Here is a 58,839-nt window from a genome sequence, read left to right on the forward strand (position 1 = left end):
TAAAGAGCAATTGTAATTGAAAGTTTACTCGGTAATCTTTCCATTTTTAGTGGTTTTTAGTTCATTATTGTTGTGACAGGAGGAAAGCAATGACAACATTTTATTGTCGTACGTGGTTTATATATATATATATATATATATATATATATATATATATATATATATATATATATATATATAAATTTGAAAAGCATATCACGGATTAGATAAAAATTTTAAAAATTACATATTTAAGCAAGTTGTGGGTGGTTCATATAACTTCAAATTAAGAAGTCGTGTCTCCTGCATAACTTCATCATGACATATGAGTCAGAGGTGAAATCGTACATTCCTAAAACGATTTTAGACCCTATTAATTGATTATCAGGCCTTGTAATTGATTAAGAGCTCATGTAGAAGAGGTACAACTTCATCTATAATAAGCAAAAACTATTTGGTAATCGATTATAGACCTCTGGTAATTGATTACTATAGGGTTTTAGTATTAAGACAAAGAGTTATTTTGGTTCTGTGGGATATGTTTGTCAATTTGTATATAATTTGTATAACAAAAAAAAATTGTTTTAACACTAATCAATTACAACGACTTCACCTGTAATACGCAAAAACTCTCTGATAATCGATTCATCATCACGGTCTGAAGTCGTTTTAGGGGTACACGATTTTTTCTCTGACTCGTGTGTTAGAGTGAAGTCGTGCACGTGTATGACTTTTTCATTTGAAGTCGTCTAAGACTCTACGACTTGTCTAAATGCATAATTTAAAAAAAAAATTCTATATCCGTACAATGTTTTTCAAATTTGTTATATATAAAAAAAAACTGTTATATGTGAGTATGGTAGAAATATAATTTACCCATACTCTCTCCTTTCTTGATTTGCATATTTTTCCTACATTTTGTCTCTTAATTTGTTAAATATATATTTTTTTTGGCAAGTGGACACATTTTGTAATGTGTTGGATTGTTAAAAGTTGTATTGGCTAAAGTTGTTAATCATATCACAAAAGTAATTTATAAATAATTTACAAGTTGAAAACTAACATTAATATATAGTTTAATCTTCTAAGTTCTTCGTAATGGTTACATCAAGTATCGCAAAAACTTGGAAACAATGACTGTATGTTTATGTTTTTATTTAGTTTTAATGTTTTAAAATAATGTTTTAATTAAGATTTATTACTTATATTTTGATTGACACATAATTTATTTATAACCGAGTATATGATATATATTCAGCTAATGCATACTTGATTAAGATGTATTTATAGAAAAAAAATAATTACTTTAAAAAATTAAGTGATTAACAAGTAGTTAGGTCTATCCAAATACTCATTAATATAAAAAACACATGATATACATGAATGTATATCATTACGTTCATTAATTAATGTATTTGAGTTTCCATACAACTAAAAATATCAACTAGTGAACTTTCTGAAGTGGTGAAGAAAATTTCGTCGGTGTGGAGGTTATGAGAGAGAACACTTTCAAGAACAAGAAGGTGTATAGGTTTTTGGAGGAATGAAAACAGCTTTTTGCAATGGTGTGGTGAGGAGAGAAGAGAGCTTTAGTCAGTGGTGAAGAAACCACATAAAGCAGTTTTGAGAAGGTGCAAAGTTTTTTAGAAAATGAATTAAGAGAAAACGTGAAAGTTATTATAGTCTTAATTTCATGTTAGTTTTTTTTTTTAAATTCAAATGCATCAATGATATGCTGACACGTGATATTTTCAAATTATTGTTAAAATTTGATTGTTAAAGTATTTTTTTTCGTAATTATGTGATATTGTTTTCTTAGATATTGATAAGTAGATGTAAGTAGACCAATATAAAATAAAGGGAGATAAAACTTTATTTATGTAAACAAAGTGTTAGGAATTGATTGTGAGAGTCTCTAGAGAAGAGAGGGTTTAGAGTTTTCAAAGGATTGTTAAATACAGTGTTAGGGATTGATAATCACGTAAGGGTTTCTGAGGAGAGGGTTTAGATTTTTCAAAGAATTTTTAAATGAATTCTCATTAAACAACACAAGTTTAATCTTGCGCAAGAGGCAAAACGACGATTCATTCCTTGCGTTAAGAAGTGGGATCACCACAGGGGGCGAAATATTGGGGGTGAAACGGAAACAAAACACAACGACGGTGTCACCCACGCTTCTCTCCGAAACGGGAATCGAAGAAGACGAAGAAGCTTTTTTCATCTGAATCGGAATCGTCGAACAGAAATTGAACGTTTTTGAGTTACGGTTAATATGATAAGCGTTTTCTGTTTTGGAATCAAGGTCACGATGATTACCGCGAGAATTTGCTAACGTTTAAACAATTCTATGGAGGAAGAGGAGGATCGAATTTTGCTCTCTTGTTTGGGCGTAAAATCTGCCAATCCCGAAGACATTGAACGCGACGTTTTGGAAAAGGTATATATCATTAGTTTCTGCCTCTTCACGTTTTTATTTGTTATCTGCATTTTAGTTCGAGTTTTACTGCTTCTATTTCCTTTGAAATCGATTTGCATGTTTAATTTAGAACTCTGTTGAAATTAATAGCATAGTGATGTAAACTTGAAACAAAACCTTAAGATTTGACGGTAGAAAATGTTTAACTTGTAGGCTACTAAGAATGATTCAGTGACCGTTACTGAGGCTGAAGGTAGTGCCGAGGAAGAATGTTCTGATTTACCTGAAAATGTCGATCCATCGACTAATGCTAAAGCTGAACTTCATCAGAAGTTGAGAGCTGTTCAATTTGAAATTGATGCCGTTGCCTCCACCGTTGAGCGGTTGAGAAATGTGGAAAATAATGAAGAATGTAGTGATGCTGGTGAAGACGACTTGGTGTCGTCGTTTGCTGAGGTTGATTCCTCCAACAATTCAAATCTTCAGTGTGCTCTTGCTGCCGATAGGTTGAGGAGTCTGAAGAAGACGAAAGCTCAACTAGAGAAAGAGCTTTTGAATTTGTCCAAGGATGATGCTTCCAAAAGTGTTGAGGATGAACAATTGATCTTTAGTTTAGTTAGGGAAGAACGGAAGCCCAAGAGGAAGGTTAAAGAAGATAAAAAGTCAGACAAAAGCAAGGGAAAACGACTTAAGAAAGTTTCGTTTGACGATGATGTTGATTTTGATACTGTTCTAGATGCAGCTTCTGCCGGCTTTGTTGAAACAGTGAGTTTTACTTTTTATGATCACATTTTTTTTGCCGTACTTTGTCATTTTTTTTGGTCTAAAAGAATTGGTGATTAGAAGGGGAGAACTCGATTTATATGAAGTACTATGAGTATACCAAATTTTAAGGATATAATACTTGGTGGAGGTAGTAACGGAGAACTCATTTTCTACTACTTCATATGACTTAGGAAAGGGATGAATTGGTGAGAAAAGGAATTTTAACCCCTTTTCATAAGTTAAAGGGCTTTGAGCGCCGTTTTCAACAACCAGAAACATCAACTAGTCATAATGCAGCTGAGGAGGAAAATGCTAGTGATCTTGCTGCTGCCAGTGTTGAAAGAGCTGCCAAATCTATGTATGAGGCAGCAAGATCTCGCCCAACCACCAAGCTGCTCGAGCCTCAAGATGCACCGAAGCTTGATGCACCCACTTTTCCATTTCGAAGGCTCAGGAAACCACTACAATCTTCCAAAGCTCTTGATAAAGAAATGGAGCTAAATAAAGATTCAAAAAGGAAGAAGAAGCGGCCTCTGCCTGGAAGAAAGTGGACCAAGCGTGTTTCTTGCGATGATACACATACGGAAGAAAGTGGTATGTTTAAAATGTAATGTTCTTATTGAAAAATTGGATCAAATTCTTATTTACCTGGACATCAAGAGAATGAAAAATATGAAAAAGTAAATTAGTCTTATAACTCCATTAATTTTCCTATCTGGTAATAAAGTTGCAGGCCCCATGATGCACTCAAATAATCAAGAGGAGCTAAACTATAGTGATTTAACATGTAACTTCATATTAAGCTTTGACAATGCTTTTATTAGAGATGCCAATATAGAGAAATAATTCAACCTAGTTGCATTTGGTTATATTTTAAAAAATTTAGCATGGATATATCTTTTGCCATAATTATTATTTCCCATCAGCATTTCATTTTATGCAAAAGGCGATGCATCTTTTTTTAGTGCTTTGTTTCTAGTGCTATATGTATTTGTTGCTTGCAGTTTTAAAACGCCTGTTTTGCAATCTAAATTTTTGTCGCTTAAGAGTGTATGTGTATAGATAAGTCATGTGTTGATAGTGGATTATACATTCAACTTATTTCCTAGACCAATATTCCCGTTTCGAAAGATTTTGAAAGTAAATTCTAATAAAATAAAGCATGTGCATTGGCCATGTGTTGATGTGAGGAAATATTATGTGATGTATCAAAAACTTGTTCCACTTTTATTTCACTTTAGAATTTTGGTTTGCATTAGTATTATATACAAGTCTGTTTTTGTTCATAACATAATTCAATTTATTGATTTGTTTTTTCAGAAAATGCAGATGGTTGCTTAGATAGTTCCAGTTTTGAAAATTTAGAAGAACAAGGCATTGATCTTGATGATCATGAATCTTATGTAACGTTAGAAGGTGGGCTGAAAATCCCTGATAAGATATTTGAAGCTCTGTTTGACTATCAAAAGGTTGGTGTTCAGTGGCTGTGGGAATTGCATTGCCAAAGAGCTGGTGGAATTATTGGTGATGAGATGGGACTTGGTAAAACTGTCCAGATCTTATCTTTTCTTGGTGCACTGCACTATAGTGGCATGTACAAACCTAGCATTATTGTCTGCCCTGTTACACTCTTGCGACAGTGGAAAAGGGAAGCTAACAAGTGGTACCCAAAATTCCTTGTAGAGCTTTTACATGAATCGGCTCAAGATACAGCTCCTAGGAAGAAGCGAGCTAAATCTGAAGAAACAGACTGTGAAACCAATAGTTCAAGTGACAATGATTATGAAAAAAGTGAACCATCTAGAAACACAAAAAAATGGGAATCCCTGATAAATCATGTCATGAGATCAGAATCTGGATTACTTATCACCACTTATGAGCAGCTCAGAATATTGGGGGATCAGTTGCTTGATATTCAATGGGGTTATGCAGTTCTTGACGAAGGGCATAGAATAAGGAATCCAAATGCTGAAGTTACCCTCGTTTGCAAGCAGCTACAAACTGTACATCGAATCATAATGACTGGTGCACCTATTCAGAATAAACTGACTGAACTATGGTCATTGTTTGATTTTGTTTTTCCTGGAAAATTGGGTGTTTTGCCTGTATTCGAAGTTGAATTTGCAGTTCCTATAGCAGTTGGTGGGTATGCAAATGCTACACCTCTTCAAGTATCCACCGCATACAGGTGGGTCAATATTTTTCTTTAGTTGGTGCAAAGGTATAATTTTAGAAGGGTTGTTGTAATTTGAGATAATATCTTTAGAATCTTCCTAATTAGAGGAAATAGCTATATAATCTTTTATTTTATTTTACTTTCCTAGTTTCCCTATTTCTCTTTTTAGGAGAATTAGATTATTATAAATAAAGAGTATCAGAATGTATTTTTTATGATGGAGAATAATAAATCACTCTTATTTTCAACTTGGTATCAGAATTTGTCTGATCCGCTTCCGCTGTCTTTGCTGTCTGCTGCCGGCCGGCCGCTATGGCCGCCGTCGGCCCCTAAAAGTCTCTTCTTTAACATGTATTTTTAATGGGTTTCAATTACCCTAGTCAAGTTCTGCCTTAGAATTCTGGCTTTTTTTCCAGTATTACCAAATATAGAGTTTATTTGAGTATGATCAGAATGGGATTCGAACCCATTCCCTTTCGGACCAGTAGCTGAAACTGGTGCTTTAGATGTGTTGATGACCAATCAATTTTGGCTCTTTTTGGCATTCTTATTGACTTGCAGTTGAATCAAAGAGACCGAAAGTCTCTTCTTCGAAGAACCCATGAAAGACCACTGCCTTCACTGTTTATTCCGCTGTGCACCGTGCTCTCCGCCATCGACCACCATTGTCCTCCGTACGCTGCTGGCCACCGTCCATCGCTGGCCACCGTCGCACTTTCGTTGGGTGACCAACGGATCTGGACCGCATCCTTAAGTGACGGCCAACCACGTCGGTTTCGAGGGCTACCTCTCATTCACGCGCCGCCACGAGCACCAAATCTGTCCTATCATTGTCGGCCACCGTCACAGTTTCGACTGGTGACCAGCGGATCTGGATCGTCTCTTCAAGTGCGACCTAACCCAGGTGGTCGACGTCTCTGTCTCGTCCGCATGCGCCGTCATGCGCCTCCTCTCTCTGGTAGATCTCGGACGCGTGTTCATCACGCGCCGCCGTCCCTGTTTCGGAATCACACCGCGCCACTTCCGGTCTTGCTGTCGCCACAGACAGGAGTCTCGTCGCTTTGCGAGCTACTGTCAATCTCTCTGCAACCCTTGAACAATCTTTCTTTTTTATCTTCGGGTGTTCCACCTCCAATCCAACTTGGAGGAGTTGGAATCCATGCACACATCTTCATGGGACCAAGCGAGTGCTCTTCCTTTCCTTGCTGCTCCGTTGATTCAACTTGTGAGCCACTGACCTGTCTCCACCATTCTATCGATGCCACTGCATCACCTCTTTCTTGGATTGCTGACTTTCTTCTTGCACTTCTTTGGGTCTTTTGATACCATCATAAGTCCCAATATTTGGTGTTTTGGTTTCTGCCATGTGAAAGGATCTTTTCACCGCCAATGCCTTGTTGTAACAACTCACTGAGAGTTGTTCTATGAGACCGCCTGCTGATTTGGCTCGTTCGATGTTAGGGGTTTCAGATTTGTCCCCAAGTACGGATCGGTTCTCACCAGTTCTTCCACCTTCACGTTCTGTCATTGACGTGCATATGCCATTCAGTCGTGAGGGGAAGAAAAGTTTCAGCCGTTGTAGGATGGTTAAGTCCCTACAAGTTTGTTGTTGTTAGCCACTACAGGGCAGTTTAGTTCCTGTAGGTTTGTTGTTGTTCAGGGCAGTTAAGTCCCTAAAGGTTTGTTGTTGTTCAGGATAGTAAAGTCCTTGAAGGCTCGTTATTGTTAGGGCAGTTACGCCCCTAAAGGTTAGGACAATGAAGTCCTTGAAGGTTCGTTGTTGTTAGGGCAGTTAAGTCCCTAAAGGTTAGGACAATTAGGTCCTTAAAGGTTCGTTGTTGTTAGGACAGTTAAGTCCCTAAAGGTTCGTTGTTGTTAGGGCAATTAAGTCCCTAAAGGTTCATTGTTGTTCAGGGTGGTTAAGTCCCTACAGGTTTGTAAACGCCTTTGAAGGCCTCCCATATGTTACTCATGGAAATCATGTTCTTGAAGTTTTGTTGTTGTTCGCCACTGGTGGTCCTTCATTTGTTCTTGTAGTTTGTTGCTGTTTGCTGCTGCAAGTCATCATCCATTTTTGATGGAAATCTCTCTCGTCCATTGCTGTCCAAGTTGAAGTTTCATGGTGCTAGTTTGCCCTCGTCCATTGCTGTCCAAGTTGAAGTTTCATTGTGCTAGTTTGCTTTTGTCCATTGCTTTCCAATTTGGTTTATTGACGTTCTCTACAATTGAGTTTGACTATTCCAAGCTTGGTTCATACAATTTTGTATGATCTAGCTTGAGGGAAAGTGTTGTAATTTGAGATAATATCTTTAGAATCTTCCTAATTAGAGGAAATAGATATATAATCTTTTATTTTATTTTACTTTTATAGTTTTCCTATTTTCCCTTTTAGGAGAATTAGATTATTATAAATAAAGAGTATCAGGATGTATTTTTTATGATGGAGAATAATAAATCACTCTTATTTTCAACTAGGGTTATGTTAAAAATTTGGTCTGTATGGTCCCTACCATTAACCAAAGTTATAAAAGTGTTAAATTTTTGTTAAGTTTCCCCCTACTGTCATTTCAGACAAATGTTTGACACTGTTGTAATTTGGTTGACAACAGTGGAGACCATTTTATAAATATAATTTTTTTATGTAACAACTAAAATGTAGAGGTTTAATTTTTTTTTGTGTAGGGACCAAAATAAAAAATGGTGTCAAATATAGAGACCAAATATTTAATTTAACCATTAAAACAAACCTTTTACTGGTGTAAATTTCCTCCTCCTTTATTAAATTCCATAACCAATTTTCATAAAAAGTGCCAGAAGGGAAAATTACTCACTGGTAGATTTATGGATGCACCAGATAAATAAGGTTAAGGTGGCCAGTTTTCATATCCTTTTTGTTATCACTAGAAAGTTTATCAATGTTTACTGAAGTCGGAGAAGAACAATTCGAAATTTATCCAAAAATATGGATGTCTTTTGTTCATAAACTGGAAATGTTTTTCCAGGAATTTCTCTATTGTACTTCTTCAAACAAAATTTAAGGCATTGTATTGTTTTAATAATAAGCTACAACAGGTAACCAATCATGATCCTTTGATGTGTGGGAAAATGAAGCAAATGAAGTTGTTGTTCAATATTTTTAATTAGATTGTTTGCATATTTCATCTAGGAATATTGAACTAGTTAACTTTGAAGGTAAGCCTCTAATACCAAAAATAATATTAATATTCTTGTCATTTTTTAGGTGTGCTGTGGTGCTGCGTGATTTAATCATGCCTTATCTTCTCCGACGGATGAAGGCTGATGTGAATGCCCAACTTCCAAAGAAGACGGAGCATGTTCTATTTTGCAGCCTTACACCAGAACAAGTATCTGCTTACAGAGCATTTTTAGCTAGCACTGATGTGGAGCAAATATTGGATGGACACAGGAATTCTCTTTATGGAATTGATGTGATGCGCAAGATCTGTAACCACCCTGATCTACTTGAAAGGGATCATGCCTTCAGTGATCCAGATTATGGAAATCCAGAACGTAGTGGGAAAATGAAAGTTGTTGGTCAAGTGCTTAATGTTTGGAAGGAACAGGGTCACCGTGTTCTCCTTTTTACTCAAACCCAACAAATGCTTGACATTTTTGAGAATTTTTTGACATCTTCTGGTCATGTTTATCGGAGAATGGATGGTCTTACTCCTGTTAAACAGAGAATGGCCTTAATAGATGAATTTAATGCCTCAAGTGAAATATTTATTTTCATTTTAACGACCAAAGTTGGGGGTTTGGGGACCAATCTTACAGGTGCAGATAGGGTGATCATCTTTGACCCTGACTGGAATCCCTCAAATGATATGCAGGTAGGTTTGTACTGAATACATCCTTTTGTGGAAATTTTTGAAATTTGAATGAACTTCCCTTCCACCATGTTCACTTAGCCGGTTGGTTATAAATCATAGGAAAACAGCAAAAGTTGCGTTTATATATTTTATGGCATGGGGATTACGGGATAGAGAAATTAGGAATCAATGGGCATAGAAGGGTGAAGCATACAGTGGATTCTTTTATCTCCTTATTTCATTCCATCCTTAACCATGTATCTAACTAAACAAACAAGTTTGTGGAGTAAAATTGTCCGACGTTAATATTTGTGAAATTGTTTCCATTTTCTTATTATCATGGAAGATGTTGTTGTGGTTTCAAATTTAAATCCTAAGATGTTTAGTAATAGGATACTAATTTCTTTTAACAGGCCAGAGAGCGGGCTTGGCGTATTGGTCAGAAGCGGGATGTAACCGTGTATAGGTTGATAACACGGGGAACTATTGAGGAGAAAGTGTATCACCGTCAGATTTACAAACATTTTCTTACAAATAAGATATTGAAGAATCCACAACAGAAAAGGTTCTTTAAGGCCCGGGATATGAAAGATCTTTTCGTACTTAACGTGGATGGAGAAACTGGGTCAACTGAAACTTCAAATATTTTTAGTCAAATATCTGAAGAAGTGAATGTCATTGGGACACAGAAAGAAAATAAGGATAAGAATGAACATAGCCAAACTGCCAAACTGGATTCTGAGGATGTTGCAGTTAATAATGATGACAAGTCAGAGAGAGGATCTTCGGAGGGGAAGGGGAAAGAGAAGGTTGAACTTTATAACGGGGTTGATGATGGAACAGATATATTGAAAAGCCTTTTTGATGCCAATGGGATACATGTAAGTTTCTTCTCTGCATACGAGTGTTTCAGCGTACATCCAGTTTTATCATGCATCATTATGTTTATTTGACTAATTCTAGTAAAACTACACCCTGTTGCACAACATCAAGAACTAAGATAATTATGAACAATGCTAGCATACTATATGATTTGATTTTGTACTGTAATTACATTTACCATGCTCTGTGCCTCAGGCTAGTTTAGAATGTGATACTACCATATTAGCATGTTTCTTGTTATAGAGTGATGCTTTTTACTTTCTAGTACTTCTTTTCTGTGTTTCCTTTGTAATAAACCTGTTTTATGATGGTAGAGTGCCGTGAACCATGATTTGATCATGAATGCCCATGATGAGGAGAAGATGAGACTTGAAGAGCAAGCATCCCAAGTTGCTCGAAGAGCTGCAGAAGCTTTACGTAAGTCACGAATGCTCAGAAGCCATGATAGTGTATCTGTTCCTACGTGGACAGGAAGGTCAGGAACTGCTGGTGCACCATCATCTGTTCGTCAGAAGTTTGGTTCAACCGTGAATCCCCTATTGGTAAGTAAAAGCAAGGTATATGACGAGTTACCCAGCAAGGGAACGACAAAATTAAATGGATTCGCTGCTGGGGCATCCGCAGGTAAAGCTTTATCTTCTGTCGAACTTTTAGCTCAAATTCGAGGTAACCAAGAGAAAGCCATTGGTGCTGGGCTCGAACATCAGTCTAGCATGTTGTCAAGTTCCACGAATCAAGCAAGATCTGTAGATGTTAGATCTTCCAGGGCTACTGCAAGTTCATCTGGATTACAACCTGAAGTATTGATTCGGCAAATCTGCACTTTTATACAACAGCGAGGGGGTAGTTCTGATTCAGCCAGCATAGTTGAGTATTTTAAGGAACGTATTCCCTCACAAGATCTTGCCCTGTTCAAGAATCTGTTAAAGGAAATTGCGACTCTGCATAAAGGATCAAATGGATCTCATTGGGTTCTGAAACCAGACTATCAATTCTGATATCAGACACTACCAATAGGAGTGAGTTATTTGCCAATATTCCTATGCCAACAGTAGACTCTGAAGCATGCTTCTTCGTGCTGTCGTGGTTTATTCTTTTACTGATGTTAGTTTATGTATGAGACAGTCGCGAAGAATGCCTGTAGAGCCCGTTTTTGAGTTCTTAGCTCAATTTTGCACACGGAAAAGGGATAAATAGTTTCACAGGCACCTCTATGGAGTGCGGTAAATAGTAGTTTTGTAAAGCCGCATGGTTATTTCTATTTTTATTCATTTGGTTATCTAAGTAAAGAAAGCCATGTAGAGACAATTCCTTTAACATCAATAATACTTCCTTTTAATCTTAACTAAGCATTCTCATGTGTAGACTTATTAAATTAATCTATTTAATAGGATTTGTTCTTAGTTGAAACAAAATAAGTCTACAAAATAAAAAAAATCCTTATTAAAGAAATATATGGGACTAAATTTTTTTATGGATCTTCTTTTAATATGTTTGACTATTTTATTTTTAATAATATTAAAAAAGTTTCTGATTAAGTTAATATATTAGTTTAATTGATACTATAATTTAATCATAGTCATACATTTCTAAATCAAATTTTGTAACTATATTAAAATTTATTTTTTATTTTTTAAAATTGTGTATTTTTATTCAATTTTAATATACGTTTATATTATATTAGCATTAATTTGATTTTTTTATGGATAATTCTTTTGAATTGAGACATACTTAATTATATTTTAGATATCAAAACTAAAAATAAAAACTTATTTATATTAATTATTTTAAATGGTTTATCAAAATAAATTCATAAAAGTTAAATTAATCTAATTTAATCTCTTAACTTTATAATAAACATCAACGTAATTATTTTCGTGTACTACTCATACCGACTATTAAAAAATTGTCAACATAATGATGTGATATTTTTTTCTATATTAAATTTTCTTTAATTACTATTTTAAATAATTGAAATATGAAATAATTTATTTATTTTTTATTTCAAATTTTTCATTTTTCCAAAAATTTTAAATTTATATAACTTTTTATTCGTAATATACTTAATTACTACTTATAAAAATAAAATGTAATAAATTACTATCTACTAAAATAAATTAATTACTATCATTAGTGTTGAATATAGTAAAAAACATAGTAAAAAACTATGTCTAAGATTAATATTTTTCGGGTTGAATATATACATAAGATGTTATATTTATAATAGAAGAAATATGCGCTAAATAAAAAAAAATGAAATAATAATAAACTAATTAAAGATAAAAGGTAAAAATAAGATATCTAATAATCTAATATATCTAACACTTTGATTCAAGCTGGTGCATACAAATTGTATATACTAAACTTGTTACAAATATAATCAATTGTTGATCTCGTAAAGACTTAATAAAAATATATGTTTCTATGCTCGAATAATACCAAATTATTAATGATTTCGAATACGACATAAAAGACAATATACCATTCCAGAAGACTCCTTTGAACAACAAATCCAAGAGGTTGCTTCATATAAATATCTTCTTGCGAATTGTTATTGAGGAACACGTTAACATCCCGTTAATAAAAAGATCATTGTTGAAGAGTCACCATAGTTATAAATAAACCAACAAAAAGTCATCTTTGTCACTCCAGAAAAATATATATGAATGGGTCGGATGCATCGGGTGATAGAAGAGAATTCATAAAAAATGAATGGGTCAAATCTGTCGGTGATAGAAGAAAATTCATAAGAGACCATAACGGAAAAAGTCATGAATGAACAAGAGAGAAATCCTAAAAAATCAAGATTCTCCAATCAAGACACCAAGCAGAGATCCTTAAAGAGAAGAAAGAGGCAACCTCAACACATTGAATCGCGGTTGGAGAAGAGATGAGACATGTGGCGAGATATGGAACAAATATGCAACTTCGAGAGGCGTATAAGAGTGCGTAGGAGATCTAAGGAAAGTGTTGTTGATGACTAGGTGGTCACCTGGTTGAGACTATCAGAATCATGTGATCGTCAGTCGAAATTGACAAAAAATATTTTATAAAAAAATCATATTCTCTAAATACTATGTTGAATATAATAAAAAATTATGTTTGGATTAATCTCGAATGTACATTGATATTGTATGTATGATAAAAGAAATATGAACAAAATTTAAAATATAAATAAAGAATAATAAATAACTAACAATAACACATAAAAAATAAGATACATAGATATAGAAAATAACTTTCATATATAAAATTAAATTAGTATTAATACTTTTTTAACGTTTATAAACAAGTATTATATAATATTATAATTCCACATTTATATATCTAATGTGAATTTTATAAATTGTAATTTGTAATTCAAAGGTAATAATAAAACGTAAGAAGTTATTAGATTATTACAGTAGTAGTTTTAAAATTGCCAGTATAATCATGTACACTAATTTTCTTTTAGTATTTCTCCCTATTTTTCTCCATATTTTTCCATCTACTTTTCCATATTTTTTCATACACCTTTACATTTTAACATTTTTCAACGAATTTTAAAATTAATTGAAATTTTCAAAAATTATTCAACAAATATCAAAATTGAAAAAAAAAATTTCAACGAATAATAAAATTTATTAAAGAAAATTTTCAAGAATTTCAAAATTTATTAAAAAAAAAATTTCAATGAATTTCGAAATCTTTTGAAAATTTTTTTTCAATCAATTTCAAAATTCGTTAAAAGAAAAGAAAGTGAGATGTAAGATTTTTTTTGGATTTTTTGAAATGCAAGAGATAATTTTAAAATTGAAAAAAGGGTGAGATTACAAGAAAAAAATGTGAAGAGGTGTATGAAGAAACACTTTACACTTTTTTCCATCTAAAATGTCACGTGACATTTTCAGAAAATTACTAATTTACTCTTAATCATTTAAAAATCAAATTCAACTTCTTAAAAACAGGTCTAGAAAAAGAAAACTAATTTAACCTTGACTTTGTTATAAACTGTGCTCGTGTTAATAATTCTTTTTACAAATATATATATATATATATATATATATATATATATATATAATAAAATATCTTGTATTAACTTTTTGTTAGCTTCAATAGGAACTTGCCTTTAATTTACACAAACAATTTATTTATAATGTCAATTATAATATTCTAAATTATAATTTATAGCCTCGGACGATTGTAATGTTGTAGGGAGTTTTGAAATTTAGTGCAATCGTCCGTGTAGAGAGCTACACAGGTACATAGCTGTTGGCTCTGTTGCACAAGTGACAAGTGCAACATATAGCAGCTGCTAAAACTGGATATTGTCAAGCAACACAAAAACGGCTTCATATATACCTATTTCAATTATTGGGCATTCGGTTGACTGATGATACATGCGTGACATTCGTAACACTACCTTTAACATAAAATCACAAGCACAACTTAATCAATAAATATTCTTTTGGGGATACTGATTGGGGGTAATTCTTTTTATAGAGATGAGAAAACTGTTATTACAAACAAAAGAAATACATAAATATTTCCATAATATTCTCAAGCGATCGATTTACTTGGTAGTTGGCACTAGATTCACTTATGACACCTCCTTGTGCACATATTCTTCCACTGTTGCTTTTCTCAATATAAAGAACCAAAAAAATCAGAGAATAATAAAAGCCTCATTGTTAAAATTCTCATTGTATGTAATCAGAAGGCTGCCCATCCTGAAGCTCCTGAGGTGTTTGTTGAGGGAAGATTTTTCTGTAAATGCAAACAACCAAGAAATGCGATTGTTACTCATAACAGAGAAAACCTCTTGGTTAAACTGGAATGCTCCAGATTATAACCAAGAAAACTCGCTTTTTCAAATCATTGTGATCAAGTGTGTAGGACTCTAAAACTAAAAAAATAAACGAGTATACAGTTAGTATTCTAAATCTCTTGACCTTTATGCGGTTATGCCTTGAAATCAAGGGTACGTTACTTCAGTTTTGGAGATACAACATCGAGAATTGGATGATGAAAAAGTTAGGTTAATCAATCCTATTAAAATTAGATAGATAAAGCATATACAGTCCCCAATTAGATCTTGTCTGAACGATCTATAGGAAATGATGTTGCTGTTAAGTCGTGCAATGCAATAACTATTAAGCCAAAAATGTCAACGACATGAGTCAATAACATTCGAAAAGGAAAATACCAAATGCACGAGTTGGACCCGCATACCTGTAGTTGAGAAAGATCTGATAAAGAGTCAGTAGAATGTTTCACACTTTCATATGTCCCTTTAGGATCAGTAGCGCGACCTGTAGAAGCAATCCGAGCAGCAACAGGATCATTTGGTGGGGGTGGAAGGGGAGACCTGATTTTCCCAATCCCACTTGGTGGGGGAGCTAGGCTCAAGGTTTTTGGTTTTGGTGTTGCAGCATGCCCACCGGTTAGGCCAGCAGCTGAAAGCATGCCAGTTCCACCAGAGACCTTGTGCTTCACATTAATTCTAATGGTTTCCCCGTCCTAAATGCCAAATAACAAATACATCCTTGAGAACAATGGAAAAGTGGCGATCCACAGGATAAGAGAAACACACTGATAAGATATGAGAAAGTAAATTCATAAAAATTTTGAAGAATTGTGAAACAGAAACACACCTAGAAACTGCTAAAAATTTTATATTTGACCAAAGCAAAGTAAGGTCGTGTTTAGATAAACTTATCTATAAATATGTACAGCAGAAGAAAATAAGAACATCAAAATGTATTACTTCTTCGTAAGCTCAAATCAATTTGAACAAGTTAAATGAAAAGAACTTCTATGAAAATTAAGTGCATACATTAACTTTAGCTTATGTCAAAAGCTCAAATCATTTTAGTTTCTATAAATTAATCCAAACTGACCCTAATTCTTGGTCACAGCAAAAACAGCATACAGTACATAACAAAGATTACAAGCACAGCACAAAAATATCATCTTACTAATCCACTTAACCACAGCATTGAATCATGCTTCATCATTCACTCAACAGGTAGACCAATGAAAAATTACATCTCATCTATCCATCTCGAAATAAACTAATTCATAATGATCACGGTCGCGAATTGCAGTTCAATTACAGAATCGAAACAAGCCGACTGTAGAAATTGTGATCGATATACCTTAAGCCTGTGATTGACGGCGGGGTGAATGTCGATCTGAGACTCTTCAGCGGCAGCGGAGTCACCGGATTCCTTCTCGTGCTCGCGGCGTACGTACTTCTCGTGATCGGAGAGCGCCACGTTGAAGTCGAAGGCCTCGTTCCTCTCATTGAACCCTAGCCCAATGAAGGCGTGCTTACCGCGACCGTCCTCGATCTTGAGGACGAAATAGCGCGACGAGTCGAGGACCGGCTCCACCGCGCTCTCGCGCTGGCCAGGGTACACGAAGCACGCGGCGAAGAGGTCACCGGAGTTCGGATCTTCAAGGCGGATCTCGCAGCGGTCCCGACGAGATACGACGCGGATCCGCCCCGACCAGATCTTGTCGGACTGGAGCCACTCGCCGCACTTGTATCCACCGGAGGTGGTGCGCGGCGGGATCTTGTAGACGGAGACCTCACGCACGACCAGAAGCGTGTGCTCGAAGGCCTCCTCCTCCTCCACCTCGAACGACATCGTTTCCGTGGAGGGAATTTGATTGGAGTTTGGGTTAGCGTTTGAGAGGAATTTAACGTGAATTTGTGTTAGCGAAAAAGTGTGCGGTGTTGCGTCTGTGTCTTGCAAGGTCAACTGTTTGGGGGAGATGCACTGTCGTGATCTCTTCTTCTTCCTATTACCAATGTAATGTAGCTTCTTTTTGCTTTATCTTCTTTTCTTCTTTTTGTTACTCTTCAATCCATGTTTTCTTTTCTTTTCTTTTAATGCTTGTATTTTCTTTTATCGTTATAATACAGCAATATGGTGTGGTAAAATTTAATTTTGAGAAATGAGAAATCCCAGTAAATTAGATATTGTGTGATGCTTAATGGATTCATCTATCATTCATTCATAAAGGTGCCTCCTACCGAGTAGGAAATGGACCGCACAGTATAGGAAAATATTTGTTTTATCTGACGTGGGATCACGTTTTATTTCATCTTTTCCTCATTGTTTGTAAGCCAACTTCAAATTTTTAAAAAGTTTAATTATTTGAGTGGTTCTGGTAGCTAGTTTATTTGATTTCTGCTTATGAAAATGTGTAAACTTAGTTCTTAAATACGTTGATGTGTATAAATCAAGTCATTTTTTTTTCACGGCATTTAAATAGTTAAAGTTGACATATCTAACGTGTAACTCAGATTTTTTGATATAAAAATTGAGATTAGGGTTTATAACAACAATTAATAGTGAATGTTTAGGAATTGGAGTTTCGAACAATAAAGAAGAGAAACGAAGTTGGAGATTTCATTACGGCGAAGTGAAAGTGGAAAATCAACCTTTATTTGAGAGTGAAGTGAGTTTCATTAAAACTAGAATATGCGTATGTTTTGAATATATAAATGCGTGTGTCTATTTTGGGTTTTTGTGAGTGTTGTAGTGTTAGGATGATTGGATAATTTAGGGTTAGTGTTTGAATGTTGTGCTTCTATTTTAATCGTTTTTTAATGTTGTGCTTCTTTGTAATTTTGTGTGTAATGTGGTTGATTGCATATTTGTTTATGGAATCACTTGACACTGGTGATCCCTATTAAGTGTGATGATGTTTTTGTTGTGGTTCCCTATTATGTGTGATGGTGTTTTCCTTGTGGTGTCCCGTTTGAAATTGTTGTCATGTTTTTAAGGTATGACATGTAATGTCCTATATTCTTTGGTCATTTTCATATATGACAGAGTTATATATATAGACATATATTACTTGAGATGTACAAGTCTGTATTTAAAGTGGTCTTCATCATGGTAGTAAGTTTGTCAATAATGGATCACTGAAATATGTTGGAGAAAACACTACTTTGGCACGTGACCCAGACAGGTGAAACTACTTTGAGATTTTGTCCATTCTAAAGGAGATTAGTTATGTGAATGTTAAAGAGTTGTGGTATTTGATGTGTGAATAAAATGTAATTGCATTCATATCTTAATTTAGGCCATTTGCATACATAATTGCATTAATTGAATGATTTCATCATGCATTATCTTTGTTTTGGATAATACATTTGGGTTTTATGTTTTTCTTGTAGATTAGTGTTTCGAAGTGTTAAAATCACAATTTAAGAAGAATTTATGTCCAAGATGTAGAGTTTAAACCAGAGAGTTTCACAATTTAGTTGTGAACATTTCCACAACCTCTGAATTTTGATCCAAAATGTAGAGTCGAAACCAGAGAGTTCCACAACTGAGATGTGAAAGTTTCCACAACCTGTTTGTCTCGAGAGAAACAAAATGAAAACCAGTAACTTCAACAATTGAGTTGTGATATTTTTCCACAACTTGTGGATTTACTTTAGGAGTGTGAAACTGAAATCAGAGAAGTACACAAGCAAATTGATTTTGGATTTTTCTATGAGTAATGGAATTTTTCAGAGTAGTTACTAACCTTTCATATTACATAGATTTAAAGAGATTAAAAAAAAAGAAATTGAGGACAGTTATTTTAAGGGAGTAACCACCCCCCCTAAAAAGAGGGAAGAAGAGGAAAAAAGGAGAACATAATAATTGGAAGAAAAACGCAGATCGAAGAGCACTTAAGGGATTCTACACTTCTTCTTCCTTTAGTTTCTTGTGAATTTTACATTATGCAGAACTAATTGTCCTTCTTGTTAGAGGATTGATGTAATACTTTGGATTATAATTTATGAACCTTTTCAATTGATATTTAGTTAATTTGAATTATCTTAATGTTCTATTTATGTTCTAATGTCTATTTTAAGAGCAGTTTCATAATTGGAAAATTGGAGATTGTTTTCAATTATAAATATAACATATTAGATGTTGTCATAATTGGGAAATTGGGTATAGCTAATTAGTTTGCAATTGAGATAATAATTGTTCTTCATGATTTTATTGAATTTTGTAAGTAACCTAAGAGATTAAGGATCATAATTCAATGAATAAGTTTGCCTATCTAACAAATTAGGGGTAAACAAGCTCTTAATAAACTCAAGTGGATAATTATAATCCACACATCAATTGGAAAGGGTAGGAATTCATATGAAAGTGTATGAAATCAATTCTCTAACATTGCTTATATTAATTGAATTCTCATCAGTTGTTTATGTTCATTATTTCATTTGATTTTCTGTTGTTCAAAACTACGTAAATTAGTAATCTAGTACTCAACTCATTCAATCCGAGATAACGATATTTTGTTACTATAATAGTGATTGGTACACTTCACCAGCGTTCATCGGTATTCAATAGGTGGAGGTTTTGTGTTAGGAGGAAGGTTGAAATTGTTATCTAATGACAAAGGTGCATGTCATATGTGAATATTTCCACACTAAATGGTCAAGTTCACTTGTATGTTGTACATATGGTGTCCAAACCTCAAATAATAAATATGTTGAAATATTTTCCTCTTGAGGGTCATTGTAATGATGGTGACTATGAAGAAGAAATTGATGTTGAGGATCAAGGTAAGGTTCATTGGAGGGAGAGGGTAATTGTAAAGAAGAAGTAAAAGAGGATGGTGAAGTTGAGGTTGGTGTGGGTAAGGTTGTTGTGGAGGGGGAGGGCAATTGTGAACAAGAAGTAAATATGGATGGTGAAACTGAGGTTGGTATGGATTAGGTTGCTATGGAGGTAGAGGGTAATTGTGAACAAGAAGTAAATATGGATGGTGAAGTTGAGGTTGGTGTGGATGAGGTTGTTGTGGAGGGAGAGGGAATGCATGAGGTTGGTGTAGAGGGAGATGGTTTGCATGAGGTTGTTAAGACAAAATCGTTTAGAGAATAAACTGTCTAAGCAACCCAGGTTTTGAAGTTCAACAAAGAACATTGATGAATGCATATTTATGTCCTCATTTAGCCTTTAATATAATTTGTTTTTGTACTTTCATAAAATATTTTAATTAGGATTTGTTATAATTGAGTTTATTTAGCATGAGATACAAAAACATGTTAAAAATAGCATTTTAGTTGCATAAATGTTCTTTGAATATTGTGAGGCGTGTTAGTGCAGCTTCAACTAAGTTGAGCTCATTAAGGTGTGGAAATAAATTGGTTAAAGTTTCATGACACCTTAAAGATAAATCCAAGAATAAAAAATAATCAAGACCACAAGATATCAATCCAAATATAGCGTGAAAAAGTAAAAAAGTTTGGCTAAGCCAAGAAAAAGAAACGGGCAACAAATTTTGTATCTTGTGGTTTTCTCTATTTTTTCTATACTTTAATAATTGATAAATGTTTATAATAAAAGATAATTTGGGAAAAATATATCTTAAGATATTTTATTTGATATTGTTAAATATTACCTTATTTAACTATATCAATAAATATCAAAAGATAATATTTGTTAAATCCTTTTTAATCTAACAAATATCTTCTCAAATATTTTTAGGTCTCCACAACAATCAAATATATCATGAAGAAATTGGATTATTTAGAAGATAATTGGAAGATATTACATCATCATAAAGAAGATTACAATAACAGAAAAGCCTAAAATAAAGCCCAATCCAATTTCTATATAAAGAGACTTAGGGAAACACGTTAAGGGAGCTTAGGAGCCCTTTGAGGGGATCAAATTTCGTCGTCTCTCTCTTCTCTTATGTTCCCCACCATCTCTTCTTCTATTTTCATGTTATTTCAACATTTCATGGAGTGCTAAACCTCTAGAGTTGATTCTACTGTAATTTCTTAAATGGATTATGAGATTAGATAAATAAATTTGTTTATTTTTTTAATTCTTGTTCTAATTTATTTTTATGTGTCTTTTACTTCTTAATCAAGTAAAAGTAATGGTTTTTACATTATAGCAAATAAGTATGGTCTTATATCTACATAACATATCAATCATATGAGTCCAAGGGTTCTTAATTTTAATTGAGAATTTACTTTGATTAAATTTAGAAGCTTTCGTATGATTGAATGAGTTTTTGCTACCAATTGAGAATGTACTTTGATTGAGGTAAAATATTTAACAAGAATTTAGCAATAATTTGGTTAATTAGTTTTTTACTTGATATAAGAGTTAAAAGAATAGACATGACTAGACATAGTAATATTTAATTAAGAATGTATTTTGGTTAAATTTACTATAATAATCTACAAAGTTTTTGCTTTTAATTGAGAATGTAATTTGGTTAATAGTAAAAACACTAACAAATTATTTGATAATTTACATTGATTAATTTTGAAAATCTAAGACAATAGTTAATTGAATAATAATCTTTAGATAACTAATCATGAATCCTATTTTGAAGACGCGGTGAACTTAATCTATTTTCTTTATAATTTTTTTATTTTTTAAATCTGTTTACAAATATATTTCTTTCTATCTTTTGTTGTTTTTTTCTTTAATCTTTATGTCAGGAGACTACTCAGGATTGACTTTACCCTTTCTATTTTGTTGGCTACTATTTTTTTTTTTTTAGCAATACTGAGTTGTTATAGTTTAGTAGAATTAATTGAATTGCGTCAAATGTTATCAAGCATTGAATGAAATATTGTTGTATGAAAAGTTGTTTAAAACACTAGCGTCTAATGAAAATATATTTCATAAAGTCTAAAGTCAAGATCATAAAAAAATATCCCTCATTGAAATCTTTCAATAAAATATATAAGCAAAACAAGCTAGCATCTTATGAAAACATAAGTCTTATATAATACTAAGGTTAAAAAGAAATCTTTATTTATTAGTGTTATATCAAGCAAATATTTCTAGAGAAAACATCATCAGATGAATGACCGCTAAACGCTTTAGCCTTTGAAAAAGAATCTCATGTCTATATGATCTGATGACTATGCATGCTAAACTTACCAAACGATGCATTTATTAATGAAATGACAAATCATAAAATGTCTTGAACACACTATACTGCCTAATGCTTATCAATGTTCAAAACATTTAATGCATGTACGAAAAAGTACTTCGATACTTGTATACTTTGTTTCTCGATATTCGTTGAGATCAATAAAGCAAAAAGATATAATCAAGATCGTTGTGAAGTACCTGAAAAACACTAGAAGGGGGTTGAATAGTGTTATAGGAAATTTTTTTGCCAAAGAGATAGTTTAACAACCTTGTTAAGGGTTAAAAGATTTATATAAGTAGTTAAATGCTTGACTTTAAGTTATGTTCAAACTACAGTTTCTCAAATAAATATTTTTCAATCGTCTAATCAAATCTGCTGTAGTGTTTTGATAAAGATAGCTCTTTGATAAAAATAATGTTTGGTGACAAAAACTTTTATATCCGATTAAGATAATAAGCAACTCTAGGAATTGTAAGAAAAACGTTTAGCAAGATTGAAGTAATAAACACACTATTTTTATATTGGTTCACTTCACTAAGCTATGTTCAGTTCTCCTCTTAGTCATCTTAGAGGGTTCCACTATAATCTAAATAAGATTAGAACTGAGTATTCACATTACTTTTGGTATCACCTAATCAATGCAAATAACTCTATTACTCGAGTTTCATCAACTTCTGGTCGGGGAGCGTTCTTCTAGTTGAATTTCACCTACTTATGATTTCCACTAGATAAACTCATCTAGCTAACGTTTAACCTCACCGAGTTAAGCGTTAAGTGTTTGAATTCTCTTTAGAACTTTTTAAATTGAAACAATTAAGTTTCACTATATATTAATTTAATGAATGGTCTTAATTTTTTTCTTCTTCTAAATTTATATATGGTTCGCAAAGAAATTAAAGTTATACTAAACCTTAAATTATATTAAAAAATTATTATTATTAAATGCATTTTATGTTATATAATACTGTTAATAATTGTAAATATTATCATTGTTAAAAAAATTCAAATAAATAATTTTAAATTTTATTTAAGTTTTAAGCATTTGTTTGGTATTTTTAATTGATTTATTATTAAATTTTCTGTTTATTGTAAAAAATATTTCTTATTTTTACTTAAGTACGTGTATTTTTGTTGTACTGAATTGAAATTGACATTAACTTTTATCTTTCCGTCTCTAGTTTATCAATCAACATGTCCATCCCCTCTACGATCTTCAATTTGTCAATCAATTCGCTGGTGAAGGAAAAAAATAAATGAATTAATCTGATTTAAAAATTAAAATTAAAATTAACAACTACATTATGTTATTGGCACAGTAAAAACTAAACATAAATAGATAGACTATAAAAAATATTTCAAACACTAAAATCGAGCAAATTTGTATAATAAAAACATGATTGAATACAAACAAATTTATCAGATCATTAAACTTTAACAAAATCTAATTATATCACATTTTAAGGTCAACAATGTTGAAATTGCTCGAGTATGAAACTATGATTAATAATTTTATATAGTTTAGTGAGTTAAACAAGTTAAACAAAATATCCAATCCATCATTCATTACACTTTAGCTGTCCAATTCTCTAACCAGACTGCAATTTTCTTCGGAGATAGAAGACGCAATTCTTTCTTTTTTTTCTTATTTTTGCGTCTTCAACTCATCGCACCAATTTTATAATGCAAGTAGAGCATGGACCCATTACCAAAGTAACCTATATATATCAAAGTACACAAGGTTCATAAAAGATGGAAACAAAAGACTCGAGTGTATGCAACAAAATTAGCAACATAATAAATTAATAATTCAAAAATCATCTTAAAACTACCATTTGATAACTCTACGTAATTTGGCAACTATGATTCGGAGGAAAAATCTACTGCTGGCAAAGGTAAATTCCAACTGCACATGATACCTATGCCGACAAGCTATCACTATTGTTGTCAACTAAATCATCCAACCGCTGTAACGGTTTCGAGATCAACAATATAAGGGCTACAGTGCAAACAAACTTATATACTTTCCCTCAATAAATTGGTTAGAATTCAAAATTTTCATATGATGAGTTCTCACCAGTATTTGCCGACAGCATATATGCAAAAAAAATAAAAAATAGCTCTAGTTTATAAAAAAAATATTTATTGCAGAATATAATGTCTTTTAGAGGAAGATGTTGATTTCCTTTTCTGTCATCTCCAAGACATGGTCTCTTGCATCAGCCAAGGCACCCTGCAGTTGAAGTATATTCAAACCCATGAAAATAAAATAAAATGGACGATTAAACTGAGCAAAAACAATAGCAATAGCACAATATACATCACCTGCCCAAATTTTGTGAGGAAGTTGCTTGCAATGTTAAGGGATGTAACAGCTACATCATCATTAGACTTGAGTGCTTGAGCAATAGCAAAAGCTCCGTCATCCTGTGAATCAGACAATATTAGAGACAATATAATTTCCTCAGGAACTAAAAATATACATTCATACCCTTATTTCATTGAATCCTAAATCTAGAGAGGTTAGAGCTTCATTAACCACTTTCAAGCTGCGAGCCAGGCACTGTGCACCCTGCAGTAGTTGATTCATAAAACAATAACGTACTCAGACTGACTGACGAAGGACTGGAAAAAAAAGATTAAAAGGAAAAATGACTCAAGGTACTGAAAACAAACTTCATCTCGTAGTCCGTTCGCTCGCAAGTCCAAAATTGATATTGTGGTATTGTATTTTAAAGCATCTGCAATGAACTCTGCTCCTTTTGCTCCTATCTGTAATGTTATTCTATGTCACAAATAAAAGTTATAACAAACAATTTACAAGTAAATGATGAAAAGGTTACCTGGCACCAACCAAGCTTAAGCGTTTTTAAGTTCCCATGAAACTTGAGAACTTCAGCCAAGGCCTTGGCTCCATCTGGTCCAATGGGATTATAACTAAGTTCCAACTAAGAATGAGACAAAATCTGTATTAGAGTATAGAAAGACAAGCAGAACAAAGACGAGAAATTAAATAACCGTTGAGGCGCTTACAGTGGTAATAACTAAATTATCTTTTAAAACTTGAGCAACGGCATTAACACCATCAGCGTGAATGTTATTTCCACCCTGCAATATTAAACTCAGACAAGTCATGTCCCAAGCAAGTATTACATTACAGCCTCGATATTCTTTTTTTTTTTTAATGACCAGAGCAGGGGGAGTAACAAGACATGTACAAAGTGAAAACATAAAGGAAATAAAAATAGGATCTCTCCTTACCAGATCCAATGTTGTTATTGAACGATTTTCCTTTAAAGCAGCTGCAATTTTTCCGGCTCCCTAACAATTATACACAACTAGTTAATGAATATAATCAGAGCTCCTTGTCCTCTTAAAAATCTGTCTTTGCAGGACTATTTATTTTGTTGTAGTAGTTGTTACTGAATAATAATAAGGGAAAACCTAAACATAAGTTTTCTCAGGTATGGCAATTTGGACATCCAGGTTGACGAATGGTTATTTCTGAGTAATACACATCAATTTATTATTCATATTATGTATACTTGATAGTTTATGCATCATATTCGTGATATTTTGACAGAATAGAATGCAATTTCTACTGATAAGTTACGGGGAAAAATAATCCTTAAACATCTTAAGAATCGCAATTATCATGTGACCTCACACTGACACAATATCAACAAGATTTATAATGTGAAATAGGGGACAGAATACCTCATCACCAATGTCATTCATGTAAAGGTTCAACCATAACAGGCTTCTGCTCTTCTTAACATACTCAGCCATATGGAATGCACCTTTAGCTGTTAATGAGTTATTGCCAATGTCTAGAAGTGTAAGTTTCCCTTCAGAATAAATACTGCTTGTCAGTTAATTGTTTAATACTGAAGTGGAACTGTGGAAGCATAAATAACAGTCAATATCAGAAATTAGTACAAGTTAACCTTTATGTGAAGATAATCCCGACATCAAAGAACGGATTCCTTCATCTCCAATAGAATTTCCATGCAAATGAAGTTCCTGTCCATATATTAAAGTTTGAGGGTAAATTGTTCTTGTTTAATGCTGCAGCCAAATATTTTTCTAGTGGATGCAGCAACATTTTGTAATTGTGACAAGATCATACATGTTGAAGGATTAGCTCTCAATTTTTCTAAGATACATTTTCGAATTTCAGCTGTTCTGTATGGAAATTCATGAAAACATTGTTTTCTATACAGCACATGTTTTGGTACTGAATAAGATAACAAGATCTAGTGGCCAAAGTGGGAATTCTGAAAGCTATGCCAGGAACATAAAGGAGTGAATGTAATGTTGGGCATTTCATTGTGTGAAAATAGTAAAAAACTAGGTATAGGACTAATTCCCCTTGTGCAGAAAATACACATGGGATAATGCATTTATAATGAGAAATCATTATGGAAAATATGGACTAAGCCCAAATAAACATGATATTGTAATTGACACAGTAACTCTTGAATACAGTGAAAAACTATGTATGAGATTAATCTTCCTTGTATTGAATATACACATAGAGATACAGTACTCTATATATAATAGAAAAATATGAGCTAAACCTCAAATATAAAATAAAGAATAATAACAGACTAACTAAAGAAAACAAGAATAGTACCCTTAATGACTTGTTGCTCTCAAGTGCTTTAGCCAATGCATTAGCCCCCAAAGCACCACCATAATTGCCACTTGAATAGTGATAATATTGGAAGGATTCACAAAAGAGGAAAAGAATAAAGTAATGAGCTTAAAGATTTAGTCAAAGCAATCAAAAAGCATGAAGATAATAAATTAAACTGCTACTTCCTCAAAATTTTGGGGAGAATACTTGATGTGACAATCTTACTCACTTGAGATGTATATTTCGTATACTGTTATTCTCAAGAAGTGCTCCAGCCAGACTTGAAAATCCCTGCCTCCATTTCCGAGAAACATATTAAAATATAATATTTGGACATTCACATCTACGCTCTTAGAATAAGCTTGGGTAAATTCCATACAGAATATTCAATCATGTTATTGTTCAGTTCAAGAACCCGCAAACTTGAATTTTTCTTCAACATTTCAGCAATAGCTTTTGCACCCTGCATAACAAAGTTAGCATTTCTTAGTTTCATTTGGTAGCCATTCTCTGACAAACGAATCACCAAGCTAACCTCATCACCCAAGTCAGCACTGTTTAGCTGGAGCTTCTCAATGCTAGAGTTATTCACCAGTATGTCACATAAGCACTGTGAAGATTGAACAAGGATATTGGCAATCAATAGTTAAATACAATAATTATACATAAATGTATGACAATGAGTCAATGATCAGCACTAACTGTCAAAAAAGTTATAATCTTTTATCTGTTTGAGAGAGGATAGAGATGGGCTATAAACATATCTCAAAAACAGTTCTAATAACCATCATGGTTAGCTAAGCCATAAGCTTCTTATCCCTGGTTCTTTATGGCAAAAGAGAAATGAATATATTCCAGTAAATACAGTATCAGAGAGGATCTTTGTGCCATAGCAATTTAGTGAACAAATACGGCTATGTATGTATGTCAATTTTATAATAATCCATTGTAATCCTCATCTGCACTTGAATGGATATGTCACTAGCCACAAGAACGACACTCAACAGATTCAATTTATTCCAAAGGAGCTATATAGTAGCCTAAACCAGTGAACCAAGCTCCAATAAAACATTTGACTTGTTCTTTTTCGTATAATATTCAATATTATAATTGATTGAAAACAGCCTCATCAATACAAGAAAAATAGAAAATACAAAGATGCTATTTATACGCATCAAACTCAATTTATTGTGCAACAGTGATGATTACGAAATGATTGGAGGCAATAACAAGAATAATCAAGAAGAACATGTAATATAAACAACCATTGACCAGTCAATAACAAAAGCCTTCATGAAATCATGCCAACAATTTTAATGACTTGTATAAAGAAAAAGTAGTCTAGAATCGTATAAGCAAAAGGCATCATCTAGCAGTTAGCCTGCTACCCCTACATGTCTGCCTCCTTTCAAATTATTTGAACATAGAAATAAGACTGTAAATTGAATAATTTATTACAAATTTTTCATTAGAAATAAGACCACACTTGATCAAAACAAAGAGCAAGATTTTCATAATTTCTCAATCTTACAGAAGCATGTAAGATGTAGCGAGAGTTTGAGAATTTTTTATTATTAATAAGAAAAAAAACATTAACAATAACAATATGAAGATTATGAATTAAAGGAAAAAAAAAGGCCCCGGATAAAAATAAATACACGAGTCTTTATCTAAATTATTATAATCTATCATGACCATGGTATCAAGCCTCAGTGACCAAGTGGTCAATACATGTCACCCAAATTTCTAAATAAACATTGAACTTCAACATAAGGCGTGTTGTCTATTGCAGTCACATTTAAAAGCCCAAATGGCTATTGTCTGAGGAAATTTTAGAAACAAAAACATTCACAACACTTCATCTAACAATTTAAAATTGTGTTACTGACATAAGTATATGAACGCACACAACTTTTATAAAAAAACACCCTAACATATGTTTTAAGGACCTTTCAAATAATTATATAAAATAAAAGAACCGTAACAGTAATGAACCCAAATCCTGAATTCAGAGAAACTTGGGACTGACCTTGGCACCTTCATCTCCAACTAGGTTTCCTGAAAGATCAAGAGTCTTCAATGTGATGTTTGATTGAAGAACGCCATCAAAAGCCCTCAACCCAGCTGCAGTTATTCCATTTGCAGCAAAACTCACTTCCTCTGCAGTCTTCATAACAAAATATATTTAGCATGTGCTCAAAGAGAGAGCACCACAGAGCATCTTTCATTACACTACTTTTTTTATGAACTACAAACAGGATTTGGCTGGAAGATCACAGATTGAGATTATGAACCAAAACCCAAGTTCCACACAGCTAATTTGAAATATTCCAACCTTAATTACATTGACTAAGCCATGATGACATTTTGACTTAAGCCATATACTTGGGGAGAAATATACTTAATAATTCAATGTGTTAAAAGGATCACAATAAAATGAATTATGGGGTTTTCCTTCATGCCATTACATAAATGTGCCTTTTTGAAGCAAGGCATTACATGTGACATATGATAGTTATATTGACACTTATGTTTGGGTTTCAAAGACGTTAAAATTGATTAAGCTGTTCAATGGATTTCTTTATTTACGTAAATGAAGCAATGAATACTCAAATAATTCTGCAATATGACTTAACAGTCGGAAACATCACACTAAATCTTCTAATAACAGTATCAAAACAGGCAGCTTATCTATAAGCAATAAATATAGAAGAAAATAAGAAAGCAATGATAAATGAAGGATAGTTGTTACCTGGTTAAATGCCAAGCTCTCAGCAAGGAAGAATAATCCTTCATCACCAAAGTTGCGCCCTGCAAAATTTTAAGTACATAAATCAATTCCTTTTGCTTACATTTATCCATTCATTTCTATGGTACCCACATTTTAAAATAGTCAATCAATCGAGTCAACTGCAATGAAGCAAGAAATATCTAGTGTGTTATGAGTGACTAAAATATTGATTTGCTAAGTTTTGAAATGAAATAATTGGACTTAGAAATCAAATCACATATTTATTTATCCTAATATTAAATTATGGTTTAAATCTTTTTACAAAAAACACATTAGCAATAAAAGAAATTAATTTAGTTAGGTAATTTAATTTATAACAGGTTACCCAGAAAAAGTTTAGTAATTTACTTGTTAACAAGGTAATACAGAACAGGATAGGTAATATAAAGATTGTGGTAAAGTGGGCAAACTAAAATCAGCAAAATTGTCAATAAAACAATTTAAACTAAAATGAAATAAATCCAGTCCCAAAATGAGTATATTTCCAGATTGTTACAAATCAAAAGGATTGAAAATTAAATCATTTTGAATTTCCTGAATGACCAAAAATAATTATTTTACAAATTAATTCCTAAAAATTAAGTTGAAAAGAAAAAAAAAACAAAAACAAGGAGGCACAAACCTTCAATTGGAAGATGTGACAGTCTTATAGGGCGAGGAAAGTCCAATATCAATTAGATTAGCCAATAAAAACTTTGGTATTCATGAAAACAAATGAATCAGATCTAGTCTACAAATGACCAAATAATGAAGTTATTTTGAAAAACTATCAAGAATCTTCATTATTGAATCAAAAGTGTTCCAGATAACCATAAATATCTTTCTCATTTATAAAATTTTCAATCCAACCAGCATACCTGACATATCAATACTAGGAAATGACCTCAGTTCTCGAGCAAACTCATTGAGCTTCTGTTTAGATTGTCTCTCGATCTTTGCCCCAAGCTGGGATAACAAATTTGTCCCGGCAGCAAAAGACCATTTCAGTCCTTGTGTTTCCACAGTTCGAGATTTCAATTGTTTCGGAGCTGGAACAAGAAGCTTCTCCACTAATTTCCATATAACTGTAAGCTGAAAACAAATTAGTACAACCACTATTATGAAATCTAACAACTAACATAAGAGCAACAATAACAAAGAAAAAGAACAGAACAATACTAATAGCACAAAAACACTGATTAATTGAGAAGCAAGGATATTTCAAAAATTTCAAAATGTATATCCGTCTACAGTCAGATATTTAATTGAATTAGATGCTCGGTAGGAGAGGTACACATGAATTTTTTTTTTACTTGATTCAGGGGAAGGGGAAATGGGTTACATGAAAAGTAATAAATAAAACTATAGTGTATGAAATATTGATAGGGCTTCTCAAACACCAATGCTCACTATACAACTTTGCAAAGGACTTTCCAATACAAGTGAATAAAATATATTATTAGAACTTGAGTCTTCTATAATTCCAGTTTAGCCCATGAGTTGACACAAACAAATTCAATGATTGCATGGAGAAGAATGAGTCAAATAGCTTGCAATCTCAGACTGGATTAAAGTCAGCTATGGTTCAGTCAAAATCATGAATCTGCTGTCATGTTAGCAAATCCAAGGCGATGGGAAGAGATATGGGCCCCCAAAATGTCAACTTTCATCTTAAAATTAATTGGCATTATGCAAAGTCGTGCAACAATATATATTATATAAGAACACTAGAAGAATTGGGACAGACAATATGGGACTTCCCAACTCAAAATCCCCAAAATAGTGCTGTCTTTTTCGGGTTCCTTGGTTATTTTATTTCTTCCCTTCTGAGCTTTCCCAATCAGCTTCATCACACGTATGTCATGTGCATCTTTTACAACAAGCCCCTCATGACCTGAGATACAAGCACCAAGCCAGGATGCAACAGAACATGCAAGGCTGTAGCTGCTTGTAATGTCTGAATCAGAAACCGCAATGAGAGAACAAATGTAGTCTCTCCTCAAACAGCCCCCTAGGAGAACATGATTACATTCCCATCCGTTATTTTTCATCTGAATATCACTTGTGAATTGTGATAATTGACCATTATGGCATAGGAATGTTGGATATTTAATATTTGATGGGATAATATTTTGTTTAGATACTATGATTATGTTTTTTTAATATTCTTATTAAGAAAACGCTTACAAATATTCACAGGCTTCACAAACTTCGACAATATCCACTGTGATAACTATACTTATATCTAATATGAAAATAAATTTCCTTACCTAGAAAAAATGTCTAAATTATGCTACCCTTGCCTCTAAGTTTAAAAAATAAAATTACTTAGCTTAACAGATGAATATCAGATGAATATGTGTTCATTTGATGCATTCTAATGTTGAATGAGTTCTTGAAAGATAATCCTTTCTCTTAATTATGATTAGTGGCATCAACAGTTGGTTTTGAACTTCAAATATCAAAGTTCCAAAGAGTACTGATCCTGTTTTTATAATTTTTTCACAAGTACTAATGAAAGAAGAAACATAGTGTAGCCCGTTAAAAGAGAGTGTACCACGTGTTGGTCTAGCAACATAGTGCAAGTTAATCGGAATACGCCTACTCGAAATCGATATTGACACGCAGCATCATAGATTAGAATGCAGGCAACTATGTGAACAACTAAAGAGTACACAATAAAATAGCAAAAAAAACAAGGAAAATTAAACACTGATACCAAAAGTGACAGCGACCAACACGGCGAAGGGGCCAACAACGTTGGTAATCTGTTTCAACGGAGCACTGGACAGCGGCGCACTGGCCTGAGACTGCCTATAGACTCTGCGAGAACCGGTGGCGCGCGGGTGAGTTCTTTCCATAACCACGCTTCCGAATCGCACTCTAGGAGAATGCGTTCTGCGGCAGTTTAGAGTGGGAAATGACATAAATTGAGCGAAGCCGGCGGAGGTTAAGGCTAGCGATTGCAGGCGCTGGTTGCGGAGGCGAACCTGCAAAAACGTTAGGGTTTCAACTACGAAGGAAAAAAAAAAAGAGCTGTTATAGTTAGCCGTGCGTGAGGGAAATGGTTACCTGCGACTGAGAGTAAAGGGAGAGAGTGGACGTGCAAGCCATAGCCCTGTTATGACTAAAGGAGATGAAAGAAGGTTTGCAATGTATAACTAAAGAAATTAGTTTATATGCAGACTCTGGATGGAGAGTGTGAGAAAATTGAACGAAAAATGGAGCCAGTGAGGTCACTAGTTGCGAAGCACGCTTGGTGATTCTGTTGTGTTTTATTCTACCACTTAACCTGTGAGTAAAACGAAGGCAAGACTTTTTCTTGTACTTTTTTTTGTCAGTTTTTTTCAAGATAATCAGTTACGTGAACACTTGACGATTTAAATGTTGTTATAAAAAATAATTAAATTAAACAAAAATTAGAATAATTTTGAACAATAAAAAAAAGTCAAGAATCAATAAAATCAATAAAAATAAAGACTAAAATAGATATTAAATACCATCCAAAATACCAAAATTTTTTAAAACAAAATTTTCAAAACCTATAAAATGCATCTTAAGATAAGATTTTTAAAGGTTTAATAGCTTCGGAGGTCCATATATTTGCGGGTTCGTTTCAATTAGGTCCTCCAATTTTGGAAGTGATCAATTGGATCCCTAATTTGGTCAATTTGATTTAATAATAACCTTTCCGTTAAATGCAGTTAACGACGTTAACTTTTTTAGCGAGGTGGCAAGCTGAGGCATCCAGGTGGCACTATTTGAAGGTCAAATCCCTGTGTTATATGTTCGTCCTTGTATTTGAAGGTCAAATCCCTATGTTTTTTAAATATTTTTATAAATCCATGACCAAACTGTTGAGATTATTCTTTCAATTTACTCTTTCAATCTTGGTTTTCTGATTGGGTGAAGAAGGTAGTCCGAGCCTATGCTGCGACGTTGAGCTGAAAATTAAAAAGAAAAGGGTGAAGATGTGGGGTTCTGTGTAATGGTTTTCAAAGAAAAAAGATGGATAAAATTTGAATGTTGATGCAGACAAATTTGAATGGACAATGATTATGGAGGTTCAATCTGGTTTGGTGATTGGAAAATGGTAAGAATGGGCGGTGAAGGTTGGGGTTCGAAGATGGATTTCTGTGTGTTGATCTGTTATAGCATGTACGAGAGGGAGGCCACCCCTGTTTGCGTTTAATTTTTGAAGATAAAGGAGAGAGTCTCTCAGGAGTTGAACCTATTGAGCGAATGGAAGAATATAATCTTTTTTTCTTTAAGCGAATGATGGATCTTTTTTATGTGCCCAAGCCAAGAATTGATTTCAGAGGGGATGATTATGTTGAGTGAGCCGTGGGATCGTGCCTGTGCCTGATGGAGGATCCTTTTTGTTATGTCCCCTGCAGAGTGCCTTGTAGCGTGAAAAGTGTGCCTCATTTAGGGGAGGATTTCTGAAGAGAGGTGGTTACGGGTTAGGACGAACCCTAATTGCAAATGTGGACATGCATGGACATGGCTTGGGCCTTGACCTTCAAATACAAGGACGAACCCTAATTTCTCTAATTTCCCCAATTTTGCAGATTTTACCAATTTTGCAGACACGAGCTACCTGACCCAAAATAGGCAACTCAGAATTCCAATCTCTTGAATTTTCTATTCCAGTTGAGTAAATCATCTTTCCCCTTCACTTCACTTCCATCTTCCACTGTTTGCAAACTCTCTCTCAAACACTGTCCTTTCCTTTTCTCGCTCCCTCTTTCTCTTTCAGTATACTTTTCCCGATTCTCTATTTTTCCCTCCTTCGACTCTGCTTCAGCAACCTCACACCCTCTCTGTCTTCACCATATTCACCTATTTGTTGTGGATGCCCCAAGTGGCTTTTCTCAAAGAGGGGACTCAAATTCCAAGCTTTCAAACTCAAATTCCTTCATTGATTTGAAACTGGGTCGATTTGCTGACCATGGAGATGCCATTGATGCGAGGTTTTCCAAAGTTTTGTCTTCTTCTGAGTCATCAACGCCTCCCAAGAGAGTGAGAGTTCCGGGGGTTCACACATCGTGCCACGTGATAATTAAAAGCCACCTCAGCATGCCACCTCGCTAAAAAATTAACGTCGTTTACTAAGATTAACGGCAAGGACATTATTGATTCAATTTTATCAAAACAGGGAGTCAATTGATCACTTCCAAAATTAGAGGACCCAATTGAAACTAACCCGCAAATATAGGGACTTCCGAACCTATTAAACCATTTTTAAAATAGGATTCTGAAATACATATAATATTTTACAAAACAAAGTTATCCAGAACACTCCACATCAAATATATTCTATAAATAATTTTTTAAAATAAAATTTCAAGAAGATATTTTTCAAAACATATATAATTTGTATTTTCACTCATACAACGTACATATATATTTTTTTAAAATATTATTGAATATTTATAAGAATATATTTTATTATATATAAAAATTAATAAAAGTTATGTGACATTTATTTAGAATAATAATTAAAATAATAGATAATAAAGGTTTATAATAAGTGTTTCGGATCCTTGGTTGGGCTTGTAGTTATAGTAGATTGGACGAGTTGTGTTATAGATTGGACAGGTTCTAGGTTGTCAGCAATTCAGTTTCCGACGTCGTCCAAAGTTCGCACGAATAGTACCTATAAAAGGTTCTCTGATGCTAAAATCACTATATGATCATTCAGTTAGTAATCAATGCATGTTATGTGCATGTTATCTTAAAGTCATACCTGAAACATTTATATATAGTAATTGTGATGAGTTTTTACCTTTTTGTTGACCTAATCACAACTCAATCATACATTAATTTGTATCAAGAGATTAATTTGTCATTACCATTATTAATATAATCATGTTGTGACCAGTTGGTCATGTTGTAGCCGCTCGGCCATGTCGGTCAGTCCAAAGTGGGCAACCAAATGAGCTCTTCACAAGAGTGATCAGTCTTCGAACCGACCTAGGGGAGCTTTGCCCAAAGGAACTCGCCCTAACAAGCTTGGCTATATGATCATACAGTATAACTCAATATGGAGGAACTCATGTTGAAGCTCAATTGTGCGGGCATACGGTACACAAACCCCCCAAGCCCGAGCATTAAATAATTTGCGAAGGGGTTTGGATATGGTCGTTTAGTTCCCAATGCTCACATGTTGAAAGGTGTAACCCGATTGGGAGAGGTTCCCTAGTTGGAACATCGTACGCTTTGATGTACGTTGATTAATTCTACCAACATGAGAGTCTTGTTAAACAAACTCATGCAATACTTTGCTGAACAAAACTAGACGAGCTCTCACCATGATATATAAAATGATGTTTTTGGTAAACGTGCTAAAATATACAAACATTGTTCAAAAAACACCTTATGAATTATGGAAGGACAAAAGTCCTAATATCTCATATTTTCACCATTTTGGTTTTCAATACTAAAGATAATATATGAAAGTTTGACTCTAGAAGCGATGAAGGAATCATGCTTGGTTACTCAAAAACGTTAAGAGCGTTTAGGGCTTAAAACTTTAGAACATTGAAAGTTGAGGAAGTCATTTATGTAAAATTTAATCATGAGCCTGACCTAAACAAGTTAAAGCTAGACGACTCTTTCTCCAAATTATAGATAGACGATAATTTATCGAAGGAGGCAAGTACATCAGACGCACATAAAGATAAAGAAGAGAGTATAGGAAGAGCCACCCAACGATACTTCTGAAGAAAGAAGGGAACCAAACAGCCTATATAGTCTAATCACCAAGGATCACCCTTCAAAAAAGATCACAGGAAGTCTAGATGAGCGTGTGAGAACAAGAGTATATCATAAGCATCCTACCACAACTCTCATCTCTCAAATAGTGTCACTGAACGTTAATCAGGCTCTGGAATATAACTCTTGTTTTAAAGCCATAAAAGAAGAGCTGGATCAATTGAAGAAGAATGAGGTATGGGAACTCGTAGAGTTACCCCAAGGAAAGTATATGGTCAAAGCTAAATGGGTATATCACAACAAACTCGATGAAAATGGAAAAGTCATCAAGAACAAAGCAAGAATTGTTGCGAAAGGCTATTCTCAGCAGGAAGAAATTGACTACACAAAAACCTATGTTCTAGTAGCAAGGTTAAAAGTCATTCGCATTCTTCTATCATTCACACTGTTCAACAAAATTAGATTATATCAAATGGACGTTAAAAATGTATTCCTAAATGGTGACAAATAAAATGAATGATTGAGCATAGATCCTTCCTACTCGGATAAAGTAAAAAAAGGACAAATAAAAGGAATTATGTCTTGTGTATTTTGAATGAAAATATAAAAAATATATACAAGAGAGAGTATCTATAATCATGTTATTTTATTTCTATAATTATGCTAATCTCTTTCTATAATAATGCAAGATTATTCCTATAAATAAGTTATTTTAATATGAACAATTATACTATTATTTTCTCTTAATAATATCGAAATATGATTTATTTTTTAAGAGGAGATTTTAATGATTTAGGCTTTGTTCTTTTGGGTGTATTTGGGGGAGATGATTTGGGGGAATTTGAGTGGATTTGAGTGAATTTGAGTGGATTTGAAGGTAATTTTTTAGTTGTTTTTTTGAGTGGATTTGTGGGTAATTGAGAGGGGATTTTGAAGTAAAGTTTGTGAGAATTAGTGTAGGATTTGATTGATCTGATAGATTTAAAAAATTAGTTTAATTGGTAGAAATTAAAGATTACCAAAATGTCCCTAGTTATAAAAGTAATATAAAATGTTATTTATTAATGTTATATTTAATTGTAAAAATGTTTATAAAGAGAAAAAAATTATAAATAATTTTTAAAATTAATATTTAAAAATTATAAAAAGTCGAAGCACTGTCTAAATAAATTATGATCTTCAATGTTCATAGTCCGTAATAAGTTTTCAATTTCTTATGTAGTTGGATTAGATGATTGAATCCTAGCATTTACCAGGGATATTGGACGCTCCATGGTTTGTGTACGTCGTTAAAGAACAAGACATAGTCTTCTTGATTGATTAATTTGTTTTTGTAGTTCATCAATGATTTGAGAGTCTATAATTTGTAGTCTTCTTGACAATTAATTTGTTTTTGTAGTTCTCTCTTCTACTATTCTTCTTCTCTCTCTTCTACCAATTATACAATATTTAAAATAAGACTACCTTTGTTTTGTTAACTAATTTGTTTTAGAAATATTATAATAATAGTTTGTAGGATGTGAAATTTGGAAGAAGTTGTCTAAGCTTATTTTAAGTTTATTTTCTTTCAAGGAAAGTTCCTGAAGTATAAATTCTAAAATATGGTATCACATGAAAGCAGTTATTGATATAAAAGCTATTCAATTATAAGCATAAGCAGCTAAGAGATTCTGGTATATTTTATAAGTATAAACCTCTATGCACACAATCCAATCCAAAATCCTAATTTGATTAACAGAATTTTAACATAATGAGTTTTTTTTACTAAACTTAATTAATTGAATTATAGCAGTTGTTGTGGCATGAATATCAAGAGTATGATCACACAAAAGAAGGGTACAAAATTAGAAAGTTCGCTGCTTTATTGTATAAACCCATTTAAAGAAAAAGCTAAATTAATTTTTTAAAATATAATGAATAAGATTTAATTAAAAACCAAAATAAAGGGCTGAAAAATATATTTTTAATATTTTAATTTATATAAAATCCTTTAATGCAACCAATGCAAAGGGTGTGAATTATCTGTAACCAGTAACAAATTCAGGGAGTTCCGGTGTCGAGTGGCAAATGGCGCAACAGGTGGTCGGAAATGTTGTGCTTAGCCACTCTATTGTTATGCGACGGTTTTGCAACCTCCTTTTCCACAGACCCTTCGTTGCTACTACATATAACCTTTGTCGTCAAACCTCCACTGCACCGTCGTCCACCTCCTCTCCCTCTCCATCCCATAAACCTCTCCTCCACCAAAGAAACCTTCATCTTGTTGTCCATGGCAGACATCTCCCTCCTCTCCCTCCTCCCCTTCTTGGCTATGTCTCTGTCTGCCTCCATTGGTAGTGCTCCGAGCCTACCTCCATGATCTTCGTCGTTCTCGTGAACCCCAAAGCCATCATCGCTGTCATGCAGGAAGGTTCAGTCGCTGGAGCTTTTCAACGTTGGAGCTATGGAAATCCAATTAATACACACACCACATCCTCACCAACCAGAACCGGAAATCGGAGACCGGAGGTGATGTTGGAGAAGCTGGAACCGGATACCACACTGTGTAACCGAATACGCCTTCATTGGAACTCAACATTGAAGCTGGAACCGGATACGGGATGTGTAACCGAATACGCCTCCCTGTTGGAGAATGTGTAACCGGATACGCCAACGTTGTAACCGATTATGTGCGACTCAAAAATTGTAATCGGATACCCTCTTCTTCGAACCGAATACCTGGCTTCTTCCATCATTTCTTCAACCACTGCTCCTTCCACATTTGGTCATTTTCATCCGCTTGCTCATCATCAACAACAACGTTCTTGCTCCTCCAACTGTCTTCCTCTTCAACTAAATGACAGAGCTTCTACCTGCAACAACCACGTCAAAATCAACCCGTTAATATATTTCGAAACATGTATAGAAGCACAATGTTGGTATATTATGTATTCGTACAGCGCATATAAGTCTTTGTCACCTAAATCAGCACAAATCCTCGCAGTTTTGGCGAGATCAATTCAACGGTGTTATTTTGCAAATCGTTGCTCTTCCATCGTCGCAAATCATGGCAAGAGAACAAAGCTACTTTTCCAAATCCATCCTCGCCAATCTCCGTAAACAATGATTTCCTTTCAAACGAACACAGCATTAGGGTTTAACATTATGGTTTAATACCCAATTTTGTCCCCAGTTTGGTTCGAAAATCTCAATTTAGTCCCTCGTTAGAAAAGTAATTGCAATGGATCCTTACTTGTAGATTTATGAGTCAAGTTAGTCCCTTCCGTTAAATATAAGCAAACGGAGTTAATGGGATGATGATGTGGTAGTAATTAGTGGTTAGGTGTCAAAACGCAATTGTGTGCGTGCTTACATGGTGTTAGGGCAGCTGTTACAGAAATTGGGTTTTATTAGAAATTGGGGATAAACTGATTTAGGGGTGATTTGTGGCAAATTAGGGCATTTTGGTTTCTGCGAAAGAAGACAGAGGCAGTGATTGATCACGAGAACCATTAACGTGAAAACATGTTGCAGGAAACATCAAATGTGCCGCGAGACTCTTCAGTTCATCGTCTGCAACCTCTCCGGCGGCGCCGTCGCAATTCTCGAATACTCTGGCAGGGCTCCGGGATCGGCTGGCGGAGGAGTCGCCGTCTCTCTCGGACTTCATTGCGCTGAAATCGGAGAGCGCGTACTCAGTAGAGGTTGGGACGAAGAAGAAGCCGCTTCCGAAGCCGAAGTGGATGAAGGAGGCTGTTCCTGACAGCAAGAAGTACGTGCAGATTAAGAAGAAGCTCCACGAATTGAAGCTTCACATTGTTCGCGAGGAGGCTCGTTGCCCTAATTTGGGCGAGTGCTGGTCCGGCGGTGAGACAGGCACTGCTACCGCGACCATCATGATTCTCGGTGACACTTGTACTCGAGGTTGTAGGTTGTAATCCAATCATTTGGCTTTCTTTTTATGTGTTTTAACTATTTATTTATTTTTTTAATTGGTGCATTCATTTGTCTTCACGTTAATGGTTCTCGCGATCACTGCCTCTGTCTTCTTTCGCAGAAACCAAAACCCAATTTCTGTAACAGTTGCCCTAACACCATGTAAGCACGCACACAATTGCGTTTTGACACCTAACCACTAACTACTGCCACATCATCATCCCATTAACTCCGTTTGTTTATATTTAACGGAAGGGACTAACTTGACTCACAAATCTACAAGTAAGGATACATTACAATTACTTTTCTAACGAGGGACTAAATTGAGATTTCCGAACCAAACTGGAGATAAAATTGGGTATTAAACCTAACATTATTGTTAGTTTGGTTTAGTGGAAATGAGGTTTGGGACTAATGATAAATTGTTGATTGTCATTAGGGGTTAAGAATGTCATATATTTGTTCGTAAGGTTGGAAGATGAAATTGGTACAAAATTTATAATAAAAATGAAATATAATTTTGCTTAAAGGATTAGAAAGTAAAAACATAATTAATCAAAATTTATTACTCTATTAATTTTAGTCTATGACTAACAAAAAGATTAAAAATTAGAAGGAACTAAAAGGTGTTTGTACAAATAAAAATTAAATTAGTAAGTACTTTTATAATTTCACAGTAGAGATGCAGGAAAGAGAGGAAAAAGGTGTTTGCGCATCATCAAGTTGAGCTACAAGCTCGTTAACTTTGACTCATTATTTGCTTTTTATTCTTGTCAGGAACGGTAATCGAAGGCGCATGAAGAGTTCCACATATCCCAAGGATAGAGTATGCGCAAGCTGAAGTATGGCTTACAGTTACTGTCATTTACAAACTATCTAACAAAAAGGATTTCTAACAACAAAACTTGACCTAAGCCTTCCAAGCCATTGAGGTGACATCATCTGCTAAATGTACATTGCACTCATTCATAATAGGACAGAAGAAACTCAACCTTCGAGCTCGATTCATCACGTTTTCATATGGCTTACTCTGTTCTTTGACGTTTTGGGGCTTGTGCATTATCATCACTAGCTATACCATGTTGAGTTTTGGGAGAATCAGGATTCCGACCCTTTTCCTGCGAGCCTTCCTCAACTGTGATACTTCGGTTAGCTTGATCAGGTCCTGACCTACAATGGTCCACTTGTGATGCTGCTTCCAAAACATTTTTGACCGGGAAGTCTCTCGTGGCATTCGGAGATACTCCAGATTGACTCTCAATGGTAGATGATGATGCCTTCAACGCTTCAGTTTCAGATTTACATTGCTTCTCAAACATCATCTGGAGGTACCTTCCTTGTTCTTCTATTCGCAGCTGCAGATTTCTTTGAATCTGACAGAAAAAAGAAGGGGAGGAGAAGAACAATATTAGAACTACGAAAGAGATATGACAAGGACATAACACAACACTAAAGAGAAAGTGCTGAGTCTTAGAATTACAATTTGTATCTTCAACAAATCAAAGATACAAGATTGATCATGACCAGCAAATGAATTATAATTTATTATACGATAAATTAATAAAATAGAAATCAGAATACAGGAAACAACATGAATAATGAACAATATTGAATTATTTCTCTGGAGAATATTTACATCCCTTCAATTCCTTTCACCTAGCTTACAAACACACAGACTTCACATCTGGTCGATTTCAAATTACAAGTAAAAAATTATTCTCGCAAATCCCATGTGCCATAAAACATGAACTTCTAGTTGGATTGGAAAACCAGTGATTGTTTTGATATTTGGTCCTCCAATCAACCCACAACCGAATTCCCAAAGAACAAGCTGAGCCAGTGAAAAATTGATAACCTGGAATTTTATATCAAAAATAACTACTAGTAAAACATTTTGTGTTTGTGGGCAAAAGCATATGCAAGTAAGACGGCGTGCCCCTTTCTTAGCTTTTGAGTTTGTGGGCAAAAGCATATGCAAGTACATGTATGTTGTATGTGTTGATGTTCTGCTTACGATGAAGATACTCCATTCAGTAACTCTTTTGTAGATTTCAATAATCCAAACAGAGAATATTTTAATCATATCTCAACGATCATTTAGAGAGAGAATTTAGGGAATGAAAATAGCTTTCTTAAGGTAGATGACAGTTTCTGCACATGACCACCCATCTAGTCTATAAAAGGATCCGCATAAGATATAGTCTCCTAACAGACCTAATGGAGACTATTTCCATAGCGTCATTGCATAGGGGCCTTTTGAGTCCTTTTTTTCAAAACAAATATTCAAGGCTTCTCTTGTATTCTATTCTAGGAATCAAACTTGTTTTTATAGTCTCCCAATTTTCATCCTCTCTCTCATCTGTTCTCCTCCGCATTTTTCCTCTTCGCGACTCTGACAGTTATCTGGTCTTCCCGACTGACTTCAGCAAGACCCATTTTATTTTCTCTATTGTGATTTTGTCATTTAGTGAATATTTGCTCTCTGCAACCTGGCTTCCAGACACGATTTTATATTTTGTGATTTTATTTTCGTATGACATTATTTTAAGGTTTAGGCCAAATGTACCAAACTATTAAAATACGAATGTCAGTTTTTTCAAGAAGCAGCATATAAAGTTAAGAAGTATTAGTATCGCCAAAGTCATTAAGTATAAAAAGTTGAGAAGGACAAGGCAAGATTGAGAAGTAATAGGTAGGGTCGAAAAGTATTAGTTTAGTATTACCCATCTTGCTGAAAAATATTATACAAAATCAAAATTTACCCATCTTGCTGAGAATTACAAATCAAGGTTGGGAAATACTTGAAAAATACAAAACAAGATCGAGAAGTACTAATCTTGTTAGGAAACACTAGGGAAGTTCACGAAGTACTATTCTTGTCCACAAGTACCAAACAAGATTGATGAGTACTAGTTTTGTTGAAAATATTAGGTAATGCTGTGAACACCTTAAACATCTAAAATTAATCATCATGACTAAAAGATTAAAAATGACATGGCTTATCCTCAAGGACTCAATCATATAAAGACTCATAAAAAATAGTATAAATAACGTTAAATTATCTTTACATATTCCTCACCTCCGAAACCAAGACCTTGAGACCGAAACTCAATAGATCAAGAAGTGACCGTGAATTTTAGACTTTCAATTACACTAATTAATCAATATGAAATACAAGATCTTATCTACCTTCTAAGAACATTAGTGATATTTAAAATATCTTTATGTAATATTAATTACATCACTACTATCCTTATATTATTTTTTATTTTAATTTTTTATGATATTATGTTAATGCATGATTTGTGTGTAATTTGACTTTATTAATTTGTTATTTTTTAATTATGGAATTGAAATGTTGAATTATTATTTTATTAGTATTATTTTATTAATATATGTTATATGTAAATATTTCAATATTTTTTTAATATTAAGTAAAGTTTAATAAGTATATAGGAGTCATGTTAACTTGATCTTGGGTAACCATACGAATGTTTTGACCACGGTTCATGACTAGTTAATTGTGCCTATGATCAATGACCGATATAGTTTCCAAAATATGGATAACTATATAAATACATCTTTCAAGCTGAACAAACCTTTGAAACACCCTTCATATACAAATACATTCAATTCATTGATATATGTTCGAAATAAATTCTAGAGAAATGAAGTTCACACCTCAAGCTGTTCATGCAACCGCTTCTGAACCTCCATTTGTAGTCGTAGAGCTTCAGTGATCTCAATACCACTGTCAGTAATACAATAGTAAAGTCATCATAATAATTACTGTTTCTGAAATATTACTAAAAACTTTACATGGAACCATATATTGGCCTTATTGTGGTCTTAATCCGGGGTCACTGAAAATTCTAAGCCACTTGGTGATCCAAAGACTAATACTTTTTGGACCTTGTCGTAGCTTCTATTCCAAGATACAGTAACAAAGCCTCTTCTATTTTAATCCTTATATTCATTCCTCTCAGGTTAAGTGGTAAGATACAAATAGTAACTGCCATCTAAACAAACTTAACAGCGATTCCATATACAATAACGTGCAACATAATCAATTCAATTTCTTCTGGGAATGTAACATTTGCACAGCAAAAGTCATGTCAATGAATGAGCTTCTGTCTATCAATTTGATGTATCAGCATTTATGGTAATACTGCATTACATATATTATTTAAAAAGAAGTAAATAGTATATACTTACGTTTTTAAATCTAGAGATGACATCTCTTCAATGGAACCTGCTTTTTTCTCCGCAACTCCTGCCAACAGTAGTCAACGAGCAAACTGTTGATCAGCTTACGACACAGATGATTATGACTCTAGTTTCAAGGAATTGACTCAAGACACAAAACTTCAAGACAACAATCACTGGGGTCTTGGTCAATTTGTCAGACAAAGTTGGTGATTTTTGAGTTTCTTGAGCAAACATAGGTTTCTTGATGCAGAGGGTGGTTCATGGAGAGACAGAGAATTGGGAAATATCCAAGAGGCTAAGATTAGTTATGAATTGCTTCACCCCCTTACTGTCATGTATAAAGTCTAATATTAGACTTGTACAAGTTTTTAGTATATATGATAGATGCACCTTTCCATTTTATTCCTCTTTTTTTTTTTTTTGTTAGGTCTGTGTTCCTGTTAATTTATTTTTAAAATTTTAGTGTCTTAACTGTAAATGAACAATCATAAACTTTTTGAATAGGCTCCTTCTAAATGAGAAGGCTTTCGTTTTGTCATTAGGAATTAAACTACTTATTCAATTTGTGTTAGCCGCACCATCGTGACTAATGACCACAACTTCACGGACTAAAATGAAACATTTCTTTTAATAAGGATGCAAACAGAAAAAAAAAAAGTTCTGAGAATCAAACGAAAAAAAACATACTTTCTCAAATCTTGAATATGAGCCAAAAATCTAATTTATGCTACTCAAGAAAGTTGGTTAGAATTATTTAATTGCAACAATTCCAAATAAAAAATAAACTTCTTTCCAAAACTATTTTTCATTGGAACTTGATATCAAGAGTAAACAAGAGTCACTGGAAATAAAATCTAAATTAAAGGAAGGGTTTTCTATGAATAATTTCATTATAATAGGGTAAAAATAATTAAAATTTTGCTTATATATGAGACCGGCATCCGTGAGGTTTTTTTTGCCTTATAAAGGGGGTATGACCAAAAGGTTATTTAAATCTTAATTTTCTTAGTATATTCAAATACGTTTAGATTTTCTGAAGTGTCTACATTTTCAAAAGATATTAAGGTAAGCCCTTCACAACTAATATATGCATAGTATTGGAAAAGAATCCAAGTGCGTATTATCTAACTCGGTCTTACAGGCAAAGGATTAAACTCATTAACATCGGTTTAAGATTTTAAGTGCTTTACACGATTCAATAGTTTGTCGCTAAAGGTGATTTGCATTAATGTAACCCTTGAATGCACAAGATACCATGCATTAATTGGTATTTAATAAATTAGTAAAACATTTTCTTATGTTTGAAAAGCATATTAAAGAAACCTAGTTTACAATCAAGAATGATCTACTTTTATTCCTACAATAATTAGCATCACAGAATACTCAAACAAAACAGGTATTTATAATTAATGCATGCTGGTAAATATTATACGAGACATAATTTATGTACCTTCAGATGACTCCGGTCTATATCTAGCTGTCCTGTATTTCTTCATCTCGAGACAAATATGTTTCAGTAAACGTACACATGCTACCAAACAAACCAAAGGAGTTAAAAGCAAAGTGCACAAACCTGCAAATGGCTTTTCACATGATATATAGTTAATCCTTCAACTTTCATGAGCTTCAGCACACCCTTTGGAGTAGCTCCTGCAGAAAGAAGACAGAAAAACAGGAAAAAAATAAAATAAGAACAAAGCTTTGCAAAGTAAGGCTAAAGTTACCAAACAGAGAAAAATAGATTATTGTACTTTCACTTCCCCCAAGTTGGTTGACAGCCTCCACAAACGCCTCGTGAAGTTCTGGTGTCCAACGCATTCGTGACTTGGCAGGAGTAGAATTTGCTGAGGAGGAGAGGGTAGCTCCAGAGCAATTGTCTCCATATGAAGCAGGAAGTTGTTGTAGACCTTGGGATTGATGTCCTGGAAACTGTGAAAGTGGTTTTGCAACCTGGAATGGCACCTAAAGCCACAAAATGAGATCCGAACATATTCCTTGAATAAATTATGTATCAGTTTACTCTGAAAGCTAATATTGATTTGAGTTATGAAATAGTTCACCTTTGGCTCAATGTCTCGAATGTTGTCAGTGAGAAGGTCATCCCAATTAGAAGTCAAAGTGTCATCATCACTGATTAGCCGCTCAGCCCACTCCTGCCAATCATTTTGCTTAGAATACTCCTCGGATGCCATTATAGGGCAATCACTACTTTCTACCCTATTATCGTCCATTGAGTCATGTGCAGGAAAATCCAGAAAACTTGGCAGGGACTCTGTATGCCAGGAAGCACTGTTTTCTTTGGAAAAATGGGTTGGTGTTGCTGAAGTTGGTGGTGCAGTGCTCGAAGAATATGATAATGGAAATTGGGCAATGTTGGTTGATGATTGTGAAATAAAATGAGCGTTAGAAGAGTTTTTTTCATCAGGTGAAAGAGATGAGTGATGAAGGTCAATTGAATTTGCAGAGGAAGACGAAAAAATATGCCCAACTACTCCGTTGGAATTCAAATAACTTGAATGAGTATAAGGTCTTGTCATAAGTTCTTGATCTACAATATCCAATTGTGATTCAGGCAGCCTAGGATACATATCTTCTGTGGGTATTGGAAGGATTGACAAAGATGAAGAAAGTGCTCCAGACATCCCCATGCTATTGAGTTGCTTTGATCTTTCAATGGAGAAAGTAGGATGTGCTTCCATTATTTTCCTTCATTGTTGATTGAAAGAATAAAATATCAGTTTTCAGTGAATTTATAAAATCTTAAACCCTGCATTTTATCCCATAATGCTCACCAGCAAAATACCACTCAACTTGATTTTTGTTTTTGATACCCAAACCAGACTATTTGTCATCAATCTTCAGATCTGTGAAAGGAAAAAGCACTCTAGTCTGTAATATAAAAAAGTTACTCAATAAAGAAAGCAACTCACTAGTAAGAACTTCTGAAGATTATAAAACCTCATTATCAAAGACAGACTAGATAAAAAGCATGCCCAATCCTCAAAGCAAGTAAAAACCAGAAACAGACTAATGAAATCATCATTGCAGTTGATCACAAACCTCAAAGTTCAAAAGCAAGACATTAAGTTAATTTCTGTAATAGTTGATAGTCCACTGTGATTAGGTTAATTCCTGTAATAGTTCTAAAGCACGACCATTTTCTCTCTATCTCTCCATCCCCAATTCAAAACCACTCTTATTTTCATCAGCAGTAGCAAGAGAAACTGATAATCAAGTTATCTCCGGCCTCACCTAAATTTTTTTCTGTCCAGTTAGAGAAATGAAACTACGAAGAGATTTCAGGCGCCTAAATACCAGAAGATAAACCAATAGCCCACAGGCTACTCCCAATATGGAACCACCTCTTGCGATCATTACGCAACCATAGCATTGCTACCTTTCTCTCAATTTACACAATAAATACTGCAAGAAAGACATGCAGTCCAACTACAGACAACAAACTCCAAATACAGAGTGAAATTCTCATCCCAAATCTTTCATTTTTCAACATAAAACTTTCTCTGACACAAGTCTATCACAGGCTAAAGAACAGACCGAGCATAGTTTCCTCGTATTCGTAACCATCTTTCCTTCAAACGCGTCAATCCATCTATTTTTAAAGATTAGAATTCTCTTTTTACAATACCTTTGATTTACAAACCAAACATGAGAAGAAGAGTGGTTACAGCCTAGCAAGCGGAACAACATCTATTCTCTCTCTCAATGAAATACAAATGGAGTATGAGTATTTAACCGCTAAACGTTTTAGGTTCTTTCTATATTGTTTCTATGAAGTTTAGAGTTCAGAGAAAGATGATGCCAATCCAATACAAAAAAGAAGAAGAAAAACACAGACCAATTTTCAAACACTTTCACGCAGCAAACAACACATAAAAAAAGGACGAAAGAAATTCGTACTCGCACGAATAGGCATGCAAATTGATATAACATATACAAAATCAATGAAATCAACAATAAACTTCAAATTTAAGAAGGAAAAAACAAGAGTGAGAGAGAGAAACAGAGGCGGTAAGAAAACCAGCGTAGGATCGGAATTGCGAGGGAAGTGGAGTTGGGCAATGCGATGCGAAGTGGAGTGAAGTAACGCAACGAAAAACGTGAAAATGAAGCAAAACATAATGAGATCAGATACCCCGAAATTCCCCTACACGACTAAGAAAACGGTGTATCGAATTCTTACCCCAGCGAATTGGAATCGAAACCAGAGAAGATGAATGGAACAGATTCTGGTCAGAGCAAGAGAGAGAGAGAGAGAGAGAGAGAGAGGGAGAAAGAGGCGGGTGTTTTTGAATTCCGTCACCGGCAGGTGAACGATGACCAACGAAACGAGTGCGCTTTGTCTTCTCACTGTGCTATTGCTATGCAGTGCTACAAATACAAGCCCCGTACACGCGCCACCCACTCGCGTGATCGACAATCTCGATAGCGTGGACTCTGCGCTTCCTGCACCTGCATTCGTTCCCATGCAATTCCGAATATTTTTTATATGAATTGGATCTTGCGTTGTTTTCTACTTTAACGAAATTGCTATTGCATGTTTTTTTCTTTCTAAAAGGTATAAAAAAATATCATATTATCATATTTCCCATACAATCATTTTATTTTTACCTTACGCGGCGTCTCAAGTATTCGAATTTATTTTCTGTTAAAAGAAGAATATTCGCTTGTTATTATATAAAAATGATTTTAAGTAAAACATAAATTTAAACATTTTGTTCATTCAATAAATAATTTATAGAGACTATAATATTAAAAAAAAATCTTTGACATCATTTGATTACTATACGAGTAAAATGATTTTAATAAAAGTAAACTTTTGTATTAAAAAAAAAGAGTGTGAGATAGTAAAAAATGTTATAAAATGGGTATAAAAATAATTAGTGTCAAAATATAAAAGTAAGAAAGGACGTGACTTTTTAAATGGCATATTTTGCTTTGATAGAAGAAATTCTAAGTAATATCCGTTAGTTTGTGATGGGTGCACTAAGAAAAAAGATGTATTGGTGTGACAATTCAATGTAAAGTTTACAAGCTCCAATAAAACAAAATCACTAAACTGATAAAAACACCTCTACTAATTAACAAACTCAGAGGAATTATGCTTTCATTTCAAAAGTTAATGATTGCTTATTACAGTGATGGGAAAACGACTTTGTATTTAATAAAATATTAGGTTGGTATTTTCTATGTCCTTCTTCTTATTAAACCACTTCCAATTGTTTCAATGACTTTTTCTAATAATTGTTGAAAAATTAAGAAGATATAATAAAAAAAGTTTGTTCATCAATATTCCAGTGCTCCTTATTTTACTCAAAATTGTTGCCGTTTTGATATGTGCTTCTAGATCATGTGGTGTCGAAATAGCCGTCACTAATCCAAAACACCACTTACAAACAAAATGTCTTCATAGTTATAAGAGCATTGGTTAGTCTTAAATTATTGAAACAATTTTCAGGTGGAATGGAAGCTAGAACATAAATGATGAAGCACTACATACCATAATGTATGAAACATAAAACTTGTAAACACATGAAACTTAAATTATGTTTGTTTTTGGTCATTGGATGTTAATCAGTGATGACAAAAAACAGTTTTCATAAAGTTCATGAAATAGAAAAACTAAATATTTAGCAAGATTCTTCTGCCGCACAAGTGGCCTCAATAATGTGAAAAGGATAAAAAGGTCAACAGCACCGTGTCTATAAACTTTGGAGTATACGTAAACCTATTAGAAAAAGAAAATGATACTTGAACAACCATTTTTTGACAACATTTAGACACGCGCACACGTGTCAAAATCTGAGTGGTCCAGTTGGAAAAATTAAATGAAAATGGACCACTCAGATTTTGACACGTGTGCGCGTGTCTAAATGTTGTCAAAAATGGTTGTTCAAGTGTCATTTTCCATTAGAAAAAGACTATTATATGAACGCTACAAGTATAACACACAATGAAAAATGAAAAACATTATTTATATACAATCAGAAGAGGCTAATGAATTGAAAAAAAAAATGTAACAACAAGCTTCAATTTGTCCTTAATAATTTTGATTTTCTATTTCTTTTTTTTTAGATTTTTTGTTTTCTAAAAATCAATCCTAGAACTACAATACAAGGTTTAAAGAACTGCAAGGAGCTAATTATACCTTTGATTTTTTGCCCATTTTCCCTGAATTTATGTATGATTGACCTGTAATTTTTGGGCAACAACATTTGTAGTGTTGGAAATGATCAAACATATTGTGGATGAGGATGGGTAGTATTCAACGTGTGTATCTAACAATACAATTTATCCTGAATCAGATTTTTTTTTTCTCAAAAAATGTAACAAGAATGTGATTAAAGTCATGTCACGGTACTACTATAAATTTTTAAATTTTACTATTTCTATTATTTTATGAAACTGAGAATACTTATGTAATTATTAGGTTATTTCTAAATCTTCGATTTAGGTATAAGATCAAAGTTTGTGTTATTGATGACACGGGCTCAACCACTTTTGTTCTTTTTATCTTGATGTAACTACACTTAAATGTCATGAAAAATTTAAATATAAACCAAACTGCTGATATTTACATATTTCTACTTACTAATTTCAAATTTGTTTTTTCATTAGGATACTTCTACTCTTCTTCCAGACTATTTTGGTATATTGATGGATAAGACTATATTGTTAAAGGTAGAGTCAAACACGTACCAAAAGTGGAATTGTTTTTTTATAATTCTCCGGTGAAAAAACAACATATTTTACTATTTATATACCCTCTTCATAAATGAAGATTTAACTTGCAATTTAAGATAGTTTTCGTGCTAAGTTTCTAATGAAAACAAAATTGATTATATGAGAAGAAACACCGATATGAAGAGATTCTACTTTGAAGCATTTGATAGAATGTTGCCTATGTTGTAAAAAAAGATGCAAATATGATGTCATGAAATTAGCAATAAACTATTTTGACTTATTGAAAGGTTGCAAAGTCTTAAAATTTACCAAGAACATGAGACTAAGTGTTGCTATAATTGAAATGTTAGGAGATATAAAAGAACTTGCATATTGGATTTTGAAAATTGGAGATGGACAAATGGATCTAAATGAAAATGACCAAGGCATTCTTGAAATATCAAAAGATCATTTGATTGAAAACATTGTATCACCTATATTATCATTGGTTAAATTTGTGTATCCTCAATTTATGGTGAATATGATGTCTCTTGGATTCTTTGATGATGGAGCAATACTTTGTCCAACAATTGAGTCTATAGAACAAGTTAATGACTTCATGTTATGTTTCATAAGTACAGAGAAAATAACTTGTTTAAACTTTGACACACCTTACCAATCAAATGATGACCAAGAAATTTAAGTTAAGTGATTTCTTGAATGAAGTTAAACGTTCAAGCATACCGAATCGTTGATGGAAGTTGAAAGTAGGTGTACCCATAATGCTTCTAAGAAATATTGATATGATAAAAGGTCTTTATAATAACACAAGATTGCAAGTTAACAAGTTAGGTAAAAATGTGATATTTGCTACTTTCATCACAAGGAAAAACATTGGTGACAAGATTTTTATACCAAGAATGAATTTAGTTCATTCTTGTACATACCCGACCCAAATACGTCAAGCAACAAGGTCTAACAAGGGTCCATTACTAAAATCTTGATAGTTTTTATTATCCTTTAAACAACCATTAAATACCCTTTAATAGCTTGTCTCTAACAAACATATTTCTTATTTAGACCATATAAATGACATAGGGTCTGAGATCCTATTAGTACACAAGCATTTTATAAGAAAAAATATATTGAAACTCATACTTACTTTTCTTATACATAAAGATCTCACTCTCTTACTAATTTGAGCATCAAAGAGTCTTTTATAAGTGAATCTTCCCCCATTTTTCAACCTGCGGGAGCACACATCTAGATTCTTCCAATCATGCCATATGTTAGAAGGTCGTGCTCCAAAATCCATTAAGAACATTTGGAGCCCATCGTGGGGTCGTGGTAAAAATTTTCCCTAGTCTCATTTACCCATGGTCACCATCCGAAGCTAGGTCCAACATTCCCCCGAGATGGAATCCGACCTAATGATGACCCTCCAACAGCAAGTGCAAGTGCTCATCGAACAGAACAACAAACAGCGCAGACATTATGATGCCAAACTTGAAAACCTATGCACCTAAAGACAGGTTGACCTTCACAAACTCCAAGAGCTTCAATAGAAGTTGATCGACATGAAGCATGATAAATCACCTTCTCAATCTTGGCACGATTACCATGAGGAGGGCCCTCGTAATTCTCGAAGAGAACACAACCCGCTAGCTTAGAGTCGATTTCCTCAATGCCGAACACAAAGGCAACACAACCCGCTAGCACAGTCAGGATCTTATGGAAGCCAAAGTCGATCCCCTCAACATCAAGCTCAAATGTAGCATAGCCCGCCAGCCCAATGGAAGTCAGAGTCAATCTCCTTAACACCAAGCTCAAAGATATTAGAAGAACAAGTCAACCTGGCACAAAGTGGGAGAAAGTCAAGGATAACCTCGTAACTTCGAACGAGAGCTCGATCAGCACAGACATCGCAAACCACACCAAGATGTGGAATCAATGAACTCTTAGTATTCCACTGGACATCTTGGCAGACATGTAGATTAGGAAAGTGGTTGGGCTTCCCAAAAGTAGGAGACTTTCAAACCAAGACTGGTTATGTCAAAAACTTGAACCTACCCAAACCGACAACACCAACTTGAACTTACCCAAGCCGTCAGTCTTGTATAAAGCTTACTTAAGTCAACAACACAAGATGGAAGGGTTATTCCTTCACAATGGCTTTTGAACGAGCCTAGCCGAATGACCCATTTACAAGCAAGCTTGACCAAATGGCTAATCCACCTACAAGTTCGACTGAACAGCCAATCCACGTACAAGCTCGGTGAATGGTAAAAAATATAAGACCTCAATCAAATGGTCAAAAGATATAAGAGCTCGCCCGAATGATCAATCCACTTGCAAGCCCAACCGAATGGTCAAAAAGATATATGAGCTCGGTTGAATGGCTAATCCACTTGAAAACTCTACAAAGTCGGCAGAGCAAGACCATAACGACCAATCATGAGCATCCCTATGAATAAATAAAACTTTCGAGGCTAAAGAGCTTATGTACATACACGACCCAAATATGTTAAGCGGCATGGCCTAACAAGGGTCTATTACTAAAATTTTGTTAATTTTTATTATCCTTCAAGCAACCATTAAATATCTTTAAATAGTCTCTGTCTGATATACATATTTCTTATTTAAACCACATAAATGGCATAGGACCTCAAAATCCTATAAATACACATGCATTTCATCAGGAAAAACATACTTAAACTTATACTTACTTTTTTCATACGTAAAGATTTCAATCTCTTACTATCTCACTAACTTGAGCATCAGAGATTCTTTTGCATGTGGATCTTCCCCCACTTTTCAACCCATTGGAGCACACATATGCATTCCTTAAATCATGCCACTTGTCAGAAGATCACGCTCCAAAGTTTGGTAAGAACACTTTTGATTCAGGATTACCTTTTAAGTTTCAAAGAAGACAATTTCCAATATCATTTTGGTTTACAATGACAATCAATAAGAATCAAGGTTTTCAAAAGTGGGACTCTATCTTCTATGTTCAATATTCACACATGTAAAATTATATGTGGTTGTTTCTAGAGTCAAAATAAAGAAAATATTGAAAATACTAATTCTAGACAAAGATGGAAATATTAGCATTATAATCTACAAAGAAAATTTTGAAAATCTTTAGAGACCTACCACATTTTACAATACAATTCATGTATACACTTTCTTGTAATTGTAATTTTTATTTCAATTTTATCTTATGTTTATAATATTTAACTTTTGAAATTCCCATAAACGACAAATGAATGAAATTCATCAATATTTAAACTTCTTGGTATGTTTGAATAGATAATTTAATTGTTCCCTTGGTTCGAACATTAAGACTTTTCAGGTTAATGTCATGTACTTCATATTTAATTCATATATCATGATAGAAGTTCAATAATACAGATTATAACAATGAAATATATATTATATCACTATCATCTTCATTTGTAGTAATTATAACTATGTGGACTACAAGTCCTTCTTCCATATCAAGTTATTATCTGAAGTTGAATGTTCAAGACTGTACATAAAATATAGGTTTAATCATTTTTGAGGTCTTTGTTTTTTCATAATCGTCTCAAATAGGTTTTCGTATGTTTTTTATCTCAATTAGGTCCTTGTTCCTGTAAAATTGAGTCAATTGGAACCTTGTCGTTAATTGGACTGGATGGCGTTAAATTTGTTGTGTTGTGGCATGGTGACTGCGCAATTGTTAAGCACATGGCATAAAAAGCTAGCATTACGTGGATGTGTAAAGTAGAAATGGAAAAGAATTAGGATTTCATTAAATCCCTAAATAAATAGATAAAATAAAAGAAAATAGAAACAGAACAAGCAAAAAGATCCAAACCCAAATCTTTTAGGGTTCCTTATACTCAATTAAAAGAGAAAGCCAGCTTCTCATCCCCTTCCTGGTAGATCCTCCATGACCACCGCTAGGGCCAGCAAGTTTCCAGCCAGCCGCCACCCTTGCCACCGATCAAAGCCATGAACACTGTCGACGACCTTACCCATGTCGGAAGCGCCTTCATTCTTCGTGGTAACTCAATTTCTCCATCATCTGCTACACACACGGAGAGCCACCGTGACACCATGGATCTCACGCTTGTGCCATTAACGCCACCTTCCTATGCTCTTGATTCTTCTTTGTATACTTGATTGCTTGTTATAAAAGAAAAGTTCTTTGTGTGCAAACCTTGGTAATGGTAAATTTCATGGGTCTTGGAGATCTCTTTTTTTATTTATTTAATTAAACTTGCAGGTGAAAGATGATGAATCATGAATTAGAATTTGTTAGTCAATGACTTGAGTGCAGATAATAATGACTTTCAGAAAATGATGATGGTGAATTTGTTTGAGTATTGGTCCGGGATAGGTTAATTAGTCTGGTAGTCATGGAAAATGGATTTTTTTTTCTTGTGATAAGGGTGGAAGGAAATGAAGTGAATGATGCTGGGTTCAAGGAAAATACTGGGGATAATAAATATGAGAATCTTTTTCCCCGCTTTTCCCAAGTTTTTCCTCTGTAAAATTGGGTGTTGATAGATTGCAGATGAAAGATTGAGGGAGTAGTTTGATTGGAATCGGAATTTGCTTCACCTTCCCTCAATTCTCTCATGCCCTTCTTAAAAGGAATAAAATAATCACTGAAAATGGTGTCGTCATGCCTAATTGGAGGATTAAAAGTAATGGTGAATAGTTATATGAATGATGAAGAAAATCATAATTATTGGGTGAAAAGTAGTCGACGAGGATGTGGAGGGAGAGGACGTTTTTGAGGGTGGGGAGGGTGAGGAGCTTGTCGAGGAGGCCATTCATGGCGCCATTGTCGATGGTAAGCACAATGATGGTCTGACAGCGGTTTATCTCGCCGACGAGGTAGGTGAGGGTGACGTAGTGATTGAAGGTGGAGAAGCCCGGTAAGAATAGTCATTCGACATCCTGTTCGAAGAAGACATCCTATTCGAATTTATGGATTTAATGAAATCCCAATTCTTTTTCATTTGTAAATTACATGTAATCGAGCTTTCTATGTCACGTAGTTAACATTTGCGCAATCACCATGCCACGAGACAAAAATTTTAAAGTTGTCTAGTCCAATTAACGGTAAAGTTTTAATTGATTCAATTTTACAGGAACATGGACCTAATTGAAATAAAAAATTATACAAAGACCTGTTTGAAAGGATTATGCGAACCTCGAAAATGATTAAACTTAAAATATATGTTCTTCAAAAGTAAACTTTTAGTTTCAGTTTCGGTATCTTAAATATATTTTTTCTTTGTACCAAATTGTTACGTTTATCTTAAATCGTTACAGGAACATTTGTTATATAGTTACGGTTCCTCATATTTGTGAAGCATTTACTTCCTCTAACAAGTAAGAACATACAGTAAAAATGAAACACGATAAAAGTTACCTTTATTTTTAGGTTTAATACATCATTTGCTCCTTACTTTTAGGGGTTTGGTTCAAAGTAATCCTACCTTTTAAAAACGTTCAGTAAGATCCCATATTTCGTTAAAAAATGTTCAATCCGGTCCTTTTCGCTCACGCCGTTAAAAACATAACGATGCAAATGCCACCGTGACATCTCATAAGCAAGTGGCACACGTTAATAGGTGGACTTAAATGATTTTTTAATTTAAAAAAAAGTCCCTGCCACGTCATCATTATCATCTCTAGGCAAACCCCCTAATTTCTCTCCAAGAAACCCTAGCCGCCGCACCATCCAGCGCCGTCACTGCCATCCTCGCCTGCAGTCGTCCTCTCCAATGCATCACACACCACCACCAAAGCTATGCGACAAGAACGCGAGAAACCCTAAGGCTCCACGGTTTGCTTGAAGGTCTGATTGTGGTTGTAGGTGGAGGCAAGCAGCGGCGCAATTAGTGGTGGAGAAGAATGGCGATTTATGATCTGCAACAGTTGGTCGTTAGTGGTGGACGATTCTATGGTGGAGACTGGATGGCAGTTTTGTTGGCGCGACGACGATTTGGCTGGTGCAAGGGTGAAAATGGTGAAGATTGGTGGTCGCGACATAACAAGGGATCGCGTTGGGTGGTGGCGTGAGAACGAAGATGAGATGCGAAGGTGACTGAGGTACAACAGAAGGGAGAATACGCTTTGGTGGTGGCGCGTGATGTGTTGGAGAGGACGACTGCCTGCGAGGATGGCGGTGACGGTGCTGGATGGTGCGACTACTAGGGTTTCTTGGAGAGAAATTAGGGTTCGTCTGGAGATGGTGATGATGACATGACATTTGCACCGTTATGTTTTTAACGACGTGAGAAAAAAAACCGGATTAAATAATTTTTAACGAAATATGGAGTCTTACTGAACTTTTTTAAAAAGTAGAATTACTTTGAATCAAACCCCTAAAAATAGGAATCAAATTATGTATTAAACCTTATTTTTACATAACAAAACTTAAGATAAAATCATCAAAGTAAAAGTATATATTTCAAATAATCATAAATATATATATATATATATATATATATATGAGTAAATAATTTTACAAATTATTATTATTATTATAAAATATTAAATATTATTAAAAAAATACTCGTGCATTGCACCGAAACACGGATACAAAGGCTAGTGCATATGACAATTAAAAAGAACAAACACATATTTAATCATATTAATTTTCAAACAAAACTAGAATTAAATATTAAATAGTTTTGTTGTTGTTATTGTACTTAATATCGAAATATGTCATGTAGTTTTGTTGTATTTAAAAATATATTATACTTATATTTTATAATTTTATATTTTTGTAAAAATGTTTAAAACAATTATAATAACAAAATCATAAAATTAATTTTACAATTTTTATAAAAATGTTTTACAATTGTAAAATAAGATTAATTTAAACTGATACAGACGATATTGATTTAGTTTGTTTAATTTTTATATTAATCTAAAACCAAACTAAATCAAAAGTGTTTTTTAATAAAAAACAATCTTTTACTCGTGAAATTAATTACCTTTTAATTACAATTGAAACCAAATTGTAATTATCATTTTATATTTATTGATCATAGTCGTTGGATAGCATATATAATATGTACTTACTGTGATGCTCCTTTTTAACTGCGTAACCAAGGTTTTATTAATAAAACTCAAACTTCATAAACATTATAACATTACGGTGGTTGTTACCTAATACTATCTTCTTTTTTCTTTCATGTGTGTAAATTTGTTTGTAGATTTAACATAACAAACACTTGATGAATTTTAATTATAAATACAGTTTATATTATCTGAAAAAAGAAAATAAAAACTCACCAATACCAAACAAAATTGATCCATATGCCATTGAAAAACTTTGAGATGATTAATGGGATAATTAAATGACATAGAGTCAAATTATTGTTAATGTGTGAATTTTGACCTTCACTCACTGAAATTTAAAATTCTAAATGACATGTAATAATACTCTTTCTTTATGAATTGTGATAATCTCACACCAACAACTATAATAATGCACTTGCTCATCATTTCATGTTAGACAGAATAACTCAACTATGCATGTATTATATATTATAAATTATAATGTGTTAAAATATTCTCAATTAGTTTTTCACCTAACTGTTGAAATTATTTATTCTATCTAAAGTCATCTGAAAAAAAAAATGTTTGTATGATGCTTGTTCTAGATCTATGGAATACATCACTATCCTGAATATAGATTTTTTTTTTAATTTCGGTTGTTTAAGTTAACTTTTATTAACATTCTAATTTTTAGATTGCTAATTTGGCCATTTAAATCACGTCATTTGTTTTTTAAGAATTAATGTTAGGGATGAATTACACTTTCAAAAATAATATTTATAAACCAACATAACAAAACAATATTATAACTATATAACAAATTAAAACGGTTGTTTGTTCAATCTAATGAACCGTGATCAGTGGCAGAGATTTTGGTTTACT

The 58,839-nt window shown here is 33.7% G+C and overlaps 4 protein-coding genes across 5 annotated transcripts; 1 reads left to right on the forward strand and 3 right to left on the reverse strand.

Moving 5' to 3' along the window:
- Window positions 1-1,891: 1,891 nt before the first annotated feature.
- On the forward strand, window positions 1,892-11,393 carry LOC124819442 (protein CHROMATIN REMODELING 8). The gene is made up of 7 exons (XM_088098887.1): window positions 1,892-2,416; window positions 2,609-3,160; window positions 3,352-3,754; window positions 4,481-5,348; window positions 8,578-9,187; window positions 9,580-10,047; window positions 10,363-11,393. The coding sequence occupies exons 1-7, from the start codon at window positions 2,327-2,329 to the stop codon at window positions 11,044-11,046; spliced, it is 3,675 nt and encodes a 1,224-aa protein (XP_087955013.1). The 5' UTR covers window positions 1,892-2,326; the 3' UTR covers window positions 11,047-11,393.
- A 3,083-nt stretch (window positions 11,394-14,476) lies between these two features.
- On the reverse strand, window positions 14,477-16,942 carry LOC148192842 (uncharacterized protein At1g03900-like). Its single transcript, XM_088098178.1, has 3 exons — window positions 16,186-16,942; window positions 15,260-15,547; window positions 14,477-14,794 (listed from the first exon to the last, which is right to left on the reverse strand). Exons 1-3 carry the CDS (start codon window positions 16,678-16,680, stop codon window positions 14,741-14,743), a joined length of 837 nt encoding a protein of 278 aa, XP_087954304.1. The 5' UTR covers window positions 16,681-16,942; the 3' UTR covers window positions 14,477-14,740.
- A 6,789-nt stretch (window positions 16,943-23,731) lies between these two features.
- On the reverse strand, window positions 23,732-32,596 carry LOC148192843 (uncharacterized). The gene is made up of 18 exons (XM_088097999.1): window positions 32,437-32,596; window positions 32,084-32,354; window positions 30,243-30,449; window positions 29,347-29,405; window positions 28,624-28,761; window positions 27,130-27,204; window positions 26,974-27,057; window positions 26,824-26,885; window positions 26,592-26,661; window positions 25,903-25,978; window positions 25,673-25,803; window positions 25,217-25,276; window positions 24,989-25,063; window positions 24,799-24,903; window positions 24,632-24,727; window positions 24,447-24,527; window positions 24,281-24,382; window positions 23,732-24,188 (listed from the first exon to the last, which is right to left on the reverse strand). Exons 1-18 carry the CDS (start codon window positions 32,476-32,478, stop codon window positions 24,120-24,122), a joined length of 1,803 nt encoding a protein of 600 aa, XP_087954125.1. The 5' UTR covers window positions 32,479-32,596; the 3' UTR covers window positions 23,732-24,119.
- Window positions 32,597-40,703: 8,107 nt separating this feature from the next.
- On the reverse strand, window positions 40,704-48,104 carry LOC148192844 (protein PHOSPHATE STARVATION RESPONSE 1-like). Of its 2 annotated transcripts, none has more exons than XM_088098644.1 (8): window positions 47,017-48,104; window positions 46,266-46,911; window positions 45,957-46,155; window positions 45,779-45,855; window positions 45,656-45,695; window positions 44,212-44,269; window positions 43,678-43,747; window positions 40,704-41,369 (listed from the first exon to the last, which is right to left on the reverse strand). In XM_088098644.1, the coding sequence occupies exons 1-8, from the start codon at window positions 47,055-47,057 to the stop codon at window positions 41,022-41,024; spliced, it is 1,479 nt and encodes a 492-aa protein (XP_087954770.1). In that variant the 5' UTR covers window positions 47,058-48,104; the 3' UTR covers window positions 40,704-41,021. The 2 variants fall into 2 exon arrangements, with proteins under 2 accessions (XP_087954770.1, XP_087954769.1); XM_088098643.1 differs by having other exon boundaries at window positions 45,957-46,167; window positions 47,017-48,101.
- Window positions 48,105-58,839: the final 10,735 nt, after the last annotated feature.

This window comes from Vigna umbellata, chromosome 9 (genome assembly GCF_029865625.1).
Source record: "Vigna umbellata cultivar VRB3 chromosome 9, Vumbellata_1.0, whole genome shotgun sequence".
Lineage (NCBI taxonomy): Eukaryota > Viridiplantae > Streptophyta > Magnoliopsida > Fabales > Fabaceae > Vigna > Vigna umbellata.

Excerpts from the sequence above, each read along its gene's own strand:
- LOC124819442 (XM_088098887.1), top strand. The coding sequence starts at position 2,327 with ATGGAGGAAGAGGAGGATCGAATTTTGCTCTCTTGTTTGGGCGTAAAA. Across the intron at positions 5,349-8,577 it reads CAAGTATCCACCGCATACAG|GTGTGCTGTGGTGCTGCGTG; the intron begins GTGGGTCAATAT and ends GTCATTTTTTAG. Across the intron at positions 9,188-9,579 it reads ATCCCTCAAATGATATGCAG|GCCAGAGAGCGGGCTTGGCG; the intron begins GTAGGTTTGTAC and ends TTCTTTTAACAG.
- LOC148192842 (XM_088098178.1), bottom strand. The coding sequence starts at position 16,680 with ATGTCGTTCGAGGTGGAGGAGGAGGAGGCCTTCGAGCACACGCTTCTG. Across the intron at positions 15,548-16,185 it reads CCGTCAATCACAGGCTTAAG|GACGGGGAAACCATTAGAAT; the intron begins GTATATCGATCA and ends TTTGGCATTTAG. Across the intron at positions 14,795-15,259 it reads CAGATCTTTCTCAACTACAG|AAAAATCTTCCCTCAACAAA; the intron begins GTATGCGGGTCC and ends TTGCATTTACAG.
- LOC148192843 (XM_088097999.1), bottom strand. The coding sequence starts at position 32,478 with ATGGCTTGCACGTCCACTCTCTCCCTTTACTCTCAGTCGCAG. Across the intron at positions 27,205-28,623 it reads TTGGAGATGAAGGTGCCAAG|TGCTTATGTGACATACTGGT; the intron begins GTCAGTCCCAAG and ends CAATCTTCACAG. Across the intron at positions 25,804-25,902 it reads GGGATTATCTTCACATAAAG|GGAAACTTACACTTCTAGAC; the intron begins GTTAACTTGTAC and ends TTTATTCTGAAG.
- LOC148192844 (XM_088098643.1), bottom strand. The coding sequence starts at position 47,057 with ATGACAAATAGTCTGGTTTGGGTATCAAAAACAAAAATCAA. Across the intron at positions 46,912-47,016 it reads GTATCAAAAACAAAAATCAA|GAAAATAATGGAAGCACATC; the intron begins GTTGAGTGGTAT and ends TCAACAATGAAG. Across the intron at positions 44,270-45,655 it reads TAGACCGGAGTCATCTGAAG|GAGTTGCGGAGAAAAAAGCA; the intron begins GTACATAAATTA and ends TACTGTTGGCAG.